The 72,089-nt window shown below is 28.9% G+C and overlaps 2 protein-coding genes across 3 annotated transcripts; one reads left to right on the forward strand and one right to left on the reverse strand.

Annotated features, from left to right (window-relative positions):
• Window positions 1–789: 789 nt before the first annotated feature.
• Etl1 (SWI/SNF-related, matrix-associated actin-dependent regulator of chromatin, subfamily a, containing DEAD/H box 1) lies at window positions 790–41,142 on the reverse strand. 2 transcript variants are annotated; one of them, XM_016063452.4, is made up of 19 exons: window positions 40,954–41,142; window positions 39,670–39,815; window positions 37,547–37,646; window positions 31,936–32,536; window positions 27,357–28,520; window positions 24,205–24,413; window positions 23,019–23,209; window positions 20,552–20,690; window positions 19,217–19,352; window positions 18,891–19,028; window positions 18,711–18,806; window positions 16,019–16,123; window positions 12,825–12,977; window positions 12,148–12,243; window positions 10,705–10,797; window positions 10,499–10,617; window positions 7,340–7,522; window positions 5,635–5,741; window positions 790–1,050 (listed from the first exon to the last, which is right to left on the reverse strand). In XM_016063452.4, exons 2-19 carry the CDS (start codon window positions 39,788–39,790, stop codon window positions 974–976), a joined length of 3,828 nt encoding a protein of 1,275 aa, XP_015918938.1. In that variant the 5' UTR covers window positions 39,791–39,815; window positions 40,954–41,142; the 3' UTR covers window positions 790–973. The 2 variants fall into 2 exon arrangements, with proteins under 2 accessions (XP_015918938.1, XP_042909421.1); XM_043053487.3 differs by lacking the exons at window positions 37,547–37,646; window positions 39,670–39,815; window positions 40,954–41,142 and adding an exon at window positions 35,395–35,476.
• A 3,580-nt stretch (window positions 41,143–44,722) lies between these two features.
• Window positions 44,723–59,074, forward strand: LOC107448286 (uncharacterized). Its single transcript, XM_021147959.4, has 4 exons — window positions 44,723–45,053; window positions 53,229–54,047; window positions 56,303–56,533; window positions 58,939–59,074. The coding sequence occupies exons 2-4, from the start codon at window positions 53,254–53,256 to the stop codon at window positions 59,063–59,065; spliced, it is 1,152 nt and encodes a 383-aa protein (XP_021003618.4). The 5' UTR covers window positions 44,723–45,053; window positions 53,229–53,253; the 3' UTR covers window positions 59,066–59,074.
• Window positions 59,075–72,089: the final 13,015 nt, after the last annotated feature.

Genomic DNA, 72,089 nt, shown 5'->3' on the forward strand with positions numbered 1-72,089 from the left:
TGAAAAGAATGATTTTAGTATCTGTTTACATAATAATGTAAATCCATATTTAAGGGGAAAATTGTGTCTCAAATATTGATTTATTTCAATATTTTGGTAAAAAGGCCTGCAATATTTTAATATAAAAAATAAATAAAAATGGGGGTACATTTTTGTCCTCAATTCACCATTCACATTAGGTAAAGGAGCTTCGTAGTGAAAAGCCTTACTTTAATTTTAAGTATAGGGTTTATTGTAGTATTCATACGAAACTTGTTAAAATGTATAATAAAATATTAACAGATGTTTTAATATGAACTAAAACCTATTTAAAGCTATTACAGAATAGTGTGTTTTAATTTCAATTCAGCTTTTATTAGCAGATTGCTAAATACTTTGTTCTTTCCGCCTAAATAAATTACAAATGATTATTTTAAAGTAATTTTCCACGAAAACAAATATTGATTGCCAATAGTAAAAAAAAAAATTAGAGTAATGAAAAGTGAAAGAGTGTGGTAGGAAAAGGAGACAAAAAAAGTAACTGCTTCAAGTTATTTTCTGTGAATAAGCCATAATGTTTACAACAGATTCAAATGCAAGCATCTTAAAAGAAACTTTTTAAGGATTTCTCCAAAAGTTTAAGAACTAAAATATTTATAACAAAAGTGGAGGAAGGTGTTGACTTATCGTAGAAAAAACAAAACAAGAATTTGAACTTCAGAATTAAATCCAATTTTTCCCAACCAAAGTTGTAACAAACAGAAAATATTGATTAACAGCAATTTTTTCTCTCAACACAAATAATGTAGATGCAGTACTAATTTACGATTTATTTTTAAATTGTGTAGGTACACAGTAACATAGAAATTTAAAAAGTAAAATCAGAAATTTCGTAACAAACTTTCTTTTCACTCTTCATTTACACAGACAAATAGATTTACAAATACTGTGCCATGATTATAGCATAAACAGATGTTGTATAACATTCACAAAATCAACTCCTTGTATTTTTAAGACCCAAAGCATCTCTTAACAGCTTTGCAACATTGGCTGAATCATTCTCCTCAGCGTCTGCAAAAAAAGAAATAGATATACATTAAAAATCAGACACAAAAACATATATACTCTGAATAAACATACCTTTTTAATGGATTCGACTTTCTGACATCCAGATATTTCAAAAATCTGGGAAATATGATCCATATGCAATTATAAAATTTGCTTATCCAAAGATATTTCCATGCAAAAAAAAATTGAATTTTAAGGTATACAACTTTTTACCTAATTGAAAATAATGTAATTTTACCCAGCAAAATACAAATTTTGAAAGAGTTATATAGTTAAAATTTGATTTCTCAGTAACTATTCAACCGCTTTTGCTCAAATTTTTTATTTTCAATTCGGTACTTACCTGACCAAGTAATTGGAACTATAATTCCCAGATAGCGAGTACCCCCTATATTTTAGATTTCAGAAATCTATATCCGTTGAGAGAAGGTATGCTTAGTCATAGAAAGTATGTTTTTGTGTCTAATTTTGTCTTTCAAAATAATAGAAATTAAGTACCATATTTGAGGTCATCCCCTGTAACCTTTAAGATTGAGTCCTAGTATGTGAAGATCTGATGATTAGATCAAAAGTTATTCAGGGTGGTCCATTTTTTATTTTGCGCACTGTACATAAGAATAGAAAAGAGTGAGTCTGCTTAAAAATTTAAGTTCTAATTATCATTTTGAAACTACCCCATTTTTTAAAAATAAATATCAAAGCTTTTTCTGTAGTAGTGAACGGATCTGACTCTTGTACTTAAAACTATTTACAGCCAATTACCATTGTAGCTGTAGCTATACCACCAGTCCTGTGGTGCAAAAGGGCATCACAAAATATTTTTTTAATGCTTTACAGCCAGTATTTAATTAAAATTATTTAGTCTTAACTCCCATGGAAACAGGATTTCTACAAAAGGGAACTTTTCTGGTAAATGTTATAAACCAATAATTAGGTAGCATATTTTGATATTTTATGATCAAACCTTTTAAAAATCGTGTTGCCAGCATACACATAAAAACTTTAACCAGTTATAGCAATCTAAAAATTTTTGAAGCATTGTTCCTTGGAATAATTTTGGGAAACTCAAATTTTGATGTTAATAATCATTTTTATTTCAATAAACAAACTTATCTAACTTCTGTATGAGAAGAGAAAAAAAAGAAGTTTAATTGTTTACTTCAGAAAGAAAATAAAATCCAAATTATTGTTATTCAAAAAATAAACCTTTTAACTTTTTAAGCTTACAATTATCAGTAGAAATTTTGAACGTAGAATATCTCTTCCTAAAGCTTAGATCATTTCATTTCAAAATGTGTCATTTCAAAATGTATTGATTAATAAAATTTTCAGAATACTTGAATTTAGTTAAAATGTTATTTAATTTTTTTTTAGGATTACAACAATTTTAAATAAATACTGTACGTATAACATTAAAAAATTTAAACTCCCCTCATTAGCACCTGGATACATTGCTTTATCTCAACTTTCAGTCCATTATTATTGCAGAGTTTAAAAACATAAAAGTTATAACTGTGCTACTCTATGCCTATAAAGAAACATTAAATGTATCATGAGTTTGAGGAGAAAATTGTACGGGTTTGAAGAGCTCACATCTACTCAAAAGGAAGACTTCATTTTTCCTGATTAGTAATATTAAATGAAAAATTTCTGAATGATGCTGTGTATTTCTGTACAGCAAGAACACTTAAAAAAGAACAATAAACCACTAAATTTTATGATTTTAAATATTAAAGACAATTAAAAAGATGCATGCATCTGAATTACAAACAGGGTTGGCATTTTGACATGGCAAAAATTATTCAAATTAAAGCAAAGACAAAAAAATCATAACAGAATTTAAGATATATTGTATGCAGCTTTAGAGCATAAAACATAATACAGATTTTAAGTTAAACTTGCTAAATATTTTGTTAAACACCTTTATCTCTATTGGCGTATGAAATAACATAGAATAGAAAGTTTAATATTTGCTATTTTATTCTAATATATATATTATATACATATTTTATTAGGATATAGCTGTTTTCAATTCCTGTTCGGGCAATATTAGAACAATGTAAAATATTAGTGTAATTTTTTTTTATTACATTGAATCAGATAGAAAAATTGTTTCAATATAATAGTAGTAGACTTCCATAAGTTATTACAGTACTGAACTATTTTAAACATGATCAAAAATGCACTAAATCTATGCACACTTCCTATTTTTATGCAACACAATAATATAAAGTTATAACCAAGGCAGAGGAATTGGAGTCTGAAAGATTTGCTGTACTCTTACTAATTAAAGTTAGTTTTATATGTTGTAAAAGAAGTCTTGAATCTTACAATAATAATGTAGTTAAAAATTTTATCACGAAATTCATAAAACTTTTGAAAGATAAACAAAAAATTTATCTTCTGATTCATAAATTCAAAGAGACATTTAGACTATTTTCGAAGTTATTTAAAAAGGTATTTGAAAACTATTATAGATACATTAAATTTATTTACAACTCTTGAATATTCACTAAAAATCTTCTTTAAATTATATATGTTATATGAGATATGGATATCTAGCAGTATTCTTAAAATGGTTTTACACTATTTCAATATTTTGTGAAAATATATTTTTCAGTTGCTGTTTTACGTAAAAACTACTTTTTATATTAGAGCATACATTTAGTTCAAATTGAAAAAATAAATAAATATATAATTTAAAATTAACATTTACTTAGTAATGACATTGAAATTTACTCAAAATACTAAGAAAGTATTAAAGAGTATGAATCACAATCAGGTTTTAAGAAAAGTTAAGAGAATCAAATATTTTAACTTCCAATTCCACACCACAGCTCTATTAAAACAAGTAGTGCAATTTTAAGGTATCAATTATAATGTTTAAGCTTTTGGTGGCGAAGAAAAAATATAATTTGCGGGATAATTCATAGAGAAAGCCGTCAAAAAATCACCAACCCGACAGATAAATGACAAAGAATGCATGCTTAAAAAAATGTTACTATATTAGCACATTCAATATTACTTACCAGGATCTACATGAATATTCCAAATTAGGGATTAAAATAGAAAGAAAAAATATATAAACATTGTAATAAACCAAGTTTTAAAATAACAAATTAATACTATAAGTAATAGAACACACTATTTTTGAAAAAAAGTTTAGATAATAAATATTAATCTAACTGTGATTTGAACTCTCTCTAAATCTATGAAGTAGATCTTCTAGCGTCAGAAATGGAAAAATTTTACAAATCTTCTATGAAATTTTGGTTGAGAAAAAATCTACTTAATTTTGTAAATTTTCAAAATTATTCTATTTTTATCATTTTGGAGGGTTTCAAGACCTCATAAACTATTTTAGAGCATTTGTGGAACATAGAGAATTTTATTTTGGAGATCAAATTATGCATCGGCTAAAAAAAAATATTTTATTTGGGAGAATCATATCCTTCTTTCGAAAATTATATACATATTAGCAGCATTGCAGCAAAAATTTTCTTGCTTTATGATGAAATACTGTAGAAGTGAATAAAACAGGGATTAGTGATTCTTAAAATTGTGTGAATATGGTTACAGTGGGTGATTTTGAAGTCACATGAATTTGAACATCAATGTGTGACTGTTAAATTGCATGAATGTAGATCTGTGTTATTCGTAAATCAAACTAATTTCAAGAGCAACATGTGATTTTTAAATTTTATAAATACACATTGCAATGAGCGATTTTAAAATCAAGAGATCATGCGGCGTGACTCTTAAATTTGCATTCAAAATTTTAATTAATATATATTACAAATATAAATGGATTTTCTTTTGCATTTCTTAAAAAATAAGACAAGACCATAGCCCTCATGCATGGCATGAAGCATGAACAGGACTAAAATTTAAGTAATTTTTTAGATCTTATTCAGTTATCACAGAAAAGAAATACTACTTATATGAAATTGAATGTTTGTTTTGCCAAAGAACAAAAAATCATACATAAAAATGAAATGGTGCACATTAAGAAATTTAAAAAAAATTTATGATTTTTATTTACTTATTATTTTTATTTTAACAAATTGAATAATTTCAAAATAAAGAAAGTTTCTATCAGATATATATTTCTTTTAAGAAATATTATAGCCTAACTTAATAAATGTATGAAGAAGTGATATGAAGGTATTGAGTTTTTCATATGATTAGTTTTTAAAATTAGAGAGAAAAATAAGAACTATCAGGATTTTAAGAACAGCAAATAATAAATCTGCGAGACAAGAAATAAAAAACATTTCAAATACCGGAACTCCTATAAAAAATGTAAGAGCTTATACAATATTCTAAATTTCATCCTATAGTACATACAAAAGTATTCCTAACTGGACTGAAAATTTTAAATTAAATAAAAAAAAACTTTTTTGTTAATACAAAAACTTAACCAAGAATAATTTAGAGCAAGATTGCAGGGCTACTAAATAACATAAAAAAAAAAAAAAAAAAATACTGCGATATTGGGTAATACAAATCTACTGTATAAACAAAAAAAAATTGAATAATATGCAATAAAATTAAAAGCAAGTATTGAAAGAACAATAATAAACATACCTGTTTCATCATGTATATCTCTTTCAAGCTTTAGTTTTTCTTTAGCACTTTGCAAAATACCTTCCTCAATGGTATTTTTACTGATGAATCTTATGACACGAACATCCCTAAAATGAAATGTTTTCGAATAAGCATTAAAGAAATTAACAAAATTAGAAAATTAATGACTATCAAAACATATTAATTAGAACAAAGATTCAAACTAACTGAGTTCTGAATAAATGTAGAATCACCCACATTGAAACTTTATATTCAGTATATTTGCAACAATTCAAATATTATTATGTTTTGTCATAAAATCCGGCCCTTAAATCTTCAATTTTACAATAAAAATTTGAGAATACTCTATTTTAACACTCATCACTAATGGCTTGATCTTTTACAATTTCAAAAAGTAAAAAAATAAGAATTACCTTGCTCTTTCACTGTTATCTAAGCAGAATAAACTGTCAGTCAAAATAACAAATTTAATTGAAGTATGAAAGAGAGTTGTAAGGAATTGGGTAAACTTTGGGTGAAAAAAAAAAACCTACAATGTCAGGATCAACATTCCATTGCAATGAAATTTGGAAACAAAAGAATTCAACGTAGATGTATGCACCCATCAAAATCTTGATGAACTTAGTGCTTTAATCATTTTCTGTTAAGGTTTGCAAGGAAGATGTGTTCATTACTTAGAATGGCTTAATAATAGTTAAAATTTCTTTATTTTGGGGAATAAAATTGATTTTATTAATATTGTTGCTATCTTGTCTGTTTCAGCACTAAATATTTTCAAAAGTAATTTTATTATGTGGCCATAAAATTTACTTTTATAAAAATTATGCGAAATATTTATATTATAAAGAGAATAAAAATTTAAGAGAATGTTTAACATGTGGATTTTATAATAACCTTCCATATAAATTATGAATAAAAAAACACTTTTCACAAGCTCTCATTGTGTAAAATAATTTATTAATAGTCATATCACTCATGTAACTATCATATATTTTATATGATTGAACAGCATTGTTATGTTGTAAATATAAAATTTATAATAGAATTTTTACAAGAAATAATCGTAAGTGGCATTAGGTTTATTTAGAACCTCACCAACTATTTTTTGCTACCAGGAATTTCAAGATAAGTTTCTTTTTTTTAGGTTTATAAAAAGGATTTTTTTAAGCTTTGTGTAATAAATACAATTTAGCATTTTCCCTCACTTTTTTTTCTACAATCAAATTGTTTGAGAATTTCAAGTTTTCCTGAATTCCCTGACAATTTCAGGTTTCAATTACCGCCAGAAATTGTCAAAAATGAATTAGTTATGAAATTAAAGGAAAGTAATCTTAAATTATATCTTGCTTTCAAAAGGAAAAATTTTAAACCAAACTAAAGGTAATTCAAACTTACAAAAGATTATTATTATTTTGTTGTTGTTGATTCTATTATATTACAGTACATTAAAAATAAAAAATTCCTAATTTTCTCAAAACTTAGATGAAAAAAAAATAATAATCTAGTAACTTAACTTTTTTTCAACACAATGCTATTTAAAATACATTTTCTTTATTTTATTTAGTTAAGGGGGTGGACATGTAATTAGTACTAACATTAAACATTTTATTGGTCATAGTTATGATAGTTTTTAAAAGAATTATGACATTTTTGTTCTTCTAACTAAACAATAGATTCAGTATGAGAAAAATAAAAAAATTTATACCTGACTTGACCTACTCTGTGGCACCTGTCCTCAGCTTGTTTATCATTGTACGGATTAAAATCAATGTCATGTATAATGACAGTATCCGCTGCAGTTAAGTTAATACCAAGACCACCTGCTTTAGTGGATAACAGAAATAGAGAAATGGATTCATCATTGTTGAATTTATCAATCATTTCTTGCCTGCAACATACATCAACTTTTAAATGTCAAGCAACGGAAGTGGTTAGATATTATTTCATTACAAACTTTATTTGCCTGAAAAATATATAAATATGAAATAGCAGTCAACATGTTTCAAGTGCTCAAAAAACAGGCATCCATTTTCAAGACATGCCGAACGTGAAATCATATTTGGCAAGCTAGGTCGCGTTTTTTGAGCACTTAACACATGTTGATTGCTATTTCCTATTAATACATTCAGGGGTAGCAGCAAAGTTTTTTAAAATTTTAGGGTAATTTTAGGAACTTTTTTCAAAAAATTTTAGGTAAATTTTAGGGGTAATATATGATTTTGCTTGGATAAAAACAGATCACACGGTAGTTTATTACATACCAGAAGATTATTACAATTCATCCACACATATCATAAATAATTGCAAGCCATAAAATAAAGCTCTGAAATTTATTAAGTCAAGAATGAAATCTCCAAAGTGTAAAAATGAAATTTCAACTTTACATATTACCTATCAGAAATTAAGTGCATAATTCAGGAACAGGCAAAAGTGAGAATAAATCAAGAGAAAAATAAATTAACACCAACTTGGATTTATTTAATTTTTACCTTCTTAATCAAAACTTTATTATTACCCTTTACCTTACTTTATTAAGAAAAACTATTGTGTGATATTATTAGATTTCAAATCAGCAATTTATATTAGAAGTTAGAGAAAAACAAATTAATCATGATCATTTTTCTAATATATTCTTGATATGATTTGTGAGATTCTTTTACTGCCTGCCCTCAATAGTGTTGTGGTGATCTTCAACACTCCTCCATAATTTCGAATGGTATCTTTGATTAGTCTAAGAGACATAATAGTATTCTCATGGTGACTCACATTAAGCATTGCTTTATTTATCGAAAAACCTCTCTCAGGATCAGAATTCCCATGTGGCAAAATTAAAACAGTTTTAATTAATGTAGTTGAATTCTTATATTTTAGATTATTGCTTTTTTATTAATATTCTAATTTTTTAGGAACACCAACAAAATTTTATCAGATTTTTAGGAATTTTAGGGTTTGCACATAGTTTTAGGAATTTTATGAATTTTAGGGGGAATGCGACCCCTGTACATTTTTAAAGCAAATTTGTACTTATGTCATACATGAACTATGTTAAGACAATGCAACATAAAGCTATTCCCAATCTGAAATAGATACGTGGAAAGAGCTAGGACCAATACGATAAAAAAAACATTTTGCAAACACTTTTAGAAAATTTTGATTGAATAGATATTTAAAGAACAAAACAGATAAGAAGATTGTTTTGAAATATAAAAAAAAAATTTGCACATGAGAAATTTATTGAAAAACTTATAAATTCTAAAATAAGTAATTTTTAATTTAAATTTTCATTTTTAATAATTTATTATTTATATTTTGTAAAAAATGCCATTGCAATAATTATGCATAGGCAATATTAATGGAATGAGTTAATCATTGCAATAAAAATAAATAATTTAACAAGCTATAGAATGCAAAAAAAAAATTTTTTGTCACAAGAGAAACTTTGATTATATTAAAAATCCTTCAATATTTAAATCACTGGATAAATTAATATTTCTAGATTAATTTTCCATATCAACTAATTGGAAAAAAATATATACTTGAATAGAATAAAAATTAAAATAATATTAACATTAAATATAATCAAGATAATATTAAATATAATCAAAAGAATATTAAATATTAGTTATGTGAAATATGCATTATATGTAAACAAAATTATTTTTATGGGTTGATTCTTCTTAAAATTTTTTAAAGCATAAAAATTTGAAAGGTACCTGAACATTATTGAAATATTGTTACTTTAAAATTTTATTTTATTCAAACTGTATAAAAATAAATAATTTTAAAACAAAAAAGCTTATTGGTGTATAAGTATGTTAACAACAGTTTAAATTAAGTAGAATTTTAAGAAATCTAATTGTGAAAGTAATCATGAAAAAGTAACAATATAATCCGTAAGTTGACGTGTAAAACATAGATTTCTATGAATATATTTGATACATGTTTATTACTAGAAATAAATGCAAACAATTAAGACAACATATTAAGAGCTTATTCTTATAGAGCAGTGATTCTACTAGTCTTTAGTATTCACAAAGATAAATAAAGAGGAAAAAAATATATATACAGCCAGACTTCTATTTAGCAAACTTCCATTTTGTGAATTTCTCTATTTTGAGATTTTTTTAAGGAACCAAGAACATTTTGGAAATTTCTTCGCAAGATAACTTCCAAATAGTGAAGTGAATTTCTATTTAACATGCTTTTCTTTGAGATCCACTTTCCCAAAATATTCCAGAATATTTCAAACGTGCTAACGCATTTTATGGGCGAAATAACCTAGAATTGATTTTCAAAGCCACTTTAACTTCTAGAGAAAGCAGTAACATCCCTTTCCATTTTCGTTTGCATTTTAAACGAAAAACTCAAGACAAAATTAACAAATTTCATCAGTAGCAATTTAACTTAAGAACATATGTGGCAAAGCATGTTTAAAATTACTTTTGTGTCCCAAGTAATTTTCTTGCATTCCTTCAACAATTTTTTATTTATTAGCCACTAGGTCTAATCTCTGGAACTTTAAACTAGAAATTTAGTCTCTGGTTAGGAGTGGAGGAAACCCAAAGAAATGGCACCTTAAATAAAAGTGAGGGACTTGTTGCAATAACGAGGTTATTCCAATATTTTATTAAACTTTTAACTTTGGACAGTATAGCTGTTTCAATTAGGCAACCAGGTACAAATATAAATAGCGTGGAAGAAAATTATATATGACTAATAACTCACAACAATAGTGGATATATAAGACTTTAAGTAGACATAAGACATACTCGATTGTGCACTGAGCCCCTTATTGTACTCAGTTTATAAATAGATCATTTTTATTAGTAATACTATAAATAACAGGAATTTCAAATTAACATACCTTTCTGAAACAGGAGTTTGACCATCTAGCCTCAAAAATTTATATTTCTTAATGTTCATGTATTCTTCAACAATATCTAATACCATTGTAAATTGACTAAATAGTAAAATGCGATGATCCTAAAAATGAAACAAGCCATACATAAAAATCATCTTAGTAAAATACATCGATACAAAAAAAAAAAGAAGAAAAAGATAAAGACATACTTCTTCCAACATGGAAGGAATAAGTTCGTCTAATACTTGAAATTTCCCAGAAGTAAGAACAAGTTCATCTGGTAGAATATACTTGTGAAGAGACTGGAAAAGAAAGATTTTATTACGACTCAAACTAAGTTGGCACACCACTTCTCTGCTCTCACATAACAATTCTTTTCTCCTTAAAATTTTAAATTGAAAGCTACATATTTAGGAAAATTCTACTGGAATTACAGTTCTAACTTTCAAAGTATGAGGCATGTTATTCCACTCAACATTTATTTTCAACAAATTAGTACAAAGACAATAAAAACAATTAAGAGCTCAAAATATTTAATCGCTTTTTCAATTATGCTATAATGGCTGACAATCCCAGATCAATATTAATATTTTAGGATTACAAGTTTGTTAAAAGAAGGTATACATAAAACTTTTTCTTTGCATGTTTGCATTAATATAACAGTCAGCTCTAATTAATTAGACAATTTAAGATCTTTACTTCAAACTATTAAAAATCAATTTTTAAAGTGGTCATCATAATGTCACCATTAATTTCTTCCAAGCAAAAGATTACCCCAAGTCAAAATTATTGATGATCCAACATCATTTTATAGTCACCATCATCCAACATTTTCCATTATTCGTTCATGGTTTTAGATATGCCAACAAACTTCCATCATTCCATGATGGAAAATGCTACTTTAATACTATGATGGTTAAACATCAAGTTTGAATCTCATTGACCAACAGTCCATGAGGATCCGTGATGGTTTCAACTAGACATTTCCATGATGGTTTAATGGGAATTCTTGTTGGTTCTCAGGTATATACACCTTAAAAACAATTTTTTTTAACTTGTTAGACCACCATAAATCAGTCCAAGATTTGATTCCTAAGATACTATGATGGAAATTTGTGATGGTTCATTACCAGGGTCCCCACTCTTTCAACAAAGCAAAAATTAAGCACTTTAAAAAAATACTTTTTCGAAAAATTAAGTACTTTAAAAATAATATGAAAGTTTATCATCAAACATACACACACCACAAGTGAAAGTGCAAAACCTTCCTAAAAAAATCAATAAATACAAAAAATAATAACAAACAATTTTATTATAATTTAAGCAACTGTTGGATTATCAATGTAAGATTCTGTTGGTTTATCAATGGAAAACCATCAAAAACTTTGGCTTTGGTAATAAACAGTATATGCAGAAAGATGTAATAGTCAACTTAGAAAAGAAAAATTATATAAAAAAATTAATAAAATAAGTAACATATTGGAAGAGCATGATGCAGTATATGATAATCCACAATTTTTCCAAACTGATCCTTTTAATTGTTTCCACGTAAACTCTTTAGGAGTTTCTGGAATTACCACGAGATACACAATGCGGTTTATCACTGTATTGCATTGCCCTAAGCCATTTATATATTTTTTTTCTAGCATTACCTTGAAATTTTTACATGTCTTATGAAGCTCAAAATCTGACATCAATGTCATATCTTCAAACACTAAGTTCGGATCTGCTTGGGTGTGTGTTGGTTCCTGTAAAATTTTAAAAACTATTATTTTTCAATTAGACAAAAAAATATTTTTTTCAAAATAATGCAAAATATATTTTTCAGGTGGCAAATTAGCAACTAACTCAAATAGTAAAAGTACGAGCCTCTTATTTTAAAGAAAAAAAACTTAAAAAATAATACACGCTAACATTGTGAAATATTAACGATTTAAACTGTTGCACCTTACAATTGCTCTTACAGTGTAATGAATAACAGGGTGGCTTCTCAAACAAATAGAAAAATAAAATTCTCTGACTTTCCCAGGTTTATTTTAACTATTAATTGATGGATGTAGCAGCATGCCGAATAAGGTACAGATAGATTGTTATCGGGTACTATGCATTATGTTCAATTTTAAAAAGAAAAATCAAAAAATGAAGCAAATATCAAAAACAAAGAACTTTAAAATTCCCTGATGTTCAAAATTAATCAAGTTAACTTAAGATCTGAATTTAAGTTCCAAAAATCAATCCAATTTATAATACATTTGCATGTTTAAAAAAAAAAATTCAAATGATAAATAGAACATTGAATGAAAAAGAGCGATTAAATAATATAGCTTACTTTAAGAATGTCTTTGGACATAGATACAAGTTTATCGTTATTGTAAAAATGTCTCAATAACAGTGGGTGGTTAGCAGCCCTGCGCAGCTGCATCATCATACCAGAACCACTAGAAGAAATTTTCTGAGTATCATCCTCTTTATTTTTTTGAACCTGGAAAAAAAAATTATTCACCAAAAACTAAAAATAAAGATGTTTATTCCATAATTGAGGACAATTCATTTGTAAAAGCAACATATCAGTTTTTGATTCTAACTTTTGATAAACACTCATTGATCAGAAAGAAAATTTTTTAATTTTTTGCAATTAAACCTTTTTGAGAGGTTAGAATTTCTGGAACTGGATTATCAAAACTCATTTTCTTGATACGATTTTCCCCAGCTATACTTAAAGTTTCATTAGTAAGAGGAAAGTGCATTGAAATATAGAGTTTAAAGGGCACAAGAGTCAGAATCAGTTACAACCATGTCAAACATAAATAATGTTACTCGAGTTGATAGAAAGAAAGGCAGATGGAAAGATTATAGAGGCATCTTGGTCCACTCAAACTTACTAAAAAAGGCAAATTACCTGGATAGGAAGTAGATATGAGATAAAACCAATGGTACAATAAAAATCTTATAAAATGATTTACGGCTAAAACTTTTTTTAACGTTCAAGTAGTTCATTCTATTTACTAAAACAAACTAATTAGTTAGTCAGCAGAATTGGCTAGTAGATTATAAAAAGGAAAACCAGTACAATTTCTTTTTTATTAATGATAAATGCATTAATTATGAATCAAGTTGACACAAGTATGTAAGAATATTTTCACTATTTTTAATGAAAGAAAAATTTATTCATATAAAAAGAAAAATGAAATTTGGCATAAGTAAATTTTGAAAATTTGATTGCACAAGAACATAAGTATACTTTCATAAGCTACTTTAGGGTTCCTACACTATTTTGAGAAAACAATATCCTGACTTTTGCAGGTTTTTCCTGACCTTTTACAATAAAATTCCTGACCCGCCGTTTCCCACTCCAACAAAACTTTTAACATTGCAGTTTCAATTAGTATCATAGATTGAATAGGATAAACACTTATATATTAAAGTGGAATTGTGTAATAGCACTTTATATCCCAAATTATATTTTCAGAAAACTTGTGAAACATATTTTTAATTATCATGATTAGATTAAACTTTTAGTGTGTTTTTTGTAGTTAGATACGAAAACTATTTAAATAAAAAGATCAAAAAATTATGCAACTTGTGAAAAAAATAAAATCAAATATATCTTTTTTTTTAGTATTTTTAAATTTATTTCTGTAATACTGTAAGCTTCCGGAGAAACTCAGGGGCTCCTATGTTATATAATATTTCTCAACATATTTTGTTGTTTGACAATTTCTGAATCAAGAACATCCAGTTCTGTTGCAGCAGTTTTCGTCAATTTAGATTTTCTTAATTTCAAATCATCTATCTTTTCTTTTACTCGTTTTCTAGAAATTTCAGCCTTTTTATTCCTTCGTTTTTTTTTTTTGGGGGGGGGGGGCTCAACCAATAAGCCTTCATTGATAGAAAACCCCCTTCGACTGTTGCGTTACCATGAGAGAGGATAAGAACAATTTTTATAACCTCCCACAAATTTTCATATTTTTTTTCTCCATGCAAATATTAAAAAAAAAAAAATCTTATCTCTATTGCTGTGGATTAAACTCTAAGAAACTCTTTTGCTCTTCTTTTTTTTTTTGGCAGCATCACAAAACAGTAAAAATTCCTTTTTTGATTTTTCTGCTGTTGTTTCAGCTACTGTTGTCTGTAAACCAGTTATTCACACAAAGGGCAATAAACCTTGCAACCCTATCAAAAATTCCTTATCATTGGATAAACAGGAGAAAAATTGCTAACAGGACAGGTTCTACCAGGGAAAGAGGAATGTTATTATGAGGAAAATATTTTGAATTACAGAATTTTTCCTTGAAACTTTATTTTTGCCTCTCAGTCCTTGAATGAACATAGTTTTTTTTATTTTTCTAACTTTATGAATATGTAAGAAAAATCCTGACTTTATGAATATGTAAGAAAAATCCAGACTTTTTACCTTAATTTTAGAATAGCCTGACTTTTGCAGGTTTTCCTGACCGTGTAGGAACTCTGTACTTACATAAGAAAATTCAGTAATAATATTGAAATTATGTTAAATAAAAAATTTAATAAAAACTTTCATTTTCACTTTTCATTTTATTTACAGGATGTTATTTTTAGAACAATATCTATTAACTGACTTAATATTGAGTTACGGTAGTTCAAAGACTGTTAATCAACAAAAATACATAAAATTTTTTTTAGGACTAATTTTAACACAAACATAAAAACAAATCTTGATTAATGAAAAAAAAAAAGAAAGCAGAATCACTTTAACCTCTTGACTGCTAACGACATCACTGTATGCTTTAACAGGACCATTTATTTGAAATGTATTTATGAGTTTTATTTCTCTTTTTTTTCTTCAGAATTTAAATGATCAATAAATTATTTTAATGTCAGTTATTTTAATATAAATTTTGCAATTTATTTTTTCTCTCAATAAATTTTTGTATAACATTGAAAAAGAATCCAGGCATTTATAGTAGGCTCATTTAAAGTGAATTAATCAAAATTAAAAAAAATCATAGCTGTCATGTTGCAGATTTCCATTAAAATTTTTTCAAAATTATGGACTAAAACTACAATTAGGGGGCCATTTTGAAATTTGATTCGATTTTTTTAAAAATAACGGAGAAACCGTTAGTCTATAACTTAAAAATATATAAAAAAAAGTCTATACCTTATTCATTTATAAGCCGATTTTTTTTCATTTTGGTGTCATCAGAATGAAAAAGTATATTATATCAATAGTTCAGAATTTTGATAAGTTAATTACATAGTGCTGACTTTTTCCTCTCTAATGCAGACACCAAAATTAAGAAAATTGGCTCATAAATAAAAAGATAGCACATTTTTAACATATGAGCCACCATCTAGAATTATGCCATTTTTCGTAAATTGCGTCAAATTTTCAAAATAGTTTTAATGCAAAAAGTTTTTTAAAAAATTATTTTGTGTTTTTCATAGAGACAAAAAAAATTTCATGAACATTTGTCACATGACTACAGCAGCCATTTGGAATGAGGCCATAATTTTTAAATAGACTTAGAATACACTACTTACTTCAGCTGAAAATTTCTTAATGAGATCATTGTATTTCTTTTCTTGATCATCAACCATTATACAAAAACGAATTTCATCATGCTTTGCTGGGAGATCTTTAAGGACCTACATGATAAATTCATCATTTAAAACAATTGAATAGACAATATAACAAGCATTGTCTAAATCAGGTCTGTACAACCAATGGCCACAGATCTAAAAATGGCAATCAAGGACTTTTCACTCGGCCTCTGCCTTATCTTAAAAATTTATAAAGATATGAAAGAGAGAATGTATCAGAAATGTTTTACTCTTCCAGTGGTTTACTATTTTAACTAAAGTTTTCTCATAATATGGGAATGTTACCACTTCATTTTGCAAGTTTTGCTTATGGTGAAAACATGGTTATGGTTAACAATGTGAAAAGCACTCTTTTGCATAATATGTGTTTTGCAAAAATCAACGTGGTACAAAAAAAGTCATTTTCAAAAAGGAAAAATTAAGCCCTTTTTTAAAAACACCCATGAAAAAAGCACCTTTAATGGCTTCTAAAAAGGAAAATAGAAAATAAACACCTTTAAGCTCTTTTTAAGAATGCTATGCACCATGTAAGAGAAATACTTAAAGGAGAAGAAAGTTATTTTGAATATGGCTAATCGAAAAGATTAGCAAAAGCTGTCATTGATATATGTCCCACTTTGCCTTAACAACTACAAAAAAGGAAAAATTTCAGAAGAAATACCTCCACATAAACTAGAATATTCTCTTCACTATAAAACAATACTAGTTTAATTTGCACCCAGTAACACAGATATTGATTTCAAACCACAGAAAATAAAATGCAATATTACTTGCTGATTTTGAGTCATTTTTAAGCAAAAAACTAAATTTGTGATCTAGAGCAGTCGTGCGCAAACTTTTTTCGACTGCGACCCCTTTTGTAGAGAGAAAATTTTTGGCGACCCCTAGAGATAAATGTACACAAATACGATGTATATTTCGCGCATTTCTTTCGTTTCCTCGAATAAAAACATCATCATATTTTACTCATATTAGTTTATTTATAATTTTAAGAAAATACTTTTTGTATAACACAAAAATCAGTAAATTGCCCTTTAATGAGATGTATGTGGCTGCAAGTTTCTAATTATCTCATCGATGTTTGAATGTATGTTGCTAATTACAATTCGCATATCATCTTCAGGGTTTAAACGTGAGCGGTATTTAGTTTTTATTGAAACTAGTTTACTAAATCCAGTTTCATATAAATACGTTGATGCAAATTGTATTAACACTCTGATGGCATTCTTGCATAAAACGGGATATTGTTTTTCCACGGATAGCCAAAATTTTTGGCAAGGCTGAGTCTTAAATTTATTTCGAAGAGTATGATCACTAATTAGATCTATCAATCGCTCTTTCTCAAGAAGATCATTAGATCTATCAATTGCGTTGAACTGCATATGTCAAAGGATCACAAATCCAACCAAGATCGTTTTCAGGAAAATCCTCGAATCTTCTCGAAAAATTTTTCTTTAACTTTTCAATGTGATTGGAAATGTTGTTTTTAAATGTAAATATATCTATATTATTTTCCTTGATAAAATCGTTAAAGCAAGGGAACATGTCGGTGTTGTTTTTATTCAGTTCAGTTTGCCAGAGACTAAACTTATTCTTAAAAGCTTGAATTTTACTGGCTGTAGTTATGATAGTTGAATTCTCACTCTGCAAGATCAAATTTAAGTCGTTAAGTTTTTCGAAAATATCAACTAAATAGCTCAGCTTCCCTATCCAAACTTCATTGATATAATAACTTTCCCATCTATGTTTCTTTTCGATTTAGAACATGTACACTTCATTTCTCAAATCAAATATCCGTCGTAGTATTTTCCCACGTGAAAGCCATCTGACTTCGGTGTGTAACAGTAATTTCTCATACGTTGAGCCCATCTCATTGCAAAGTATTGAAAAGAGACGGCTGTTGCATTTAATGTAGTTAATTGAACTAACAGCGTCTTGTAATACGTTGTGCAACTCTGCATCCATATCTTTTGCAACAAGAGCTTGCCGATGAATCATACAGTGATTAAATACCATATGAGGCGCCACCTTCTGAATTAAGCCTCTGAGCCCTTTATTCGAACCTGTTAATGCTGCCAGCACCATCAGTACAAACCGCAACACAGTTTGCCCAGGTAAGGGACTTTGTTTCAAAATATTCATTTATTACTTCGAATATTTTTTCTCCAGTTGTTTTTCCTTCCAAACTTTTGCAACATAAAAACGTTATGTTCATTAAAAATAAACCTAACGTAAATAATTAGTTGTGACATTTTAGTAATATCGGTAGTCTCGTCCAGTTGTAAAGCAAATACAGATGAATTTTGTATGCGTTTTATGACTTCTGACTCGATATTTCGTGACATTTCGGAAATCCAATTGCAATTAAACAGTGAGTGACGGCGCTTCACTCTTTATATGTACACTGTATGGTATGCAGCATGCAGGGATAATGCATTTCATAAAAATTTGGCGACCCCCAAAAAACTTCTGGCGACCCCCACAGGGGTCGCGACCCCTAGTTTGCGCACCACTGATCTAGAGGATACAATCAAAATTAAAAAAAAAAAAAAAAAAAAAAAGCCTTTGATCTGAACCAATATACACAAAAAAATTAACATTTAATAAACAATGATTTAACAATAAAACACACCTCTTTTTTTAAACGACGAAGAACAAAAGGTTTCATAATTCGTTTAGCATGATCAATTCGTTCTTTCTCATAAGAATTTTTGCTACCTTCTGTTTTCTGAAAATGAAAGGAAACACATATTGATTATAAAACATAAAGCATTCAAAATTAATATAATTCTATAAATTCAGAGTAACTTACTGAAACAGCAGAGAACATTTGCTTTATTTGTTCGGTTTTCCCAGAAAACATATGTGGCATAGCAAATATTAAAAGAGACATCAATTCAACTAAGTTGTTTTGCAATGGAGTTCCAGTCAACAGTAGACGTCTGGGAGCCTGTATACAAATTAAAACAATTAATACCTTTTAAAAATGAAGAAAAACTTAACTTGCTATTAAAGCAAGAACTAGAAACAAACCATGTCTCAAATGGTTTGAAAATACAGAAGAAAACAAAGTTAATACACATGAGGTGTGTAAAAATATAGAAAATGTTTAAAAAAAAGTAAAAAATTGATACAAACTCTTATACGCATTAGATGTTGGTATCGCTGAGAAGACATGTTTTTCAGCATGTGAGCTTCATCAAATACTACATAGAGAAATTCTAATCTTTTAAAGAAACTCCTGTCCTCTGCATTACTGGTAACCATGCTATAACTGTAATAGAAAGATCAAATGTGGCTTACTTAGTCATGAAGTAATACCAAAGACATTGAATATACTGCACATTCACAGGGTTTTAATAACCAATAGACAGAAACAAAATACAATGCCATATTTTTTGTTTGTAACTGACATTAATACACCTTATTATTCATTATTATTTAATTCCTAATTTTGAATTATAAAAGATATTAAATTCCTGTTTTTATAGTTGTCTCAATTAAGGTACTGGAAAGGCAGATCAGCTCAGAATAATTCAGAGCATACTGCCAGGTTTCAGCTTCACCAGATAAAATATAGCTTATAGCTTAGATAAAATATAGCTTAAATATAAACAGGACACACCACTGTTTTTGATCCTTAATACTTTCATTAATTAAAGCTGATAACTATTATATCTATCCTTTCATAGATGATTTGAAGCAGCTAGAAGCTCTGTAATCTCTTACTCATAAAAGTCCCATAAAACAACTCATTTTACAAATTATTTTATTTCTTATCCTATTACATATTCTATGATGTCAGAAAATAGGCAATTTTATCTGAGCATAAGAAAAGCACAGATACTCTAGCAGGGTGCATAGCCACACTTTTCAAAAAAAAAAAAAATAAGCACCTTTTAAGCACTCAAAAAATATTTTTAATCACTTTCCAACAAAAAAATATACATCATAATTAGGATCTGTGCAGTTCTAAAATTTTTTTTTTCCTATCGTTTAAAGTTCTTCATTTATGAACATAAAATCAATAAAATTCAAAAACATTTTCACAAATGTCACATAATCATGATAAAATAACTAGTTTATAATAAATATTACCGACAAAATTGTGAAAATCATGCATTTTTGCAATTTAGAATGACAATCAACATGGCAAAGAAAAAAAAATTACTTTTTAAAGAGATAGAAAATTAAGCACTTTTTACAAACCCTGAATAAAAAAAAAAGCATTCTTAAGGGCTATTAAAAAAATAATGTAAATAAAAAATAAGCACTTTTTAAAAATGCTACGCACCCTGTCAAGCCAAACAGCATAAAACAAATGGTCAGTAATGCTAATTGAAATATTCAAGAAAGTATGTTTCGTGAATTAATCATAAAAACAAATTCAAAATCTTCCATAATTAGAAGGGCAAAAGTTGTAGTAAACGAAATTCCACATTGTAGTAAATAAATTTGCTGGAATATACTTACGTAGTTATCATGACGTCAAATTCTTCAACTTCATCATTGAGGATTTGTATGCGCAATTCACGCCTACTCTCCTGACTACCATGATAACAAATGACTGAAACAGTGGGCCACCAAGTCTTCAATTCTTGCTTCCAATTATCTGAAAAAAAGTTTTTCAAACTGCATCATTTACTCAAAAATGATGAAGAGTGTAGAGTGTATCAAAAAAAAAAATTATCAATCACTCAAAATTGTAATTCACAAATCTAGGCCTGAATATTTTTTTATAATTATTTTTCTATTAACAAAATTTATAGCTCTCAAAAAACATCAAAGAGTTTCCAATTGCTATAAAGAAACCAGGGCTCGTACTAAGGACTCCAAATTATAAGCCGTAAAGTATCCAAATATCAAAAGTGTTAGTCAAATTTCAAAAGTCATAGCCAAAGGCCAACTTTAACAAATTTTAGTGATTAATTTTTTTCCCCATAGAAAACTTCAAACACAAATTTACTATAAATCGAACTATTTAAAAAATGCAAATTGAAATCAAAACTCATTTTACAGTTGAGGAGAAGTAAATGAAAAGAGTATGTAGATGTTTTACAGTCTTTGAGGAAGAGAAATAATAGATTGAGGTTAAATTTTGATAACTACTTAGACTAGAGCAAGATAAACCTGAAGCAACATTTGAAGTTTTTTTAAGATTCCAAGTATCTTTTAAATAAACATATTTTATTTTAAATAATAAGTTTCATTCTTTGAGTCTTTTACTTTTAATATAAGAATTTTTACTGTCTCGCTAATTATTCAGAAAAAAGGAAGATAAGTTATTTGAATAATTTAATTCAGCTTTATTGGTTTTTATACTACGCATTGAGATTGTTAACAATATTTGGACGGGGGTTTAACACCCTCATTGCCAGTTGAGTGCATGTGCTTCTCAAAATTTTACTCCAAATTAGTAAAGTCCTTTTGACTTTTTTTTTGTTCTTTTAGATTTTTATGACAATCAAATAATTAATTATTTAACAAGAACAGGCTAAATATCATTAAAAGCAAATATCAATGGATTTTTACTAAGAAATAACTTTAAAAATATTTTAAAGAGACATGGATTGTTTTTATTCAAACAATAATTTCTAATTTTCTTTATTATTTTTCAAGATTTTTTAAGAAGACTTTATTTTCTCACCTACAGGTGATATTAAGTATTCCATTCACTATGAGTTTAACTTCTAAAATGTTTTATGTGATAAGTGTCTGACAATGAAAAAACTAATATAGCTTCACTTGAAAATCATTAGTTTTACATTCCGATAGATAATGATACATTATTAACATATTACTTAACTTCAGATCATTGAAAAAAAATTGGTTAACTTTATTAGAACATGTTTAAGCTAGGGTAGGGGTGCACTATGTTTTTTAGTGAAGGGCCACTTGCATAGCAGGTTGAGAAGAGCCGCACACATATTTAGTCATGTTGGTCACAAATACGATAATTTTTATCTTAAAATTGGTGTTCTGAACAACAAATACATTTATCAGTAAACATAGTAACATAAACTCCAAAAATTAAATACTTTTAATTATTAATATATACATTCAATATTTTTTTTTTTTGCCTTGTAATTGATAATAGATTTATTTATCCATCTATCTACGTAAACATACATATATTTGAGGAAAAGAGATACTAAAAACTTAAACAAACAAAAAAAAAAAAAAACTATAATGCTTGTAGAATAAATGAGTAAGAAAAAAAATACAAACATATTTTAATTAGTAATTTAAATTATATACCTGGCAACTTTTACGCATTTGGCGTAAAATTTTATTTTTATATTAAAAGTGGTAGTAAATATATACTATATTTTCATTTATAAACTTTATTTTTAAATGATTTTGATCACCACTATTCTTAAAAAAATTAAGCATATATATTAATATGCATTGATATCATGGTTGTCAGCTGATGTTTCTTCAAATACAGCTTATTTTTCTGCTTACAATCGAAATTTTAATTCCATGTTACTAACACAGGGAAAAATCATAATGGAAGGGATTAAAGGTTGGCAGGTATGAAATTAGAACTGAATACTTTAATTTAAGAAAATTTATAGGGTTTAAACAAAAACCAAAAATTAAAACTAAACTATTATAGTACATATTAATTTTAATATTCAATATTTTGTGAAGAGAAATTCAAAATAATCACTTTTTTTTCCATAAATATTTAATAATTTTCAATAATTTTAATACTTTTTTTCAATAAATATTTATCTTCTTCAATAAAAATATAAAATATATATATATATATATGTTCAAAAAAAATATATTTATTGTACTTAGAATCTCTTGTGGGTTGCACATCAACAGCAGACGGGACCCAAGATGTGCATTACACTTATATTTTAAAATTTCATCAATTTAATGAAATATCAAGTAATAGATTCAAAACTTTTATAAATAAAACAATGATTACCAAGAGTTGAAGAGGGAACAACAATCAAGTGGGGTCCAGACATGCCAATTTGTTTCAAATAAGCCAAAAAAGAGATAGCTTGCACAGTCTTTCCCAAACCCATCTCATCAGCCAGGATGCCATTCACCTCTTGATTATGTAGAAGCAGCAACCAGTTCAGGCCCAGCATTTGATAGGGAGCTAGGTGCATGCTTAAAATATAGATATAAATTATGTATACTTTGTGTAAGTTTATACACAATTTGAAGTTTTAAAATAAAGAAAAAATCTGGTAAATAAATCCTTATCCATAGTTGCCAACTTGTCAAAAACAAAAAATAGGAACACAAAACGTGATCAGCCATTTGACACCAAGTGAAAAACAAAATATCCGTATAGTTATAAACCATACACATTTCATATTTAACATAATTTTGTGAGCTAACAGTTTTAATTAAATTACTTACTAATGAAGAATATCACATCTTAAAAGTAACTGATTTTAAAAAAAACATAATTCTTTCAAGAATTCGATGTCGGATTTTAAAAGCGTGTGAATATGAATCGCGATATTGGGTTTTAAAATAGCTTAAATACAAATTGCGATACTGGATTTTTAAAATGCGTGAATGAGAACTGAGCTATTAATTTTTGATGAGTGCTATTAATTTTTAAATCACATAAAAATTAATAGCAACACATAACTTTTAAATCAGTTAAATACAAAAATCGATGATTGATATTAAAATTGTCTGCATAAGAACCGCGATATTAGCAGATTCTGGTGCAGTTCCTAATATTTAAAATTCCAAAAACCAGCTAAACCAAAGAAATCAAATTGGCGGTAGAATCACATCTATGTAAATGTTCAGTTAAAGAGATTTAGCATAAGTTTCAAAATTTTGGCAGATTATAAGCTTTCGATTCGTGGAAATCAGCAAACTCTGCAATACTTGAGGAAAAATCACGTGCCTAGCTTCTAGTTTTTAAGACTCGAATTAAGGAGTGAAGAGATACTGGAATGTGAAAAAATCGCAACATTTTGACCTAAAATCGTAATTTCGGAACAATGTTAAAAAATTGGAAGAAATACAATTTAATCAGAACAGTTGGCAACTATGCCTTATCATTCAATCATCAACTACTAACTATAAATTCACAATAAACCAAACCACACATTACAAAAAAAAAGGTAAACAAAGCTTACTTGTCATTCAACAAATCAGGCTGCTTGTCGACATAATCTGTTGAACTTTCTCTATTTTCTTTCAAACTTTCCACAAGATCTTCCATGTCCAATGATATTTGTTGACATTTTGCCATCAATTTACTTATGGCATTCCTCATATCTAAAACTTTCTTCGCTCCATTCAGCAAATCAGGAGATAGCGCTTTATCATTACTAAGTTTCTGAACCTGAAATTTCACAGATTAAATGAATTATTAATTCCTTATTCTCCAATATCGGATTCATTGGAGAAATTGTAACTTAAAAATTCTTAAAAAGAAACATCAGATTTGAAATAAAAGACACAAACATTTTCGTGACCAGTAGACATCCTTGCTACACCCTGTTATTCAGGTTTGTTTCTACAAGTCATAAACAAAAGGTTAATCACTAATGTTATAAATCATTGTATGGGTAGAAGAGTTTATTAGAAAATTAAATTCATATACCAGGGATGAGATTGGCCAAAAGGCAAAAAAGCTGAATTTCCATGCAAGTAAATTTTACGCGTGTGCAATCGTTTAATAATAAATTGCAGGCTATTTAAGATAATAAATAACTATGTGGTGACATAAAATTGTGTACTAATTTAATAATAAATGAATGATTACATCGATACTTAACATTTAGTAAAAAGTAAAATTACCAATTGAAAAAAATAAAGCTAGAAATTATATTTTTCTTCAGTTTACATAAACGAAACAATTATTACTTGAAGAACTTCCTGATTTAGCAAATAAAAACTTCTGAGAACATACATTGACAGTCCCTTTCTTTTAATAAATACTGTTACGTGATTTATAACAAATAAATCAGAACCATGATTTTCTAAATTATTTAGAAAAGAAAATAAACTTTCACAATTAGAATCACTATGTTCATAGTATAATCGAATCTAGCTAGAGCCCTGTGAAACATGTCAATAACTGTGAAGTAGAAACATATAGTAACTCCTTAACATACAAAAATTGCTATTTTAGTTTGAAAAAATTACATGATAATCAGAAACTGTTTAGATAATTATTTTTCATATGATAAAAATTTCGCATTTTATACCATAAATAACAGCAGCATTATTTTATTAATGTTGGATTTTGGTGCTGAGTTAATAAACTTTTTTTCCACAAAAAATTGAATAACTTTTTAAGTGATTGCTTCTGTTTGCTATATCTTTTTTTTAAAATTTTTGTTTAATTTGCTGTAAATGCTTAATGTTTTACAAAACAAGCAAAAAAAAATCCTTACGAAGGTGAAATTGCTCGTAATGCAGCTTATGAATGAGGGGAAACAGATTGGTGATTAATTTAGTCATTAGCCCATTTTCAAACATTTTTTGACAAATCCTATTTTTTCTTTCTTTACCTGCCTTTGTCACATTCTTCTTAGCCAGCACAGAATGTAAGTTTTGAATATGCCTACATACCATAATAATTGTTGATAGAAAAACAGTCACATTTATAGTGACTAATTAAAGAAAAACTTACTTCTTACAAGAATCGTGACAATTGATTTTATTCGCGATAATCGCTTGACTACAAATAGCGATCTTGGATTTTAAAATTGTATGAATATGAATCACGATAATGGATTTAAAAACCACTTGAATATGGAACTCGATTTCAAAAATGAAAAAATGTAAACTGCGCTAATCGCGCTTTTAAATTGAGTAGATACAAATCACATGCATAATTTTTAGACCGTGTCAATGCGAATCCCAATGTCTTATTTTAAAATCACGCATAAATGCGAAAATCAATGTTTGATATTATAACCGCATGAACAAATCATGACATTGAATTTTAAACTCGCGTGAATATGAATCACTACATAGATTTTTTTAAAACGTGCAAATACAAATTGTAGTATTGGATTTTTAAATCTCCTAAATAAGAATCGAAATGTTAACTAATTCAGAACTTGTAAAAGACTCAGTTGAAGCAGAGATGTCTGATTTACGAAAATACGAACTATCTGGCGGGTGGGTAAAAATGCGGAAAATCTTATCTTCTCCATGTAAAAGCGGAGAAAATAGCTAAAATAAGGAAACATGTGGAAGGATTGGCAGCTATGTAGTTTGAATTTTCTGTTTATATTTAAAAATCGGAAATAAATATAATTATATTATTTCAACGGCTGAATTTTTCGAAAAAGAATTTTTTTAATGTTTATAAAAAAAGAAACAACTGAAACTTAGAGATAATCGAAGTTTTTGATAAAAAGGCTGAAATTCGAGGGAAAAAAGTAAAAAAAGCGGAAATCCGCTAAAAAGCAGAAAAATCTCATCCCTGATATATGTATACTTTTCCTCTTTTGGTGTACATAGTACCTTACAAAAAAAAATATTATGGGACATATTCTTGAATTTTGCATGGGCGGGGGGGGGGGATGCACAAATTATTTCCCTCTTTGCATTTTGTAAACAATCACAATAAAAAAATAATTAACAATTATGAAATCTGCAGTAGTAATTGCTCAAAAATGATCGGCGACGAAATCCTGCGAATGGAACTCTTCAAATGCGTGTTTCGCTTCGAGATTAGGTTTTTGTAATAAAAATATCAGATTAAAAATGTCGCATTAAAAATATCAGATTTAAAAACTATGGAGAAATCAATAGCAATAGCCAAAAATTGGATAGAATTATTGCTTTTAAAGGTAAATAGTCAAATGCATGATTTAAATTTTCTATATTGTTTGAAATATATCGGAATATTTAAAAACCATCTGAAAATGAATATCGATTAACTGTTGAAAATACAAGAGCAACATTACATCAACCTACCATACTATCAGCGTAAATTTAGCATGTCAAAAAGTGACTATCGAAATGCATGATTCGAATCTTACGTGTAAATTTCTGTAGAAAAGAGAAGTAAAAATTTTGTTTTTCAAAGGAAAAATCTTTCTGCAAGAACTCTAACGTTCTGTGACTATGACGACGTGATTCTGCCATGGGGTGCACAATTGGTGAATGGTCCCCAAGTTCAAAATATCAATTTTAAAATTGTTCAGTTTCTGATGGAAATCAAGCAATAAAAAAAGTTTAATTCCAAGGATCTGCAGAAATAGGTCATGTGTTTAAATAATAATTATTAATTTCATTAAATAATTGCTAATTTTATTTAACTTACCAAGTCTAACCAATTGGTGAAAGGTTTCAAATTCAAAATTGCATCCACTTTCTTTTTACTACAACCTGGAATAGAAGATAGCTCATCAAAAGAAGCCTCCTGAAAAAACCTCAAAACGGCAGCATGTGCTGCCGTAAGATTGCATTCTATGTCACTATCCTCGCTATCGTACACATCTTCATTGCCATAATCATCGTCCTCATCATCAGACACAACATATTTCTTGTGTCTCACTTTCGAATGCTTCGATTTCATACCTGATGAGCTTTTACCCTGCAAAGCCACCATTTTTACATCAGAAGAGCTTTTATTTAATGAAGAAGTGCTTTCTTTGTTAGTAGCAGGCAAAGAAACCACAGAACCGACTGGATGGACAGTATAACCGACACTGGGTTTAGCATTACTTGTACCATTACTGGGCGATTGAATTCTCACTAACTGTGCCGATTTATTTGGACTAACAGATGAATTAGACAAGCTATTGGATTTAATTGTAATAATCTCAGCTTTTGAATTTTTCATAGTAATGCTAGCAGAGTTTGTGTTTGTAGTAGAGGTATCGACATCAGAGACTAGCTTTGTAGTTGATGAACCTAACTGAGTGATTACAAGTCCTTTAGGGAGATTTGGTAAATTGTTTGCAGGTGAGGCCGGCTTAGTCTCTTCGGAATTGTTTGATGAATTAGATATGGGTTTAATAGTTAATGATGAAGAGCTAGAGAAAGTCTGTTCACCATTATTCACACTAGAAGAAACTCTTGAATTAACATGATCTGATAAAGACGAAGTCTGATTTGAACTACAAGAGCTCTCTTCATCACTCTCACTGGACGAAACGACTTTACGAACACGTTTAGCAGGTGGGGCTCCTTCTGCTTTAAGCTGTCTTTTATTGTTATTCATTTGCTTGATAGACTCGTTAAATTCTTCATCGCTGCTGTCGAGCACAATTTCTTCTGCTACATTAGATGCCATATCTGTATTCAAATTTGAAGGTTGAATGTTATTTGATTCAGAGTTTTGAGGCAAATCTACGCTTTCTATTGAGTTAGAGCTAGATTGTGAAAGAGCTTTCTTCTTAGAGCAACGAAGAGGTTGGGCATGTGCAATCTTTACTGCTTCGTCTAGATTCCAGTTGCACTTCACCAAAATGTCTTGTGCCTCCTAGAAAAGGAAAAAAAAGAACATTAGATGAGAAAATATTCATAGTTGACAAGGTTTACGACAGAATGGATTAATCCACGGTTTAAATCGTCCTGTCCAAAACCTATTCACTTAAATTATGCCATAATTTAAAAAAAATATTGTAAAAAAATAATAAAAAATTTAATTTTTGAACAAAAAACAAAATGAAGACAATTTTTTGTTTTATTAAAAAAGTTTATTATTATTTTTAATATTTCATTTATTTATCCTTATGCAAAAACATAAGTTATCAGAATTAAAAGCATATTTATTCATATTTAAGGGATAAGGTATTCACTTTTGTTGTTCAATGAATTGTGTAGCTCAAAAAGTTTAATCTTTTCCTATTATATTATTTTTCTTTAATAAATTAAAGCAAATTGTAAAAAAAAGTATAAAATATTTATTAATATTATTATGTGTAGAATGGTTACACACAGAGCCGGATTATACCTTTCGTAGGCCCTAGGCATAGCCGTTTTTGGGCATAGCCTTCCCCTCTTTTCAAAATATATGCTAAAATTTTCTTGCATATTTTTTTTTTTTTACATTTTTATTAATATGGATTTTAATTTACGAATTTGTTTATCGAACTTTATCTGCAATACCGACATACTGCCGATATTGCAGTTGATATCGATAATACCATTATGATTAGTTCGATCGATAACTATGTAAACACTTCAAGTCAAAAATACAACAACAAACCAGCAAAGAAAACAGTGAAATTGATAGTGAGATTAATTACAAGAAATATTTATTCAGTAGAGAACCAATTATCCGGGATGCTCGAGACCATCGCTATCCCGGATGTCTGAATTTCCCAGTTTTCTGGATCGACCAAAAAGTGTCGTTAATCGATGTTTTATCGAACCCGAATTACAAGGAAAAAGTGTAATGCATAAAGTAAGAGAAAAAAGAAAGGTACTCCTAACTTTAAAGAGAAAAAAAAAAGGTAGAAATATATCACTTAAAAGATAAACTTGTGAATACTTTTCCTCACATTGCATTAAGAATATATTTGTCGATTTTTGGTCAAATGCAGAAGGAGAAAGATCTTTCTCCAGATTAAAATTGATAAAAAATTATTTGCGTTCAACAATGAATCAAGATTGTTTGGCATAGCTCGCACTTGATGTCTATTGGATATGACATTTTGCGTAGTTTGGAATTCGACAGCATAATACAAGATTTCGTTGAATCCAAAAATCGCAAAAAGTAATATATTAGATCATAAGATTCTGCAAAATAATTTATTACCAAAAAATATTATATTTTTATTTGCATCTTCATAATTTTGAGCAAAATACACTTGTTGTTTTCAAAGTCAAATTATTTTTGTCAACAAATTTTTTTATCCCAAGTTTTTCGTATGCCCCTGAATTTCGTAGGCCCTAGGAACGTGCCTATAGGTTAATCCGGCCCTGGTTACACATAAAGAATTTTTACCTTTAACCAATGTTCAAGGTTTTGGACACTTTAGGAAAGTTTTAGTCAGTTTAGGACAGTTTAAAATTCAAATGCCCTGCTCCAAAACCAGTTTATGACATGCAAAACCTCAAAATGACTAAATTGAATAAAACTGACTGGGTGCAAAATTTAAAAAAAAAAAAATTGTTTTGCACTGAAAATCTTAATTCTATATTTAAATTTTTTTTTATTAACGATGCATATATAAATAAAATATAGCGTTTATATAGAGAATATAGTTCAAACTTGTTAACATTAATATGCTAAACAGGGTTTTACATTAATGTCTAGTAACTACCCTTAATTAAGTAACTACCCTAACCCTTAAACATCTAATAAATACATCAATTTTCCGTACTTATTATGGGAACACATTTAAAGAGAAATATCTTTCAAGATAATGTCAACTTTGATAACTCTTCGGAAAAATTTTTACTTTTACCATAACAAAAAATTTTATTGAGGTTTTAAAGTCATAGAAACTGGCAGCACAAAACTATTTTATATCATATCGTTATATTTTACGTAATTATATTTTTATATGATACTACTGCATTTTTAAAAGAGTTTTTGATAGTTATTATCTCTTTTAACGTTTAATGGATTAAAAGAAAAAAATTGATTTTTTTTATGGATAAATTTTTTTTAGAGTTAAGACAAAAAAAATTTCTATTCCTTTTTTTTAACTTTACAACCATTGTCTTTTTCTAATACCTGCTAGTCAGTTCTTTATATATCTTAAATATATCTAACTAACTTAATGTCTAATTATCTTAAAAAATTTTATAAAAACTTTTTCCCTTTGCCCAATACCAATAATAAGCTAAGTTTTAATAATTTTTTAATATTGACTATTAGTCATTTATACATAAAAAAAATAATATTTATGAATGATTATTTATTCTTTAGAGGAAATTTTTTTTGCTATTCGGCTGCCAAATATTTGGCCGTAAATTGGGCATTTACCTAAATCACTATTCGTTACACCCTTAATAAATACTTTAAACTATCTCTATCAAACACTACTTAAACTAGAAAATTATGCATCCAGATAACTTTTTTGCCTTTCAGATATTTATTTTGTTCTATTTGGTTATTGAAATCACTGCATTAATACTTTATCAAAAACGGATCATTCTTCTAAATAAATAATTTGCTTTTTCCCTTATTACCATTTATCCAAAAAGCGGAAAATCACGAATCTGTCATAGATCCCCCCTGCCCTGTTACTAAGTGCTTCATTACTAGCCTAAGGGAAAATTTGAGTATTATAGATTACAGTAATTTCAAGATTAATTTTATAATATCTAACGACAACAAAAAACTACATTTCCAACAAACATTAAAGTACTGGGTGCGAAGTAAAGAAACTTAGTTATTAACACTTGCTGCTTTTGCATTGAACTCTAATATAGAAATTCTATGACACAACAAACAATGATGTAAACGAGCCTCACTTTCTAATAAGGGTTGTCACTCAAATCTGGTGAAAAAAATTCCCTGTGTTTTCCCTATATATTATACACAAAATATTGAGAGGAAACACAATTACTGCACTCCTGTATGAGCTAAGTTAGAGTAACTATGCTTTTAATTGCTGGAAAAACTTAAGAGAAAAAAAGGAACAGCTGAACATACTTATATAATGGTATATTAAAGGAAAATGACACATTCAGTAGTCACAATTTTTTAAAAGACAAAAATAAGAAATAAAATTCCCTGTATTTTCCCAGTATTAATAAAATTCCCTGTATTTTCCAGTTTGTAAAGAAAAAAATCAAAATTCCCTGCATTTCCCCTGTTATTTTAGGTGATTTTTAAATTCCCTGTATTTTTCAGGTTTTCCCTATTCTTCCTGTGGAGAGGCAACCCTGCTAATGTACCCTCATAAAACTTAAATGGAATGAAAAAATGTTCTAAATACCATAATATCAGCTCCAGGAAATGCATCAAGTAACTTTCTTAGATTAAGTTCCTTTTCACAAAAAACTTCATATTCATCCATAATTCCTTTAGTCGGTGATACTCTATTTTCAATAATAGTGCTTGATACACTTTCTTGCACAGGTTCTGGAGTCTGGGGACAAGAAGCTTTAGAAGTTCTACTATAAGTCCTTAACGGTTTTGTATTATTTGTGTCGGGAGACGACGGCACAGTAGAGTTTACTGCACTTTCTGCAGTGTTGCAATTAATTACAACTCTGATATGTTTTGCCAATTCAGATATATAGCTCCGGTTTACTTTCAGCTCACGAAAACCACACGTAATGTAACTAGTCGTTTCTATTACATTCGATTTCCACTTTTCTCCCAGTGATCCTTCCTTCAAAACAAGCTCTTTTAATTTTGAATATTCTTCTTCTGTCAAATTAAGGGGTAAATCTATAACAGCAGCTTGGTTTTTCTTACAAGCTTGCTGTATTTTGGTAAGAACACAAGGCAAAATGAATTGTGAAGTGTGAGATATTTCATACTTTCGGTAACTTAGTGGGCTATAATTAACTGCAGTGGCAGCTGAATGCGAACTGTAACAAAAAAGCACAAAATTAATAATTTTTAACAGATAATAAACAGTCTAATAGCACCTATTATTTAAAATATAATTTTTTTTTACAGAAGAAATGTGTCAAAAATAGTAGCAGACTTTTAAAATTAGAAAATTAAGAAATTAATGTGTTTATGCCACTATATATTTTCTGGTGTAAAAGTCACTTGCCGATTATGGTCAAAAATGCTTTAATTACAATTCAAAACATCCAATTAAAAAAAAATTAAACATTTGGCTGTAAATATTTAACCTTGGGTAAAAATTATTGAGCTTTACAGAAAAACCATTAACAACTTCGGATTCATTACCGCTGTTCCTGCTTTGGAGAGAATGTCAAAATACAACATTTCTGAGCAAATATTTATTGTCAATCTTTATCTCAACCCCTCTTACTTGTGGAACAGTACTAAAGTTGATGAAAATAACCCCAAAACCATCATTATACTCAAAATTCACAAGACATGTTTTTTTCCCATCATTTCTCCCAGCTAAATAATTTTGTACATTTTTTACAATTTTTTAGCATATTTCCTATACTGTAACCCAAATAATAGACTATCATTATGAAATATAATAAAAATTTTGTAATTACGAAGAATAAAAGTGGATATTTGTAGCTAAATTTTAAGGATTTTTAATTTATCGTCTCAAATTTGCAACAAGGAATAAATATTGAAATTTTGCTGCTTTATTGATCATTTCTCTCACTGTGAATCAGAGAATAAAGAGAGAGAGAGAGAAAACTTGAAAAGAAGTATACATGTGTGGTTACAAAGGGTGACAAGCATTATAAGCAGGAAGGAGAACCCCAATGTTTTTAAAATAAGTTTAAAGGAAATTAAAATATGCTGGGTTATTAAATAAAATGTAGATAAAAGTTAGCAAGCTAAATTAGTGAGATGATCTAAAACCAGTGCAAGCATCAGGGATTAAAAGATAGAGCCCCGAGTTAATAAAATATATATTATTATATAATGAGCTTAATTGAACTTAAATTTTATATTACAAAATTGTCCAGATTGATGTTTCTTTCGTGAGTTTTCCTTTCCATAGCCTTTTTGATTTCTACAGTTTAATCTAATTGACAGTTTAAATCCTGATAAAAAGACAACTCTAAATCAAAATCAGTTATATAAAACTAAATATCTGATGCAAAAAATAAGAGACAAGATAAGGAAAGATCACTACGGTTTGTGAGACCTGCTTACCCGTACAACCATTACAACCGTTAACCATTTAAACAGTTTTTGATACTTCTCAAGTCAAAAACCCTCTTATGATAACCAGAAGACAATACTGAATACAAAGTCAAACAACAAATTTAGTCTGATGCAAAAATAAGAGACAAAAAAGGAATACTACAATGAGTTGAGAACCCATCAAAATACAAGATAATGTGCGCCCTAAGTGCTTTTAGAGAGGCAGTTCACACTGATTAAGGGTTGGGTTTTTGCCGTCAAAAACTGGTTTTTGACATGACAGAGGTAAAAACTGTCAAAAACCCTACTGTTTTCTTTAATTTATGGCATATATTGGACAATATATTATTTTCACATAATTGCCTTTATAAATGAATGTTGTAAATGATTGCTATTGATTTTGCAACTATATACATGTATTCTTATAGAAGGATATACATTCATATAGAAATATTGTAATATACTTATTGAAAATAGTGATACATACTTTTATCATTATAGCTTGAATTGCAAAGGATTCAAAATTTTGCACTTCTTAATTGTTAGAAATTAATAAACAAACAAAAAAGTTTGCAACTATTAATAAATTCAAGAACTAAAAAAAAGAATTTCAAATTTGCCATTTCTTAAATATTAGAAATAAGCTAAACAAAACTTGTAACTACTAACAAACTCTAAGTTAAGAATGACTTGACATTCTTCAGTAATGTTATATGGCAAACAAAATGATGCTTGGAAATGATGAAAATTTTGTTTAGTATCCTAATATTTTACTTCAAATAGTATGTTTTGATAAATTATGTTGGGAAAATGCAAGAATTTGTTCTTAAATATCTTTTGACAACTTTTTTTCTAATTTTATTGCCCAAAAATGAATTAATTTTAATTATAAGCAGTTAAACTCAAATAAAAATACAGTTTTACCAAAACTATGGGTTCTTGATAGAGGAGTTTTTTACACGACGGTAAAAACCGTCATGTGTCAAAAACTTGCCAACCATGCACTGATTGCTCTTGATCCCCATAAATGCACCCTCTTAGTCCTTTTTGCAAAAATAAGCCGCTCATCCCTTAAAAACACTGCTTTTATATTCATATGCTTTTTTTTTTTTAAATTCACTGTTAAATAATAATTACAAACTGATAAAATAGGTATAATTTTGATAACTATTACACACATTTACTTTGTTAGAATTATTCTCAACTCATAAAATTTTTTAAATGGTTTTCAAAAAAAATGAAACTTTAAATGTGTATTATCTCATAATTTTTAGTTTAAATGATATAAAAATCTTTCCAGTTGTTTATCAATCAATAATTTTCTTTAGTTTACTTTTTTTGAAAAAACATTTATGCCTAGAGATTATCTATTAACATGCCTATTATTTTTATAAACTACAAATTTTTCTCTTATTCTGATGAGTGAGAATCATTTTTTGAAATATACACATTAAAATAAGTATAAGAGGGTAATTTAAAAATTGTTGAAGTTAAAATTCAGTTATTGCATTATGTTACAGATTTTGATAAGTTTTTACAGTGTTGAGTAAGTGCTATTTTAAATCTTAGTGCCCTTTTATGAGAGCTAGCACCCTGCTCTTTTTTATTCCCAGGGAGAACTCTGTACAATATTTACATCATTATTTTCTTGGTTAAAAATATTTGTTGATTCCATTTTGTCCGGTTTTTATATTCATTCAGAATACAGCATTAACATTTTTTTTATAACTTTATTTACAGTTTTCTGTTAAGAAAAAAAGATATGAGCTGTTACATTTTTTATTACATTGATAAAGCAATCAAAAACCAGGATGCTGTATGCAACCCTTAATGAGTAAATTACCAGGAGTGATTGCGACACAAAGTGTAAAACCCTGAAAATTTTATGTGCAAAAATTCGATAACAAGATATTAATTTATGTATTTAAAATAATTTTTGAAACTAAAATTGATGATTAAATTACCTGCCAATAAAGAATATCGCACAAGAATCATGATATTGGATTTTAAGAGCGCAGAAATACAAATCACAATATTGGGTTTTAAAATCGCGTCAATGAAATCACTATGCACGATTTTGAGAGCCTTTGAACACGAATAGAGACAATGGACTTTAAACTCGCATGAATATGAATCACGTGATTCCAGTAGTTTCAAGTATTAAAAACGATAAGAATCTGTTTAATAAAAAAAAAAAAAAAAAAAAAAAAAAAAAAAAAATTGCCGGGGGGGGGGGGGGGGAATCACATGTATGAAAACTTCTTGTTAACGTGAAATAGCGAAGGTTTCATAATTTAAATTTTAGAACTTAATCCTTACTTTAAATTTTAGATTGTGTTGAAAATTTTGTCAGAATAAAAGTTTTCATTCGCGAAAGTCCGTGAATCAATGGTCGTGAGATCCCCTGGATTACAATCACTCCTAAATTACATTTTTATGGCTTTAATGTCATTTTTTTTTATAAACACAATAGAGAAGAACAAATACAAAATATTTAATACATGTGTAGCATGCAAGCCAAATAGAAAATATGATTTGTTATACAGCTTAAGGTTGTCCTTTAAAGGCTGCTTTATTATCAGAGATAAAACTTTTTAGCAAATAATATGTTTTTATAACTACTTGGAGCATGTAACAGTTAAGATTTAATCGTCTTCTGCTACACCGATTCAGCATTGTCTAAACCCATAACTGAAAAAAATAGTTTTCAAAAATTGAGAATTATTCTTTAAATTCTCATTTTAGTTGAGAAATTTCTTTACTTAGTGTTTATTTAGTTATTTAATAATAATTAGAGAAAGTCAGAAATTTAGCTTGATTACCTCAGATAGAGATAATATTTTTGATACTTCATTTGAGTAGTATATATATAAATATATATATATATTATCAATACAATAGTGTGATATATTTTGCTTTGGCTATATTGATACAATACAATATAAGAAAGCACTCATTTTTGCGGTTATAATCATGTGAGCTGATGAAGAGTTTTATTTTCTATATTGTAATTGAATTTTTTTCCATGTTTTCTCGACATTTTAAACTTATTTTATGAGTTCTATATACTTGCAGCTCAGGAGCAGTAAATAAAATTTATTGATTTTCTTAGTTTTTCACTTTATTTATTTATTATAATATATATATATATATATATATATATATATATATATATATATATATATACATATACACACACATATATATATATATATATATATATATATATATATATATATATATATATATATATATATATATATATATACATATATACATACATATACACACATATATATATATATATATATATATATATATATATATATATATATATATATATATATATATTATTGGTAACTATACTCCTCATTTGAAAAATCTTGGATGCCAAATGTTGTTAATATGTCAGCAGTACAAAAAAAAAAAACAAATTATAAGTATCAAACAAGATTAAAAAAAAAAAAAAAAAACTAAAATGACGATTTATGATATGGTATATTTGGCTCTTTTTTTTCTTTCTTCTGCAAATTCAGTTATCACTTTCTACATCTGGTTGACTTTTACGATAAAGTCAAAAAAGGCTGCCCATCTCTGATTTAGAGCACATAGTTTCGAAAAAAATGTTCAATAATTTAGAGATTAATTTTTAGTCAGTCTATTTATTTACAGAAAAGATATAAGAGTTAACTTTTCAATATGTAAAACAATTTTAACTTGTTGTAAATCCTATAATATTTGTTATTTTAAGCAATGAAATGCTATTGAGATGAATAAAAAATGCTCACCCAGGTTTGGAATCGCTTGTTTGAATATCAGATATCAACAAGTTTTGAGTCAAGTCTGAACTGGCATCTACAGAACTCCTAATATTAGTAGGTTGAGAATCTAAAGAGAGAGAAAATCTTACATTGTAACTATGTTAAGTAATCAGGTTTGGGGTTTTGGACATCCTAAACTGGTTTTGGACATGACACATGGGTTTTACTGTCTTAACTATCTTTAAAATGTCCAAAACCTAGAACATTGGTAAAAGGGTAAAAATTCTATTTGTGTAACCACTGTACACATAATAATTACATAGATTAATAAATATTTGACACTTTATATACAATTTGCTTTAACTTATTAAAGGAATAATATTAACTTATTAAAGGAATAATATAATAGAATAACTTTTATAACATTTATAACTTTTGAAGCTCTACAAGTCATTAAATAACAAAAGTGAATACCTTATCCTTTAAATATGAATAAAGAAGCGTTTAATACTAAATTTTGCCAGGCAAGTTATCATGGTTTTTTCCACCTTGGTAAAATGTCGCCAATCCTTTTATTTAATAAATAAAAGTTAGGTACAGTCGACCCCACTTAATTGCATATTGGATAACCCGCTTATTCGAATAAAATTTAATGGAACCAAATCGTTATAAATTAAAGTTACATTTCCTCGTTTAAACGAATACTTGTTTCTAGTCTCCGCTTAATTGCATAAAGAAGAGGTACTGAGAAGAAAAAAATTATTAAGCTATGTTTCACCAGTTAGAATGAAACTTCCATTTTTCAGTTAAGAAAATAAGAATACAATATGTGATTACTTTAATAGGGACTAATTTAACTTTGTCCCTATTACATTTTAGATTTTCAAATTCATGACAAATTCCAAGAATTTTTCATGACTTAACGAACAAATTAGACTTTCTCTGACAAAAACAAAACAATAAATTTAAAAAAGATAAAATAAAATTTAATATTTAATAAATTTAAATATTAATACAATAACATTAATTGAAATGATAGGCATAACCAAGACTGCTATACTCTGCATCTTCATATTTATAGATTTCAAATTTAAAAAACAGAGTAAAGGAAAGAGTTGAAGCAATAAAACAGCTGAAAAAAATACAAAAGCAAATAATTTTTTTCCTTTTTTTTTTGCAGAATTATATATTTCAAAGATACTTTTCTTGTTCATCGGAAAGGAAAGAAATACTCCAAATTTTTCTGTTCTCATTTCAGATTTCAGAATAAAAAAAATTCGACAATGACTGGCCTGCTTCAGCTAGAATTTTAAATTGATAAAATAAAAAAAATAAATAATGATAACAGTTCTGAAATCACAGAAGCTTAAAAAATAATTTGTTCTAGTAATGTTTTTCTTTCATTTTTTGAAAGAACATGATAAAAACATTTTATATTTTAATAAAATAAAACCGTGAGTGGGGATTTTGTTACCTACAAATTCAGATATTGGGATATAACATCATGAAATTGGGGGGGGGGGAATTCCATTTTAAAAATTAGATTTTTCGGCTTTAAATCAATGACTTTCCATGATTTTTTTTTGAAAAAATAGTTAAAGTCATGACAAATTTTGATCAATACCACCAAAATTCGTGACTTTCCAGGTGAGCAGGTAGACATTGAAGCAAATAAAGGAGGTTTTACCCTTCTTTGACTTACTTCACTCACATCCCTTTTAGAATGTAAAAAAGGTACAGAATGATTTCTTTTGAGGTCAAGACTTGCAGTGTGCACTATTAGTTTTGATAAAAAATGTTTAAAAAAACCTAACACACTAGTGATCAGTGTTTCTTTCTTTTAAGTAGAATAATCATTGCTTACTCCAGTGAACTTTAAATAACATTAGTATTTTATCATGCTAACATAGACAGTTTTAATATTAATTGCTAATTAATCATAAAGTAGAAAAATAAAAAATTACACTATGCATTAATTACTTAAAAATGTATAATTTAAGATTGAATAAAGCACTCCCCTTTTAATTGAATAACCTGCTTAATTGAATAGAGTTGGTGGAACAGATGATATTCCTTTAAGCGAAGTTGACTGTACTAAATGATTTTTTAAAAAATATGAATTTCATTCTGTAAACTAAACATGTACTCACTACTATTGGAATTAGAGCTGGAAGAATCAGCTTGAGATGACTTAGGTCTTGACAATCTATAACTTCGCAAACTAGAAATCAAGCTAGAGGGATTTTGATCATCATCGCAGCTGCCAGGCATCTTGTATCCACAAAGCAAGTATGCACTATAATAATAAAATTACAAACATTATAAAAACTAATCAATGACAAACAATTAAATTTATTCATTAACTAACAACATAATAAGTTCAAATACTTTGCAAACAAATTAAGGTTGAGATATATAGAAAACCCATTTCATTTTTATACTTTAAATCTCTATTTAGTCATAACTATATATTGTCGCGAACAGACATTGGATTTACCAATATTGAACAAAAATTATTCTACAAAGCAGCATTAGGTTAGTAAAAAAACAAAAAATTTAGAACTAAATAAATATCAGTAACATTAACACAAAAATCTATTCATAAGATAATTTGAGAATTGAAAAAATTTCAGGAAGTGAAATACTATAGGTCTATTATAGGAAGAAATTTTTTATGGATCAGTTTGACAACAGATTTGGAAAAAGACAATCACTTTGCTATGAAAATTTAACCATCCTCAGAGTTGAAACACATAATGAGTCATTCTGGCACTATAGCAGCATCTTTATTATAGAATATAAACTATAGAATGTGGCATATTTGGCACTGTTTTTACGATTTTTAGCTTTATTCAGATCAGAACCTTTATTTCGCGTATGTCTTATTACTTTAAGAAATATCTATCTCTAAGAAAAATTTTAATTCTGATTCACCAAGGTCATTTGCTTTAAATTAAAGAAAACAAAAAATTTTATCAAATGAGACTCACGACAGTTAATTAATTATTACATCAATAACAGCAGAATTTCTGGTAAATAAAATAAAATTTGAACTATTGAAATAGAAATGGTAACAAGTGACATTTCAGATTTATTCTTAAAAAGTCACTGATTATATGAAACAATGATTGATTACATTAAATAGTCACTGATTACATTACATCAAAGAGCACATTTAAGAGAATTAGACAGTTAAATTAGTAAATACACGACACAAAACATTAGATTCGGCAGCCTCCTACTTCTGCAGAAAAATAAGTAACTACTAAAGATTATGCACAGATAGAAAGACATTTTCTTTCATAAATTATTAATAAATCGATTATTAAAATGACAGGTTTTAATAAACAAATCATTCAAAGAGTTACGATTAGTCATGAACCGAAAAAATAATCCATTTTACAAATGAATAAAAAATAATCATATGCTCATACTTTCTAAAAATACAATAAATTTGTAAACTATAAACTGCGCTAAATTATCAAATTTCGAAACACATTTTAATTATAGTTTCCATAAACTGCAAATTTATAAAATTTTTCCACAACTCCAAGATCTGTCCAGGCAAAAAATTGAGCGGAACAAATCATATCGTTGCCGCTTTCCGAAATATATACTATTTCTATTTCCATAGAGTCGTTGTAAGCTAGAAGTAAACAATGGCATACTCATACCGGAGAACAAAGATTGAAATTTAGGGACGGTTCTCACTGCAATGAAATAATTTTCCGAGATGGAAAAAGTTTCGAAATGAAACAATTTCCGAATTCGATTCGGTTTTCGAAATCTATCCAATTTTTATTCGCATATGAAAAAATTACATTTTCTGATAATGGTCCAAAATCTAGTAAAAAACTCGCCAATCAGGATCTCGATCGCATCACCTTTCATATCCGCGTTTTTCGCATCGTGCAATCAAAATGTTAGCGATGTTTCTCAGTTTCCTTCACTTTCATTAACTGAAATGTTCCACTCACACTGAATGTGAAATATTTTTATTCAATTATTTATAAAAGAGAAACCAGTAAAAACCTAAAAGAAATTACATCAAAAGCTTAATTTATGCTATGCATATTTGTTGCAAATAAATGACTCATTGCTTCGTGGTTCTACGTTGAATCTACTGCCTCTGGAAACAATTCTCTTCAATTTAGTGTTGTTTTTACTCTTTTAAAGCTATCAGGCTGTCGAGTCAAAATTAAACAGATGACATTATTTATTTTAAGTGGAAACTGCATTCATAAAATAATTGCAAACTCGCTGTTTCGCGCTTTTACTTAACTCCGCCCTACCTTTCACAGCATATTGCTTTTGCTCAAGATGCTTCGCAATAACTGGTTTTATTTTTAATCCTTACCTCCAAATTAATTTGTATTAACATCTAAAATTAGTTTTTAAGCAATAAGAAAAGGAAACGAAAACACTACCGAATAAGAAAGGAATCGCTATTTGAGGAAAACAAGGCAAAACACATATAAACTTATTCACTGCTCGAGAAGACAGATATGAGTTAAAATATTTTTATTTGAAAAACTTTAATATTTCTGAAACTTCTATATTTCTTCCATTCCGAATTCCGTCTTCTTCACAATTGACGAATTTCAATAGCATCTTTCTTTTTTTCCTCCTTCACGTAATTTAAGACAATTCTTTGTATAATTTAAAACAATGCAATACTAAATGTTTACATATTTTTTACTTTTTTTAAGAAACGTAAAAATAAATAAAAAATGCAAAGTTATTTTTATATAAATAATTATGTATTTACCTAAGTAATAATTTATTTATATAAATATTTTTTTTAAATTTAATTGGCTTCATTTTTTTAAATAAAGTTTGGCCAAGAAATACAAAAATAATAAGTTCTTGCATATTTTAAATTTAAGGGATAATATTTTAACTCTGAAATACATATTTTATTTATGCATAAATTCTATTGACTTTTTCCTCCTCTATGTATGCTGCCATCTGGCGAGCTAAAAATTATTACGTTCTGTCAAACAAACAAACGGTAATGTTTAAATTTTATTCAAATGCTAACGAATGATAATGAACCTTTTTTAATGAACTTTTTTTAAACAAAATATCAGTATAGTGTAAAATCCGTCTGTTTTATGTAAATTTCTTCATTAACCTATCGTATGAACACAAGCAGTTTAACGAGAACCAATACCGCGCACCCTCGGTCCCTACGCAGACTGATCCAAGTGGTCACCCACCCGCACACTGACCGCAGCCGGTGATGCTTTACTTCGGTGATCTGCTGGGAACCGTGTCTTAACGATCAGTCCACTGCGGGACCACCTGGAATAGGAAACCATGAAAAACAGATTTTCGACGTCTTCCTGTTACTCAAAAGTTAAAAAATAAAAAAAGTTATTTTAATCATTTGTTTGCTTTTTATAAATTTTCTGAAATTTAATAAATAATTTAGAATTGAGTAAAATAACATTATGAGATAAGAAATTGCAATGATTCAAAAAAAAAAAAAAAAAAAAAACACATATTTTTTTTCTTTTTTTTTCTGCAAATTTTTATCAAAATAGTGTTCAATATATTACTTCAATGTAAATTTTAAAATTTAATGTTTGAACTTAAGAATTATATAGAAATTATTCATGCAGAACTAAACAAAGTAAAAATTATAAAAGATTAGGTTAGTTTAATTTTTGCAATATCATATGAATAATGTTCCGATGTCATGGCCATGTTACATCAGTGTACGGTATTTATTTATTTTTAAAACACTAAACCTTCTTTTTTTTAAGAAAAAAAAATCATTAGTGTCTTGTTTTTTAGATAAATGCATACCGCGGTGACACTTATCTTTTAAAAAAACATCATCATAAGGTATACCAGGCAGTGACACTTGATAATAAGGCAATTTATTTAGAATATGAGCTATTTAAATTCTAATTAAGCCACCTTGTGCCCCACAAATTATTGTCAATAATTTTGCGGTTTGGCCCCGTGTTTAGTTATAAGTTAATTATAAATAATTTTAATAAATAATTTAAATTTAATAATTAAGCCGAGTTACAGAATTATAGATTTTATTATTACCGTTGTTGAACAACCGACCCGAATTCCGAATTTGAGTTTATCAATGTTCAACTCCCTAGTCTTATAATTTTGAACCCAATCCAGATGGTAAGCGAAGTCCTGGATAAAGTATTGGGAGAAATATGCCTTCGTGGAAGATTTTTTGAGGGAACTAAGCTGCTTTTGTGTTGCGTGCAGAGGAAAACAACGAAAACCTCCAATGTTAGCCTGACGGCAAGGAGAATCTAATCATGGTCCGTCTACCTCTGATAATATTTTACGTCAGCACTGTGGTTAGTGCGAGCCGGGAACGAAATTCGTAATGACCAGCCATCGCTGGGATTCGAACGCGGGACACCTCATTGTCACGCGAACGAACACATTTTAGATTAACATAGTCCTTCGCGTATATGTAGAAAACATTAAAAAAAAAAAAAAAAAAAGATTGACTGGTTAATTTTGCATCCTAGGCTTAGGCGTCCCAACCAACTCGTCTATAACATATATAATAAATAATTATCGACAAACTCGTCGCTCTCATGTTTAAGTATATTGTTCAGTGTATTTCTAAAGTAATTAATAGCAATTTTATGAAATTGTTATTCATAACTATTTTTTCTATTATTATTTTTTGCTATTAATTGCTATTATTTTGCACTTATAAGATTTAAGTTTAATTTTTACAATAATAATCTTTATTTGACTGAGATGATATGCAGAAAAATTCGAATTTATAAATATATTGCAGCAGATTCATTCCTTAAATTCTGCTACAGGGGATTTGTAAGCTAGTTATCTTAATAATAACTTCTGCAGCAATTAATAGCATTCTTATGAAACTGTAGAAATAATTAAGCATTTAATATTAAGTTTAAAAATACCAATATTTTTATAGATTTTAAGTAAAATGTATATCTTTTTGAATTTTTATTATAGGAATTAATACATGAAAACGTATGTTACGTATGTAGTTTACGTTTTTTAATAAAACATTTGAGCATTTTGCTATGAAAACAGAGAGAGGCGTTACATATAACTCTCAACTACAGTACACTTAAGTCATCTTTCGCTGTATTCTTTTAAAAAAAAAAAAAAAAAAAAAGGTTACAGCAGGCAGCAAACGATTCGAACAATTTACACATTATGGAACATGTATTAATCCCTATTTCATGAATTGGATCATTTTAGTCTCCTTGGAAATATTGTTAGAACATCTAATATTCGTGATTACAATGAATTGGAAATAATAAGAACAAGCTAAGTTTTTCTAGAGACCTCGAAGGATATGTCCGTTGCTAGACGACGTCTCTCTGAACACAAAGCTTCATGCATACGGTTTTTGACAGTTACGGCACTGCTCTTTAAAAACACAGGTATATCCAGGGTTCAAATGCTGCTCACCGTGCCTTCGAACCATGCTTCAAATTTAGAATGATTATTTTGATATTTTCCAACTCAAAGTAAGCAGATTAAATAATACCGAAATCCACAAGTGAGTCTTATTACTTATGTTTCTACAATATAGTAGATATTAGAAATAGTTAAATTATTAAATAATAAGCAACCTGTGCAATAAGAATAGTTGAAAAATATAAGAAAACCTCCGTGAGGTATGAGGGATATAGTAAAATTGTTTAAAATAAGCCATAGCAATGGCAAAAAAAACATTAAAAAATTTTGTATTGCTTTTAAATAAATCGTTTGGTTTAGATATAATTTGTCCGATATACCTGTGTAATTTTTATCGATATATTTTGTTAGATGTAAGAACATTTTGTGACCTATATATTTTGGTAATTAAAATTATAGAAATTTCATGCCAATGAAATAAAAATAGGTTTCTGTTAAACTTCAAAATTTCACTAGAGTATGTATTCCTCGTCTACTAAGCGTAGGTTTTGCTTGCAATGTAGTTTGCATGTTAGCAACAGTCTGCAAATTTAAATAGTTTGCTTAGGTCTAATGAAATATGTTTATATTTTTACGATTAAAAGAAAAAGAAATTTGGATTCTGTAAATTTTTCTAGTTATGTTACTGCAGTAAAAAATCAATAAGCATTAGTAAGATTATGGAAAATAACGTAAATGTCGAGATTGGCTTCTTAAGCACACCCAAATCATTTTCAATTTAAATAATAACTTCATTTAGTAGTATTTAATGTTTTTTTTTAAAAAGAAAAAGAACACATTTTATCTCCCATAATCGAAATTCATCTATTTATTTTAAAACAATATACACGAATTTTCGATCAAAATGTTCTTTGATTATACAAAATATTCCTTAATTATACAAAATATTCCTTGATTATACAAAATATTCTTTGATTATGCAAAATATTCTTTGATTATACAAAATATCCCTTAATTTTACAAAATATTCTTTGATTATACCAAATATTCTTTGATTATGAAAAATATTCTTTGATTATACAAATACCTTGAAAAAAAAAAGCGGAAGTGGAAACTTATTAGTGTTTTTAATTCTAAAAGCGAATCTCATTGCCAAAACGTAGTTACGACCCATTTCTTACCTTCATTTTCTAAACTTTTTTTTCTGAGCCTTTTTTTTCCTTTAATATTTCACGAGTTTTAGGTTAAAATAAATGACCTTAAGCTGTAGTGTCTACAAGCACTGAAATTCATAATTGCGTATGCAAGAAAATTCTATGAATTATTCGTTTTAAATGTCATTTCCAAATGGCATTGGAATAAGCATTATGTATGTATTATCGTGATTGACCGAAATCAAGAGAATGTCAAATTTCACCGGCGAATGTCAATCACATAGTTGCTTTGGTGAATGTCTGAAATGTTTGTTGTATCCGATTTGATATTAATTTATTCGTTGATATTACTATATTTATTCGATGTTTTAATATCTACTGAGGATAAATTAGGAAAAACATCAGTGTTCGGAGTACTGGGCAGTGGCGCTTAACTAGACCTAGTGTATATTTCGGACATATACCAAAGCGACTATGTGATTGTCAAGATTCACTAATGGAAGTCAAGCAACTACCAATTTCGGTCATTCACAGTAACCTTTACGTAAATTGAATGAAATGTTTAAAAATTAAAGATTTCACAGAATGTAAATTTTTGCATACTTTTAGAACTTCATTTAGAAAAAAAATACCATCCTCACACAAAGTTATACAATGGACAAGTATTCAATGAGCAAACGAAGCGAATTCGAATTGCAAAACAATCCTAGAGGAACTGTGAACAGTATCGACGGTTGCGGAGCAAAAGCGAGCAGGGAATAGGTCCCCTTAGTATAAGTACAACATACAAATATGATTGCTAATGCTATGACAGTATAAAAATACATGTAAAATCTTAATTTATAAAAGGTATACTGTAAGGAGGGAAAGCAAATATTAACCTAATACCAAGTTTATGTATGATTGTAATATGATTGAATGTAATCAAAGTTATTTATATATTTAATGATTGATTATTACACAATTTTATTCTGTGTACATATCAGCAACAAAAACATTTTTGATTCTTTCTACAATGGATAAAAAGAATTAATTTAAGCAATTTATGGTCCATCTATCTAACATAAAGGCTTAAGTTTTTCCTTTATTTTTTTCTTGAGCAAATTTCAATAAACTACACTGCTGTCTGTAAGATATTAATAAATGTAACTAAATAAGTATACAAAATAAATTTAGATTATTTTGAAGAATTTAAATTTGAAGAAATTTTTTGGTCCGAATTGTCATGTTTCCAAAGAATCACCCATATATATATATATATATATATATATATATATATATATATATATATATACACTACCGGTCAAAAGTTTGCGAAAATTTTGAAATCTACAAAAAAAAGTTGTAAATTCAAATGTTCATAGAACTGCGAAAAATCATTCAAATGGCATGAAAATTTGATATGTTCTAATGTGAACTCTTTACAGTTAGTTACATATGATCAAATTGCAATACTTTGTTTTTTGCGAACTGAATCCACCTTTTCATCATGAGTTGTTTCTATAGTGAAAAAAGTTGTTAAGTTTGAACACTTGCCAAACTTGCAAAAAATTTTTTTTGTACTTTCTGTTAATAGAAAATAGTTATTTGAACAGTTCTATGTAAGTCCTCAAAATTTCAAATTGATTTGATTTTTTTTGACGAAGTTATAGAATTTTGAAAAACATGTGTACTTTTCTCGATTTTTAAGCATTCCACATTTGCGGTCCTTTGGTCTATACATCTTCGACCAAAGAACTTTTTAATTTTAATGTTTTCTATATTTTCAAATAATTAATATTGATTATAAAACAAATATTCTTATTTATTATTGTAATTATTGTTACTACAAGGAACTTATTATGAATATAATTAAAACAATATCTCATAGATGTCACATTTCATCTAAAATTTGTTTGTTCTTGCAAACGATGCTCTGATATTTGAATCGAAGTCAGTTATGGGTAGGACTGGGCTATAAATCGATATATCGCGACATATCGATTTAACGCCTATATCGGCAAACCGATACAGCAACTTTCATTCCAAGCGATGCATCAGAAATCTGATTTAAGAAATCTGTCGAGTGAAGAAGACGATATAACGATATAGCGATACACGCAAGGACTTTCTCTTACGTTCCGATGCCAACTCGCGCTGTGGAAGACGATATTGTTTCGTTATGTTGAGACGGCCTTGACTGATGGTAGAATCAGAATCACTTTTGAGACCTTATATCGTTATATCACATGTTCGTTTTCGCACCTTCGCGATTTGAAATCGTTTCTTGTAGATTATTTTCAATGGGATTAACTTCGTGATCGCCGTCGTAACCTTGTTCTGAACGCAATCTATTATTGAAAAGAATTTTTAAAGAAAAGTTTCTTCATTAATTAGGTAAGTTTCTTATTTATTTTCTGACAAAACTTTTTTTATATTTTTAAATGTGAAAATTATCGGAAATCTAATTTAAGGCACCCATAAGGAATTAAATTACAAAGTAAATAAATTTGTTAGGTTATTTTTTTACTTTCTTTTAATTTATTAAAAACCTTTCGGATAAAACTTCTAATAATTTAATGGGCTTCTATTACTGATTTTAAATTTATAAATCTTGAGTTGTTTTTATTTTTAGAAATAAAGTTAAAACAAAACTTATTTTTTGGACATAAGTCAATAAACTTTATTTGTTCAAAAGAATTTGAAAAGTTTGCGAATTTTATTCATTTCTTTTTTTTTTTTATCAATTACTACTTCGTTTTATTAGAGAGTAAAATCATTATTTTTTTTTAATTTTCGTTTTATATTATTAGTTAATTAGCTAAATATATTACCGAATATCACAATTCTTTTGTTTTTATTTTTAAGAATTTAATTAAGAAACTTTGCCTTACTTTGTTTTTCGTTCATAATTCGGTCATTATTTAATTTAATTTAATTATTTATATGAAATAATAATAAAAATAGTGTTTAAGAAGCATTTTTTTTCTAAAATTTATTTAGCTCTTTGTTTTAAGCATACAAATAATTTTTTAACGAACTTATTTTTTAAATTTTGTTCCTATGCTGTTAGGTAAATATATTGATAAATTTCACTTTTATTTACTTTTTTATTTTGAAACTAAGAAATCTTTTGTTATTTGCGTGATCATTTTTAGAAAATATAACAAAACTTGTGTTTACTTCTTCATTAAGAATTTGAACATTACGATCGAACTTAATAATTCTGTAATTATTTACGCATAATAGTACAAGCAAATATTAATTTGTTAAAAAAGTTTCTTTTTTAAAAAAAAAAATATTTTTAACACTTTGTTTTAAATGTATAATGAATTTCTTAACAAACTTTTTTTTTAATTTTTTAAATTTTCTTTCAATAATTTCAGCTAGATATCTTTATAAAATTCCCTTTTTATTTTTAAACTGAGAAATCTTTCAGAGAACAAAAATTTTAAGAAATTATTACAAATCTTATGTTTACTTTTTAGTTTAAAATTCGAACATTTTTAATTTTAAACTTCGGCTTTTAGTCAATCTAACTTTTATTTTAATTAAAATATATTTTGAAATTTTAAAATCAGCTTTTGTTTAATAACAATAGTTTTTTTCATTAAGGGTGTTTTAGGGGTTAACTTAAATTAAGACTGCTTATACCTTATAAACGATAAAGAAGTGCAAATATTTCATTCTGTGTCTACACACATTTTTTCAATAAATATTTTAAGTAAGATTTGTACATCTTAGTCAATTTATTTAATATCTTTCTTTAGCAAAACATATATATTTTCAAATTTATAAATTGATTTAAATCAATATGCGTATGAAGTCATGATAGAAATCTGACTTTCTGTGCCTTAAAGTAAATGAAATTCAAAAATACTATATCGCGATACATCGCTATATCGCGATGCAAAACTGACGATATATCACGATATATAATTTCTAATATCGCCCAGTCCTAGTTATGGGACATTTTACAACAAGAATGGAACTCTATATCACTTGAAGTGATTAATGGTTTATTAGAACGAATGCTATGCATATGTAAGGCTATAATAAAAGCAAAAGGTGGATGGTTCGAGGAATCTAAGATTTAAATGTTAATTTATTTAATTACAAAATACGAATAAGAATATGTTAAATATTTGGCCTGTTGTAAATAAAATAGTTTAATAAAAATGCAAATTTTTTATACTATTGTTATTATTTTTTTAGAATTATTTATGTAATTATTGTTATAACTTTTTAATTTAATTTAATATAAAGTAAAAATATCACAACAAAACTAATACAGGTAAGCAATAAATATAAACAATAAATATAAACAATAATAATTACAATAATGAATAAGAGTATTTGTTTTATGATAAATATTAATTATTTGAAAATATAGAAACATAAAAATTAAAAAGTTCTTTGATAGAAGATGTATAGACCAGAAGACTGCATATGTGGAATGCTCAAAAATCGAGAGAAGTACACATGTTTTTCAAAATTCTATAACTTCGTCAAAAAAAATCGAATCGATTTGAAATTTTGAGGGCTTACATAGAACTGTTCAAATAACTATTTTCTATTAACAGAAAGTACAAAAAATATTTTTTGCAAGTTTGGCAAGTGTTCAAACTTAACAACTTTTTTCACCATAAAAACAATCCGTGATGAAAAGCTGGATTCAGTTCGCAAAAAACAAAGTATTGCAATTTGATCATATGTAACTAACAGTAGAGGGTTCACTTCAGAACATATCAAATTTTCATGCCATTTGAATGATTTTTTGCAGTTCTATGAACATTTGAATTTAGGCCTTTTCTTTGCAGATTTAAAAATTTTCGCAAACTTTTGACCGGTAGTGTATATATACTCTCTGAATCGGGCAGACTCAAGAATAATATGTCACATGTTTTGCGTTTCATACACTATTTGCAAACTTTAAACTGACTCGTCCCATTGACTCGATTCAAAATTTTAGTTTCACTCAATTCATTGATTTTAGTTTCACTCAACTTAACATTAAAAAAAAATACGCAGAAAGCAATGTCTAGCTTGTTTAGATCGCTATTTTAGATACGCCAATAGGTACAATTCTGCTTTTAAACAATAGAAGTAAAACAATTTTACTTTTGGACACTTTTTACATTGCAGTTTAGTAAATAGAATTTTATTATAATTTTTTATGCTGAATTGAATGCACTAAACTAGAATCTTCAGGGAGAATCGTTAAAGGTTCTCTTTGCAGAAAGATACAATTTAAAAATATTACTTTTTACATAATACAAACATTTCCACTTTAGAAATATTATCTCGTGTGTTGTCTCATTCCATTAAGTAAGAAAAAAAGACATTCGAAATAATACCTCATTTGCTTGGACGTTTGCTGAAGGCTGGAGAGCGATGTGAAAGTTTGCATCCGAAATTATACTATTTGTACATAAAAACCTCATAACTTCTAAACTACTGTTACAACGACTATTGGCTTCTTTTTAGAATTGTATTGGAAAAAGCAATATCTCAAGCGTCTAATAAGCAGCATATAAATTTTTCCCTCCCTCCAAAATAGTGAAATTATTCTTCATATATTATTTGTTACTGTGCTGCCTGGTCCAAAGTTCATGTATATTCATTTCCAAAAACGATAGATTACTTTTCAAATTCAGATATAAGTTTATTTCATTACGATTAACATATTAACAAAATTTTCCTACATAAAATTATACTAAGTTTACGTTATATAAACTACACGATCTTTTGTATATATACCTTTATCAGAAAAAAAAACTAAACAACGATGAATAAGAAGCTACCATATGGGGGTTGGCGAGTGGAGTGAACAGGGGATAAAGCCTTCTAGTCATAGAATATATGCGTAGGGGTAGAAGGCTAGCTTCCGTAGGCACAATGTAAACCAGTCCTCCAAGGTTTGTTGTAGTATCTATGTATAAAGGGGAAAAAACACCATTTAGGGCAAACAACAGAAGTTCTTGTAACTGGTTTCCACCCTCCTCACCTCCTAACCACTACAGGGATTGAAGAGAAAAATAAAAGTTTTTTCCCTTTATTTATTATTGGTTTGTTAAGCATTGTACCCTATTAATAAATGGTACTGTACTGTTAATAAAGATATTCCTTTGAGAATACTTGAATATCATTCATGTTGATTAAATCTGCTAACACATTTTGACGAAGAAAGAAAGAATAAAATGGCGTTGCGAGTGGTAGCGTACCCAACCATACATGTAGAGTTGTCAAATAACCGCTTCACAGGTGGCGCATCTCCTAACAGTTACTCAGCTTCTTATGCGCATGCACTGGTTCTTAGAACACATGATGCTCTGTCAAATCTGAGTATGTGGGCTCACCCTGTAAGTTGTTGTAGCTCCCCGCGTAAGTTACGTATTCTAGGATCTGGACTTCTCCTTGCTATATTCTTTGCTCTAGTTACTTAAGGCATTCAACAGCCTCAATGAATGTTTGTCACCTTTCTTCAAATTTTTACAGACTGAGGCCGTTCTGAGATTATAATGAGTCCCGCAATGGACTGATCGTTAAGACACGGTTCCCAGTAGATCACCAAAGTCAAGCATCACTGGCTGCTGTCAGAGTGCGGGTGGGAGACCACTTTAATCAGTAGGGTGGTGAGTGGTATTGGTCCTCGTTAAACTGTTCTAACGTAAATTGCTCGATTTCGCGTGAAGTTCGTCGGGCTACTGAAGCGGGGGTGCCATCCTCTCTGCAGAGGATCAAAATTGTGATGACATGTCTTCGGATCATCCTCAGGACCCAGACCGTCGCGCAGACCATTGCCAAGAGCCCACTGTGGGGCTCTAGTGCGATGTAATCAAAGTAAGACTGTTACTAAGGCCTAGGTGACCCTTAAATCTCGAAATTTAAGCTACTTTTGGTAGAGGGGAGACCTCAATAAAGGCTACATCTACCGGAATGCCATTGCATTGCTCTAGTACGACGTAAAAGAACTACAACAACGACAAAGATTATAGTGAATCCATTTTTTTCTCTTGACACTCATGAGGTAATAAGGGGGTATATTGCAAGTGTCTATAGGTGGTTCCCTTTCTCCTACATCTTATCGATTATAATATCACTATCGATCACTCTTCATTTTTAAATTTTCTTTATACCATTTAAATCTAACAAAACTCCTTTTTTTCCTTCTTATATTTCAGTGACATAATATAATTGGATTTCACCATGACCAACAATCTCTTAAAGTCTTCGCCAGCATGGTTCCTAAGACCCAATCACCTGAGAAACAATTTGGAACAGAACTTCGTCACTTCTCATCCGCCTTCTCCTGAAACTCTTTCCTTCTTTCCTTCCGAAGAAGAATACTGCATAAGAAAATACTGCCCAGTTACTCTGGGATACTTGCTGCCCGATCTTCATTTCACCAGAATCGAAGCCGTCAAAGATGCAACACTCGACTTTGACTTCGACTTGCGACAAAAATTCGAGAAGCACCTGGACGACACGCACCCCCTGATTTCCGGATCTACTTCCCTGAGCGAGGATTCTTCGAATTCTGACAATAATAGCCAGTTGGGAGATCGTATCGAAAACGATCTTAGTTCTGGAACTAGAAAGCCTCTCAAGAGATTAGAAATGCAGCTTCCAAAAGTGAATTATCCTCAGAAAAACATGAAATTCCTCTTACCCGCAGCTGAGCTTAACAACCGTAAATCTTCTTCAGTACTGACAAAAAGTTTCTGTACTGGTTGCATCAATAAGAATGCCGTGACGGAGAAATCACCCAGTTATCGTAAATTTCACAAACGTAATAAAAATCGTATGCGGGAAAACTCGATCATCAATTTATCGTTACCTTCCATTGCTAATGAATTTTGCTTTAGCTTCAAGGAAATGGTACCCGAGGAAGAGTACTTGTGTGGCAACTATAAGAACATTCCTTTTGATGAATATATTAAAGATGAATGCCCGGTAGTTCCACCAACAGCCAGAAGCAAGCGAGATGCCTCAGCTCATAGGTTTGTTAAATGCAGTTTTTTTTCTTCTGGATATCATTAAAATAGTTATCTAATGTAGTTAGAGATTTACAGCTGATGAAGCCGTGATGGCTCATGGGAAAGAGCATTCGCCTTCGCAAGAGGTGAACCGAATTCAAATCTTGATGATGGCTGGTTGATACGAATTGAGCCTCCAGCTAGCACCTACTCACTTAAAATATCATCAGTGGTAGACGGACCATGGGTTAGAGTATCTTTGCTGTTAGACTAACCGTGGGAGGGTTTCGTCGTTTCCTCCCCATGTAATGCAAATGCAGTTCTGTCTCATCAAAAAGTTCTCTACAAAGATAAATTTTCTTCCAATACCTAATCTAGGAGTTCCCTTGTCTTCTGGATTGGGTTCAAAATTACAAGGTTGCGATGTCGTTGCTTAGTAATCGAAAACCAAAAGATTAATTCGACTGTTCAACGACAGTTATAAAATAAAATAAAAACAGGCATCTAGTTAGAATCTAATGTAGCAATCCTGTATCTAATGTAGTTAAAAATTTACAATAGGCTTAAAAATTGTCCAGATTGCGGTTACGATATAGTACGATATCGGAAGTGGCTACTAACATTTGGCGAAATTTCTCTCAAACTTCGCCTACTCTCTTTTTCAAAAATCATATAAACAGTATCGAGTTTTTGTTCGTTTGATCTTTTTTCTCCTATCAACAGAGTTGTGTAAAGTAATAATGAACTTTTTCAACTTATATAAATATATAAATATATAAAACTTCTTTATCAAAAAACTAAATGTTTATTTGGCACAGAATAGCATGAATAAACTCGATAAAAAATACCATGCTTAAACATCATTGATTTTAAAGATTAGTTACTTCACAAATTATTTGGTAAAGCAATATTATTCTTAGATGCACTGTGCAGTTAATATTAATTTAAAAATAATACATTCGAATAATTAAACAAAATAAAGATATCTTATCGCTTCTACTATGAGTTGTTGTTGTTCATTTACGTCGCACTAGAGCTGCACAATGGGCTATCGGCGACGGTCTGGGAAACATCCCTGAGGATGATCCGAAGACATGCCATCACAATTTTGATCCTCTGCAGAGGGGATGGCACCCCCGCTTCGGTAGCCCGACGACCTGCACGCGAAATCGAGCACTTTACGGTAGAACAGTTTAACGAGGACCCATACCGCACACCCTAGGTCCCTACGCAGGCTGATCCAAGTGGTCATCCACCCGCACACTGCCAGTGATGCGTGACTTCGGTGATCTGCTGGGAACCGTGTCTTAACGACCAGTCCACTGCGGGACTCCTACTATGAGGAAAACGTTTCTTGTGTTGTTTCTTTTCGTTAAATTATGTTTCGCAGTCAATCACGGATTATTTAACAGTTTTTTGTAAAGTTGTAACAGCAAAATAGTGAGTCCATAAGGAGTGTTCAGCATGGTGACTTGGTTTATATATGAAAAAAAATATTCACATTTTTTGTTATGACGTCAGACGGTGTTTCAGTGAATTTAGAAATAGATTAGTAAAACTCTGGTAGATAACTAACTTTTGCAAACGAAATTAGCACTGTTGCTTAATAAAATGTTTTATGCGGGACTGGTGATCGTTATATATTAATCGTATCTTATAGACGTGGCTTATCTGTTTTTAAATCACGGCATTTAATAGATGCATTTTCAAAGTTTTTAACAAAAATAAGCTAAGTTATAATTTTCGCTAGTTGGTTTGATTGTTGTTGTTGTTGTTCATTTACGTCGCACTAGAGCTGCACAATGGGTTATCGGCGACGGTCTGGGAAACATCCCTGAGGATGATCCGAAGACATGCCATCACAATTTTGATCCTCTGCGGAGGGGATGGCTCCCCTGCTTCGGTACCCCGACGACCTGCGTGTGAAGTCGAGCACTTTACGGTAGAACAGTTTAACGAGGACCCATACCGCACACCCTCGGTCCCTACGCAGACTGATCCAAGTGGTCACCCACCCGCACACTGCCAGTGATGCTTGACTTCGGTGATCTGCTGGGAAGCGTGTCCTAACGATCAGTCCACTGCGGGACGCTAGTTGGTTTGAAGTTTCAATGTCAGTGGAAATACATTTTTTTAATGTTGTAAGAATTCTTTCCTTATTCCACTAATTTGAAGTGGGATAATTTTATGAGCGTGCCTGTACACTGAACTTGCTATGAGTTGAAATTAATTTTATCTACTGTCCGTTCCAAATGAAAGTGCAACCTTTTGTTTTCTAGACCAAGAACTTACGACTTAAAGTATCCCAGTAAATTGCATTTTGTTTCACCTGTTTCTGAAGACGCTTTGAGGCCGGTGAAAGAGCTAAGCTTTGATCATTTGCCGCCGTCTCCCTACATGGTCGAGTTAGCCAGATTGCGAAAAGAAAAATTAAAGATAGAAGAAAAGCTGCTGCTGAAAAAAAGGCAACTTCAGGAAATTGAGAGGCTCAGATCACCTACCTATAAGTGGTAAGTTTTGCCTTCCTATGTTTAAATACAGTTCCAAAACTTTTTAGTGAGGTGGAACCTTTTTTGGGAACTCTAATTTTCAATTTAAAATATTGACTCTATTTATAAACAAATAATTTTAGTATTATCTGCTCATATTATAGCTTTGCTAATATGGTTAGTTGAAAAACAACTGTGCCATATTAAGACATTTGATAATTGGCGAAATTAGCCACTAACAACATTCCTAATTTTAAATTGCGATCATTTTTACCACGTTTATATAAACTTGCCTTCGTGTATGTCTGTCCGGGTGGAATTTTGTAATCGATTTTAAACTAACTTCCCGACTAGCTACAAACTTCAAATTTGGCACATAGTTCAGAATTGGATGACAATGCATGAAAATGAAGAGAAAAAAGACATACAAAGTAAAATAAAATTAAAATTTTAAAAATAAATTATTTTCGAGATTGTCTTTTGTTGTCGATTCCATTGTTTCAAATTAGTATTACATGTCAGGTGAAAAGATTTTCACTGTCGGAGTATTTTTATTGGCTGAAAAATCACGTGGTAGGATCCAGTTTTTGGCTGCCATCAGCATAAAACTAATGAAAGTCGTAAAGGTATTGTTTTTCTATAAAGATTTTTGTATCCCTAATTTAAAATGAAAGTTCTATTATTTGTAGTAGTCTTGACTACTCTTGACTAAGAAAAGTAATCTAAATAAAAATATATATTTTTAAAAACCATGTTTTTTGTAGTGAAGAATAATAATTGAAAAGTAATAATTTTTAAAAAATATAAAATAGAAATTAAAAAATTTATAATTTAAAATAAAAAAATTCAAAATAAAAAATGATATTTTTAAAAACCACGTTTTTGTAGTGGAGAATAATAATTAAAAAAAATTGAAAAACGAAAAACGTGGGGGGCATGAAATACATAACAGTACATATACACATTTTGTTACTCATACACATGCACAGCCACATATACACAAACATATTCCACATCAACATCCAGATACAATTACAATTACAGATATACGTACACATATTCTCAAGAGCACACATACACGCACTAATATAACATTACTGTTATGTATTTCATGCGCCCCACGTTTTTCGTTTTTCAAATTTTTTTTTAATTATTATTCTCCACTACAAAAACGTGGTTTTTAAAAATATCATTTTTTATTTTGAATTTTTTTTTCATTACTTTATCCCGTTTCTATGAATATGGTTAATAAAGAAGAAAACTGTAGCTCAATGTGGAAATTCTTAAAATTGATTGAAGCAGTTTGATGCACAAATTCCATTAATATTTCGGTAAACTCCTGCGTATAAAGTGAATTTTTTTTAAAAAGAAAAATCAGAAATAAATATGAAAATGAAAATATTTAAAATGCTTTTTCGGTAAATAGAGAGAAAAATAAAAGGGGTTGCAATAAAACAAAGCTAAATAAAAGCAACTAAATAAAAAAAAAACCTTGATAACTTCAGATGATTTGATAATTATTCATCAAAAACTATTCCTGATTGCTCTAGATTTCCTCTCCAAAATGCTGTGATTTTCGTTCCGGCAAAAAAACAGTTTTCAGCACTGCAACATTATTGTCCATACTCTCAAATTTGATGGATACATTATCTCCAAAAAAATCTCCTCCTATCAGAAAACAGCAATTTTGAATTTGCTATTCCTATTTTGTTAAACATTGGCATAAACATACCTTTCAAAAATACAATTTTCTGGTTACATTTGAATGTAATGCAAAAGTTTATTATTTCATTGATAATAATGTTTTGATAAGCATCTTTTTCAAAATAAAAAGCCAAGATTGAGGGATAACATTATAGTCTGTATAATTGCACAGGCATATTTTCATCCAATTAAACTACTGATTATAAATAAACTTTTACTATTTATTTATTTATTTTGGTGCCTGTAATGTTAGGAATTGAAAGGAAAAATATATTTAATCAAACATTTTCCACGATAAAATATTTTAAACTCCTTTCCCTCTCTGCATAGTTGAATAATGTCTTAGCAAGTTTTCAAAAAACTATAGAAAATCTTTTAAAAAAAGTATTTCACCCCAAAAATGACTATAAACTAGTTTCCTTAGCAGAACTCATGTGCCTTTCTATCTCCTTCCATTTTCTTACTGAACTTTTAATTCGTTTATCAGATTTGAAACATCGGTGTTTCATCTGCAATGATTTGGAATATAACGGGTTTCAAAGGTATTCTAAGCATATCCAATGCACACTCCTACAAAAAAAAATGAAGAAAAAAGAAAACTAGGAATTTAAATATATATTTTGTATAGTGATTTTTATTGTCTACCATGCATAGCATGTTTACATGCAACATTGTTTAACATGATTATGCGTTACAGCGATTGTTATTTATTTGTTTTATAGGTATGAAATGAAGGATGAGCGTTTTCATGAAGAGGCCCGAAGAAATAACGTGTATTTGAGAAATGAGAAAATTATCCCCTTCATTCGAGAAAGAAGAAGACTTATCTTAGAAAATATTAAAGCATAAATATTCACTTTTGCTCGTTTTGGGAATTATTTACACGCATCCAAGTTGCAATATTTACAAACCATTTCAAATGCGTTTTGAGAATTGTTTTTTCTTCTTCATAAATTGTCTATTTTCCGTCAAAAACATTTCTTTTCTTTAGGTTATAAAAGGTTTGAGAGTTGTATTGAGAACAAAACAATTTCCTTTTGCTTTGTTCTCCCAACTGGGAACTTGCACTTCAAGAAGAAGACCTCCCATACCCACACATGTGACCTATGACGTCAGCTCCAGCTAATCTTTATGAGCAAAATGGCGTATTAATGTTGAGCTAAGTTTCGTGACATAATTTAGAATGTTAATTAACGATAAGTTAATTAAATATCGCACATCAAATTAGTTGAAGTATAATTCTTTTTCGTCTACTTTTACTTAACTTAGGTTTATTATTTGTTTATGTATGTTTTAATTGTAACCGTGATATATTTTTGCTTTGTGTATCTGGTAACTGCAATGCATAATTAGTTTGTTTATGTTCCACATGACTTCATGCCTGTCTTTGTGTTAAGTCTCTGTGTAAATATATAGTGAAAGAATCTTTGTGAAAGAATTTAGAATGGGTTACTTAGGAGAATTGATACTTGACGGGCTTGGCTTACTCGAAATAGAATGAAAAGAACAGTCGCTAACTTGACAAATGACGCGTTTCAACAACCAATCAGGATAAAGATACCCACACTACGTCACTTGCAAGTATCCCATAATAACTTCACGCCTATAGGAAATATTTTCATTGGTTAAAGTCTAAAAGCTAGCTTATAGTTTTTAATATGCTTTAAGAATTATTATTATATTTAGTCACGGAACAAAGGAAGATTATATTAAGAACGAAAGAATTTTTATTTTGTTCCTCACATTATGGACTATGGATGATCACATTAAGAACTAAACCAAAGCATTTTGTTTTGTTTCGCTGGTTATAAGACAATGAATGATTATATTAAGATTTGAGCAAAAGCGTTTTGTTTTGCTTCTTTGGTTACGAAACGATGGACGATAATAATAAGAACTAAACTAAAGCATTTTGTTTGGTTTCTCTGGTTATGGAGAGATGGATGTTTATATTTAGAACTAAACAAAATTATTTTGTCTTGTTTCTCTGGCTATGAAGCGATAGACAGTCGTACTAAGAACACAATAAAAACTCTTCGTTTTGTTCTCAATGGATACAATGAATGATAATGCTAAAAAAACAAATAATTTTTATTTTATTCTTTAGGTAATGGAGATATGTTAAAGATGAATAGTAATGTTAAAGAACAAAACATAAAAATATACTTCATTATTACACATTATGCTACACTTCATATTTAGCCCGTGATTTTTTACCTATGTATTAAATATCACTTTTCCGATTTAACATTTTCTTAAATTTCATATTTTAATTTCGAAGTTCATTTTTTTAAAAAATCAATTCAGTAAACAGTCAGAAATACTATCTCAAAGTAGGCCATTTCAGCATGCAATAAACAGCAACGGCTGCTTTTTTAACAGAAAGACTTATAATATAAAGCATATTGAAACATACTATATGTAGCTTCCTTGTAAATTAAGGAAGCCACCTTTACAATTCTCTATTATTTCAAAGCGATCATACTTTTCTGATTAGTTCAATTCCATTTTAATCGAATTGAATCCTGTGGAGCTACATTATGATTTTTCGAGCATCGATTTCAGATAGATTATGAACGTATCGATCGAAAACAATAGCTATCTCTGTTTTTACATGAAAATTAATGTTTATTTAACATTTTCTTGCATATGTCCAATAAAATAGGTGAAGTCATGTTAAGAGGATTAGAAAAAAAAATTGTCTTTCTCCTTTATCTTGCTACAATTCGAAATAATCTTGTTCTTAATTTGACATGTTTTTTCTTCTATCAAAAAATGAAATTACATCAAAATATATTATAAATAAAATGACTGAACACGTAAGCTTGAACCCACGACCTTTAAAACCGCTCGCTTATTTTTTTCCTCAGCAAACACAATAGTTCTGTAGATAAAGGATAAAAAAAAACATGAAACGATTTTCATCTCCGTGTGACATATGCATGTTTTAAAAAAGGGTTTGTGGCCTATTTATTGAAATTAATAAGGAAGTTATCAGTATGTTTCCGATATTTGATAAAATAGCGTAAGCTAAACCGCGTGTTATCAATTTTGCTCATTCTATCTGCAATTTTCCTTAAAACAAATCATTTCTTATGAAGTGAATTAATTGAAAAATAATTTTTAGAAAGTTTTATTATTTTTTCTGTATTATTACGAGAGAAATGTCAGACGTGCAATATGATTGCTATGTTATTGGTTGTTCAATTCTTTGCAGAAGAAATGTTCAGAGCTATTATTCCAGCAGTTAGATGGAATAATTTTATTCTACAGTACTGTTATTTGTAACTATAATTTTTTTTAATATGGCATAGTGCTGGCATCACGCTAAAATCGCTAATCAGATACTTTGGCAATCGATAGATTTATGTTTTTGACGTGGTGTCAATTCTCTGTAGTTTTGATGCAAATTTAACTAAAATAATCAATGCCTTCCCCTTGGCAACAAAAATGAATTTTTGTGGAAAGAGTCAGTGCATCATGTAAAGAAAAAAAATGGAGAAAAAAATTCTGTCTTAGAGACAATGTAGGAATAATCGGTGAAGTTTTCTAAACAATGTCATTTTAGGAAACAAATTTGGGCTCATATAGAATTAAAATGCAAAGAAATAGTATTTATTTTTATCTAAATTATCCTAATTTTATGTTAATGTTGCAAATCTAGTGAAAAATTGCATTCAAGTTGATCCAAAAGTAGCTGTTTTAACGTAATTTAATGTTTTAACGATAAATTAGAACGCCAGACAATTTCAAAAATGTGTACCAGAAGTCATTAATAAGTTTCGTTCATAAGTAAGAATTCATTCGTACCAATCCATTAGTTAATCTCGCTAAATTAATTTCAGTATCAAAAAATATTTCGAATTAAAGCATATTATTTGATTAGATATATTTTATTTCTAATAATAAAACATTTAATTTAGCAAAAATTAAAAATAATTAAAAAAATTTTTTTTTAAAGCAAAGGGAACAATTTTGCCGCATGTTTCAAAAATTAATTTGCAATTCAAACTATGATCATAAATAAAATATCTGCCGGCGAGGTTTTTAATAGCTTTCTTTCGTCAGAGGATCTTTTTGTTATTGATTGACCTAGATGATGTTCCATTTTAATGTGTATATGTGAACTTTATTTCACCTCTTTCAAAATAGGAAGAAGAAAAAAAAAAGTCTCCTTCGAATATAATTGACGGAAAACATTTCTAACTCATCTTTAGCATAGAATTATGGACGGAAGGGGGAAAAAACTTCTACTTTCATTTTCATCCAATTCGTTTCGCGGAGTTCTTCAACTTTCACTTCTCTTCACGATCGTTTGCTTAATCGTTTGATAGGAAATTATCATATAAGCGGCATTAATATTTGAATGTCGTGCTATTCGAATATCGAATATCAATACTGAATGTCGTGCTTCATTTTACAGGTCATGGTAAAAAGTTAAAAATGGCACGACTGTATAATAATGTTGGATATCATTGAGAAAAATCGAGTTATCTGTATCATATGAAAAATATGGAGATGTAGCTGAGCTGGATTTAAATCAGTTGCAAATTATACAATTCAGCGATGAAAAATAACAAAATTGCTGCTTAATTTTTAACATGAATAAATTTTATATGCCCAATTTTTACAAATTGTACAACGACTTATTCTACAAATTGGAAATTATAATGGCATGATTCACGTATTTTTAAATATATCTTTAAAATATATTTACTTTCAACGGAAATCGTTGGTATCGTTTTCCACTAAGCGTTTAGCATATCTTCAAGGAACCCAAGCTTTAAATATTGCAGAAATGTGATTTTTACTTAGAAATGTGTAGCTTAGTAGAAAATAAACTCATAAATGCTATAATAGAATTATTTTATAAAAAATTTCAATTCATTATTATTGCAAGAAAAAAAAATTACCTACTTTATTTTTTTAGTACCGACGACAGGATAATTGCATAGTGTATTTCTTCAAATTTTAATTGTAAAACCAAGTGCACTGGATGCAATTTATGATATTTATATACCATGAAATTGCTTAAAAGGTTACTACTTATTTTTTTTAAAAATTTTTTATTGCAATAAAAAATTTTATCAACGAAAATATATCCAATTACATCGATAATGGGATACGTGCAAGTGACGCAGTCTGAGCATCTCGATCCTGATTGGTTGTTGAAACGTGGCATTTGTTTACGCGAACAGCTGTTTTTTCCATTCTATTTCGAGTAAGCCAATCCTGACCAACTACCAATTCTCTTACATAACACGGCCTATATTCCTTCACAAAGATTTCAATTCTACCACTATATATTAGCGATACCGGAAAGTAATGTCGTTTCGGCACATTAAATATTCGCTAGTCTTAAAAACCAATTCATTTATTTCGATTCATTTTCGATCGGGCATTGGAAGGCTGTTGCTAACGTGGGATTAAAAATAAAATCTTGACAACAAATATCAAATGCACCGAAACGACATTACTTTCCGGTCCCTCTAAACAAAGACTTAACAAAAAGAGAGGCATGGAGCCATGTAGAACATAAACAAACTTAATGTGCATCGAAGTTGCCAGGTACACAAAGCAAAAATATATGACGGTTACAATAAAATACATAAATAATAAATCTAAGTTAAGAAAAACAAGTTGACTAGACGGAATTATATTTCAACAAATTCGATGTGCTATACGGCTCTGTATTTAACTAACTTAACGTTAAATAACATTTTAAGTTATGTAGAGAAACTCAGCTCAACTTTAATACTCAGTATTGCTGATAAAGATTAGCTTGTGCTGACGTCATAGGTCACATGTCAAGATACATGTGACCTATGACGTCATAGGTCACATGTCATATTAGTTGTCTTCTTCTTCTTGGAGTGCAAGTACCCAATTGCTTTGAAGGATGAGGCAAACAAGGAAAACAAATCTTATTTATAATTTAAGGGATAAAATAAGATATTTTAAGTATTTTGAATGATAAAATAAGATTCGATGTATTTTAAGTGATAAAATTACACTACAAAATATTTTTTAAAGTGACAAAATTATACCAGATGTTTGCCCAATTTATTAGTCGCTGAGATCTCATGCAGGAAGATATAAGAATAGACTACAGCTACGCCCAATTCTTCCTCCGATCGAAAAAGCCATATTGTCCACAGTCAAAAATGCATTAAAAAGAAATAACGAAAATTTCTAACAAAGCAGTAGATGCAACCACTTAAAAGGGAACAACACAGAAGTCTGTAAAGAAGAAGGGATGAATTTTAGAATAATTGTGATAAACGTAATACATTTTTTCATTATATTGTACAGTGGGAGGGGAAAATAAATAAATAAAAGGACCATCCTGAATAACCTTTGATCTAATGTTCGGATCTTTATGTTCTGGGACTCAATCTTAATGGTTCGAGGGGGTGATCTCAATTATTTTAATTAATTAGTGAAGAAGATTTTTCAGTTACGAAATCAGACACAAAAACGTACTTTATCTGGATAAAAATATCTTTTTTATGATGGATTTGGATTTCTGACCCCAAAATTGTAGGGGATAACCACGATGTGGGAGAAAGGGAATTTTAAAAAAAGTCGTATTTTTGAAAAATACTTCCCAGGAACTATTCGACCGATTTCACTCAAAATATGTATTTTGCGTTAAAAAAAATTACCTTCTACTTAAGACCATGCGTAAGTTACAATTCAAAATTTTTCAACTATTATTAAATAAAATTATGAAAAATTATAAATATTTAATGAAAATTATATTTTGCATGGAATTATTTTGTGTGAAATTATCTAAATATTTTTCAAAACTCTTAAACATTTCTCAAGATGTGGTGAAATACGTAAAAAGTAAAACTGACATTAAGGGATCCAAACTTTGGATCGATGTCCTGCCCAAACTATAGGGACCCAATTTTCACACATTGTAGTGATTTCAGAGGTCAGAAATCGGAATCCATCATAAAAAAAGGTATGTTTATTCAGAGAAAGAACGTTTTTATGTCTGTTTTCCTAACTTTAAAAATCGTCTGCACTAATTATTTAACATATTTGAAGTCACCCCGTTAAAACATTAAGATGGAATCCTGAAAATCCAATCATTAGATCAAAAGTTTTTGAGGTTGGTCCTTTTTTGCGTACTGTACAAGTTTTAATCTTCTTTTTGTCATATGTTGCAAACAGAAAAATTTTAAAAATTAACGCTTATATCCCAGAAATCATGTAACTTTACTACAACCTTGTGTCGGAATTTTTTTTTTATTGTCACAAAAATGTTTGTGCTAAAAACCTTTTTTCAATAAGGCAAAAATATTGCAGTTTTAAACCTTTCATCCTTCAAAGGATTAAAAAAAAAATGTTTAAAGCTTTTTTAAAAAGTATCGTCACTTAGGTCCCTAATGATGCCTCAGCTGACGTCACACCAGCAATAGGATCAAATTGCCTTGTCCGTTAAAATTTCAAAACAAGGTGTATTTTAGCTGAGCATACAAAACTTTGCGAAAAGAAACCTTATAATTACCTAAATTTAAGATTATTTTACCCTTGAGACTAGCTTTATTAAAGGATTTTTCATGCTTGAAAATCCTGAGTCAACCTAGATTTAAGGTTTTTATATAGAAAGTTGTTTTCCAAGGCTTTGGATTAGGATAAGCAGATTGTCACAGGCAGATTGTACGTAGGATAAGCAGATTGTACGTAGAATAAAGCAGATTGTCACAGATCTCGTTTTAAGGTTTGAAGGTTTACACGTAAACCGCATAACAATAAACCTTTTTAGGTATACGTTTAAAGGCTTATGCTGAGTAAAAGGAAACCTTATTTTGCTATCTAGGATAATACAATTTTTTAAATTACCCATAACTTGCTGTAGCCATAAATTGAAAAAAAAAATAAATCGAATTTTCCGTTTTGATTGTTTTAGATAATATGAACGTAGTTTTCGTTGCATGTAGGTTTTGCTACACAGCTAAATAGTCCACCATTAGAACTTGCTACAGCTATTTCTACTATTTTATTGAAAAAGTACTCTTTCTGACTCAACTTAAACGAATTATTTCGACAAAACAGTTAGAATGATAGTATTTTACTAAAATATTTTGATAGGATTGAGTAAATTCATTAATCAACTGAGCGCACTAGTTAACATATTCATACATGTCACCTGCGTTGCACTCAAAATAATATGCTGTAACATTTGCATTTTTACAAAAATCAATTCCATAAAACAATTCCGAAAATAATTTTCATTCCATATTTTGGTACAATATGCTTAATAGAAAAGAACTATTGAAAAATGCATTTTTTAAATTTTTACTCAGTTATTCACCCTCGAAGTATAAAGTAGCAGTATCGAACGAGCTTTTAAACTACTCTTTAACTGTTTAAATCATAAAAAAGATGTGTAAATTCATTAGGATATTGAGTAATAATAATTAAGATCATTAAATTTATTGGTGATCATTAAAATATAATAAATTAAAATTTATTGCCCTTGCTGAAAGGGAAATGTGTAGGAATAATTGAAATTAAGGGTTAACGGGATATGAAATAAAGTGAAAAAAAAGTTATTTAAGTGGTACTAAAAGTGGTAATATATATATATGGATTGATCAGTATGTTATATAAATATAAAATTCCAACAATGTCAAACGGCTGTTAACATATAATTTAAATATAAGTTTTGCAATAATAAAAAAAATCTTGAATGATTGTTCAAGGCTATTGTTTAAAACGTATGTAATGAGTGTTTCAATAATGTCGGTATTAAAAAGTATTCTTAGAGGGAAATATAATTGTCAACAATACTATAAACGAAGTAAAAAGAAATTCTTAAAACACTCATTCTTATCTTTGAATTAGCATTGAAAGGTGAAGCTTTGAAAATGAATCGCCTAATGAATGCAATTTGCATATCAGGATGGTTTACGTTCTTTCTCAGAAAGAAAAAAACTATGCCTCAGCTGCTTCCGGCAGCAAGTATGATTGAAGAGACCCACGGGCTTCAATTACAGGAGATTGCCATAACATCTGGCCATGGTGACCAAAGGTCACTGAGTGATTTTGTGGTTAAAGACCCTCCGCGTATTGTCTCCACATTTGTAGAGTCACAAGAACCGGAGTGGTACAGGAATGACTGGGAAGAATCAGGAATCAGACGATCTTACAGTGGTGATACTAGTTTGATTCATCCCCCAATAATAGGTGGTTGCACTAATGCACCACTGAAAGCTGAAATCAAACTGAGCAGTGAGTAGTCATTATTTTTTTAAATAAATATTTTCATAACAGACATGGATTAAGAAATGACTTCCACTCGCTTTAACGTGCAGCGTAGAAAAAAAAAATCAGACCACCCAGAATAAGTTTTAATCTAATGAGTTCAAGTTCTAGAACTCAATCTTAATGGTTCACGGTGCTAATCTTAAATATTCAAATTAATAAGTGCAAAATGGTATTTCTACTTACGAAATTCAACACCAATCTTATTTTCTCTGGGCAAATATACCTTTTGTTTGATGGATATGGAGTGCAGTTGCAATCTGACCCTAATAATTTAGTCAAGAGGGTTAGGACCCCTTAATTTTATTTCTTGTGTAATTTGCCAGAATTGTTTTTGTGTAATCTTCAGAATTTTTAAAGATCATCGAAATAGTTTCGCACACAATTATAAATTTAATTATTATAATTTAAATATAAGTTTTTCAATAGTAAGTTATATAAAATAGATAAAACTAATAATATTTAGTTTATCCAAATATAATTCCATGCAAAAAATAATTATTAATAGCGTTTTATTACTTTCATGAAATTACTTAATAATGCAACTTTAAATTTCAAATTACAAAATGTGAGTGAACTTGGTCAAATAGTTCTTGAGAACTCAAAATTTTAAAAATGCGGCCTCTTTAAATTTCAAAACTCAAAAACTTTTCGACCGAATGAGCTCAAATTTTATATTTAGACCTTCAACCTTTCTATTCCTTTTCCTTTATTTCTCCTTTTGCTCCTTCCATAAAATTTTGTAAATTTTCTACATCTGACAATTCCTATTTTTTCGACCTTAATTCTGGTATATCGCCTTCTTATTAACTGTTGGTGACAACCAAATAGGGGGAATATAAAACAACTGGTACTTAATTCAAAAATGGCGACAGGTATGGATTTGAAGAGATTGGTGAGGGCGTGTCAGAACCAATCTCTAGAAACTTAAAATAAGATTTACTTGTTGTGATTGAAAGTAACATTGGAAACCAAGAAGAAAGAAATAAAGTGAAGTAAAGTTATCAAGGTGGTACTAAAGTTTTCGCGTATATCGCCTTCTTATGAACTGAAGAACAGTTGATAACAAGCTAATGGTGGAAAGATTAAACAAATGGTACTAAATTCGAAAATGGCGACAGGTACAGTTTTGAGGAAATTTGTGAGAACCAATCCCTAGAAACTTAAAATAAGATTTACTTGTTTTTGATTGAAAGTGGCATTGGAAACCACGAAAAAAGAAATAAAGTTATCAAGTTGGTTCTGAAGTTTTCGGGTATATTGCCTTCTTATGAACTGAAGAACTGTTGGTAACAACCTAATGGTGGAAAGATTAAACAAATGGTACTAAATTCGAAAATGGCGACAGGTACAGTTTTGAGGAAATTTGTGAGAACCAATCCCTAGAAACTTAAAATAAGATTTACTTGTTTTTGATTGAAAGTGGCATTGGAAACCACGAAAAAAGAAATAAAGTTATCAAGTTGGTTCTGAAGTTTTCGGGTATATTGCCTTCTTATGAACTGAAGAACTGTTGGTAACAACCTAATGGTGGAAAGATTAAACAAATGGTACTAAATTCGAAAATGGCGACAGGTACAGTTTTGAGGAAATTTGTGAGAACCAATCTCTAGAAACTTAAAATAAGATTTACTTGTTTTTGATTGAAAGTGGTATTGGAAACCACGAAAAAAGAAATAAAGTTATCAAGTTGGTTCTGAAGTTTTCGGGTATATTGCCTTCTTATGAACTGAAGAACTGTTGGTAACAACCTAATGGTGGAAAGATTAAACAAATGGTACTAAATTCGAAAATGGCGACAGGTACAGTTTTGAGGAAATTTGTGAGAACCAATTTCTAGAAACTTAAAATAAGACTTACTTGTTTTTGATTGAAAGTGGTATTGGAAACCACGAAAAAAGAAATAAAGTGAAATAAAGTTATCAAGTTGGTTCTGAAGTTTTCGGGTATATTGCCTTCTTATGAACTGAAGAACTGTTGGTAACAAGCTAATGGTGGAAAGATTAAACAAATGGTACTAAATTCGAAAATGGCGAGAGGTACAGTTTCGAGGAAATTGGTGAGAACGTGTCAAAACCAATCTCTAGAAACTTAAACTAAGACTTACTTGTTGTTGAAAGTGGCATTAGAAAACACGGAAAAGGAAATAAAGGGAAAAAAGTTATCTAAGTGGTACTAAAGTTTTTGGGGATTATCGCCTTTTTATGAATTATAGAACAGCTAGCAACAATTGGGAAGATAAAATAACGGGTACTAAATTCGAAAATGGCGACATGAATTGTTTGGAAGAAATCGGTGAGAGCGTGTCTAAGTAGTACTAAAGATTTTGGATCTATCGCCTTCTTATGAACTGATAAATTTTTAATATCTTACACTTCAATTTTTTTCCCGATCAATAATAAATATAATTAAAAAATATAATAAGAAACTGCCAAAAGAGTTTATTAAATGTTGTTTCTGAAACTTAGACAGCAGAACCCATAAGTGTTTTACATCAGGTTACTGTGATACACATGAATTTCAAATTAATTTTTTCAGGAGATCAGCCCTGAAAATAAATAGCCAAACTTACCTATCCTCTTTACATTTACAATCGTTTAGTTCTTCGAAGCATGGTGTTTTCCAAATTATTACACCAATAATTTATGACAAATATTTCATTTTAAACTAAACATAGAAATAGAATAAAAACAGTTTTTTGAGTATCATTTAACTTTTATTTAAAACGAAATACAGTGCAATGAATGTGATACTTGGTGATAAAATGTAACTTATTAGTCTACAATTACACACCAATTAACAACCGAAATAAATGAAAGCTCTCTTTTTAAATTTCGAATTGAGGTATTTTAATATTTAGGGGTAAAAATAAAAAAAAATATATTTTTTAAGATGTATTTCACGCAATTAATTACATCATTCTGAGCGGAACGTTGCACACAAAAACGTGAAGAGTAGCAATAAAACTATTTATTTATTACAGGGTGAAGTTGCTTTAATTTTAAAGTGTTTTGAATTCACTTTAATTTCAAGAAATGGGTTGGACAATTTTAAATGCATTACTTATAAATATCAAATGTAGTTTCGCAGATGGGAAAGAGTCAAACCGCTTTGTTTTTTACCGATTTTTACCGGTTGCGACAGCCTGTTTTATTTATATATTTATTTATCTCTGAAAACTTATTAGGACAAAATGTATTAGACAAAATGCATTCGAATTGTTCACTTTATATCTCTTTGTTTCAGTGAAATAAAACGTTCCACTTGGACAGGTTTGAACAACAAAATGCATGCGATAAAAAAGAGAGATAAATCTTGTTATTTATCCCCTAAAAAAGCATCTTGCTTTGTAAAATGTAATTAAAATATTTACAGGAAAAATGTTTTTATCAGAAAAAATGTCATGTTATTCGAATAATAACATTAAGAGATCCAACTTTTTCAACAAAGATAAGAGATCCCACATTCTGGTTTGAAATAAATCCAATCCCTTCAGATTTGTTACGTGCAACAAAACTTCTTATTTCATTCATTTTGTATTGCTCTTCAAAACTGGAGGCATTATTCGTAGACACCCTGTGTTAATATTAATAGTATTCAAGTACTGTATTTAGTATTTTAACTTTTTTACAGACGTCATTCCTGGTTCAAGTGTGAAACTCTACCGAAAAGGAAAGAGAGTGAAAAAGTTTGAAATTGCTGTCTCAAATGATACGGTCACCATCTCATTTAAAAAACATAAACTGAGTGACAGTGGAATATACCATCTAGCTTTATGCCACAACAACAACGAGGACAGCGTATTGTTGAATTTGTCTTTCCACAGTAAGTTTTCGATGTTAAAATTTCTTAATTAAAATTTTATTTGATTATTATTAATACTTCATTACTAATTTCGTAGTTTAATGTAATTTTATCTTCGCAGCTAATTCCTACAAAAACAATTGTGGCCATATCCTTCGTTTTTAAACTAGTTTGAGTTAGTATAAAACTATAATAGCTCATTTTAATGATTCTGGAATATTTTTACTGCCTTTTTATTTACTTGCTTTTGTAACCGTGGCGATGGAATCGTGCACCTAAGAGTATGACCTCTTCCCGATTAGCTGAAGCACTCAATTTCCTATAGATTAAATAAATTAACGCAATTGAGAATCATTCTCAGATCACTACAAATAAAATATATCGCAATATCATCGACAAAGGACATTTTTTTGCAATTCACATTTCCGAATTTCTCATCAGAGCTAAAGCAATAAAATTTGAGATGCAGCTATGTGCTGAAAGTCAATTTAAATTGCAATCATTTTCTTTTTTTAACCGCCATTAACAAAATTTATCACAATATTACGTACAATCAAGAATCCATCTGTTTTCTATGAACTAGAACACCCTAATTTGTATTGAAGCTCTGCACTAGGGGACAATACAAACTGCAATTATTTCCTGACCGCTACAAGGAAAGTGTATCGCGATATTATCGACAAAGAGAATGTATCTTCAATTGAAATTCTGATCAACTGACGAATATTAAGAGGGCACAAATGTCAACAGTAACTTTGTACCTTACAACAATACAGGTTAGCTGATATGT

This window comes from Parasteatoda tepidariorum, chromosome 1, assembly GCF_982258835.1.
Source record: "Parasteatoda tepidariorum strain Cologne lab strain chromosome 1, Ptep-v5.0, whole genome shotgun sequence".
Taxonomy (NCBI): domain Eukaryota; kingdom Metazoa; phylum Arthropoda; class Arachnida; order Araneae; family Theridiidae; genus Parasteatoda; species Parasteatoda tepidariorum.

Coding starts and splice junctions, on each gene's coding strand:
- Etl1 (XM_016063452.4), bottom strand. CDS start 39,790: ATGCCTGGCAGCTGCGATGATGATCAAAATCCCTCTAGCTTGATTTCT. Junction 23,210..24,204: donor CCTGATTTGTTGAATGACAA/GTAAGCTTTGTT, acceptor CTATATTTTAAG/CATGCACCTAGCTCCCTATC. Junction 19,353..20,551: donor TTTGACGTCATGATAACTAC/GTAAGTATATTC, acceptor TTTCTATTACAG/TTATAGCATGGTTACCAGTA.
- LOC107448286 (XM_021147959.4), top strand. CDS start 53,254: ATGACCAACAATCTCTTAAAGTCTTCGCCAGCATGGTTCCTAAGACCC. Junction 54,048..56,302: donor CGAGATGCCTCAGCTCATAG/GTTTGTTAAATG, acceptor TTTGTTTTCTAG/ACCAAGAACTTACGACTTAA. Junction 56,534..58,938: donor AGATCACCTACCTATAAGTG/GTAAGTTTTGCC, acceptor TTTGTTTTATAG/GTATGAAATGAAGGATGAGC.